Here is a 70,954-nt window from a genome sequence, read left to right on the forward strand (position 1 = left end):
TCCACTGCTCCAGTGTCCAATGGCAGCGGGCTTTACACCACTCCAGCCGACACTTGGCATTGCGTATGGTGATCTTAGGCTTGTGTGTGGCTGCTCGGCCATGGAAACACATTTCATGAAGCTCCCAACTAACAGTTATTGTGCTGACATTGCTTCCGGAGGCAGTTTGGAACTCGTTAGTGAGTGTTGCAATCGAGGACAAACTATTTTTACGCACTACACGCTTCAGCACTTGGCGGTCCCGTTCTGTGAGCTTCTGCGGTCTACCACTTCACGGCTGAGCCATTGTTGCTCCTAGACCTTTCCACTTCACAATAGCAGCACTTACAGTTGACTGGGGCAACTCTAGAAGGGCAGACATTTTACGAATTGACTTGTTGTAAAGGTGGCATCCTACGACGGTGCCAAGTTGAAAGTCACTGAGCTCTTCAGTAAGGCCATTCTACTACCAATATTTGTCTATGGAGATTGCATGGCTGTGTGAGCCGAATACAACAGGTGTAGTAGACCTTACAGTGAGATGCTTACTTACAGACTCTAACCAATAGTGCAAAAAATGTATTAGGTGAACAATAGGTAAGTAAAGAAATAAAAACAACAGTAAAAAGACAGTGAAAAACTGTAGCGAGACTATTTACAGTAGCAGGGCTATAAAAGTAGCAAGGCTACATACAGACACTGGTTAGTCAGGCTGATTGAGGTAGTATGTACATGTAGATATGGTTAAAGTGACTGTGCATATATGATGAACAGAGTAGCAGTAGCGTAAAAAGAGGGGTTGGCGGGTGGTGGGACACAATGCAGATAGCACGGTTAGCTAATGTGCGGGCGCACTGGTTGGTCAGGCCGATTGAGGTAGTAGATACATGAACGTATAGTTAAAGTGACTATGCACATATGATCAACAGAGAGTAGCAGCAGCGTAACAGAGGGGTTGGAAATAGTCCGGGTAGCCATTTGATTACCTGTTCAGGAGTCTTATGGCTTGGGGGTGAAAACTGTTGAGAAGCCTTTTTGTCCTAGACTTGGCACTCCGTACCACTTGCCATGCATTAGTAGAGAGAATAGTCTATGACTTGGGTGGCTGGGGTCTTTTTAGGGCCTTCCTTTGACACCACCTGGTATAGAGGTCCTGGTTGGCAGGCAGCTTAGCCCCAGTGATTTACTGGGCCTTACGCATTACCCTCTGTAATGCCTTGCGGTCGGAGGCCGAGCAATTGCCATACCAGGCAGTCATGCAACCATGCTCTCGATGTTGCAGCTGTAGAACCTTTTGAGGATCTCAGGACCGATGCCAAATCTTTTTAGTTTCCTGAGGGGGAATAGGCTTTGTCGTGCCCTCTTCACGACTGTCTTGGTGTGTTTGGACCATTCTAGTTTGTTGGTGATGTGGACACCAAGGAACTTGAAGCTCTCAACCTGTTCAACTACATCCTCGTCGATGAGAATGGGGGCGTACTCAGTCCTCCTTTTCCAGTAGTCCACAATCATCACCTTAGTCTTGGTTACGTTGAGGGATAGGTTGTTATTCTGGCACCACCTGGCCAGGTCTTTGACCTCCCTATAGGCTGTCTCGTCATTGTCGGTGATCAGGCCAACACTGTTGTGTTGTCTGCAAACTTAATGACTGTTTTGGAGTCGTGCCTGGCCAGGCAGACATGGGTGAACAGGGAGTACAGGAGCGGACTGAGCATGCACCACTGGGGAGCTCCAGTGTTTAGGATCAGCGTGGCAAATGTGTTGCTACCTACCCTTACCACCTGGGGGTGGCCCGTCAGGAAGTCCAGGAACCAGTTGCAGAGGGAGGTGTTTCACCCAGGATCCTTGGCTTAGTGATGAGCTTTGAGGGTACTACGGTGTTGAACGCTGAGCTGTAGTCAATGAATAGCATTCTCACATAAGTGTTCCTTTTGTCCAGGTGGGAAAGGGCAGTGCAGAGTGCAATAGAGATGGCATCATCTGTGGATCTGTTTGGGCGGTATGCAAATTGGAGTGGGTCTAGGGTTTCTGGGATAATGGTGTTGATGTGTAAAGTGTTGGTCCCATGTTCATGAGCTGAAATAAAAAAATCCTATACATTGTCCATATACACAAAAAGCTTATTTCTCTCAAATTTTGTGCACAAATTTGTTTTCAAGTATGTTAGTGAGCATTTTTCCTTTGCCAAAATAATCCATTCACCTGACAGGTGTGGAATATCAAGAAGCTGATCAAACAGCATGATCATTACAAAGATGTACCTTGTGCTGGGGACAATAAAATTACACTTTAATAAATCCCCTTTGTGGGGAAAAAATGATTCTGATTGGCTGGGCCTGGTTTCCCAGTGGATGGGCCTGGCTGCCAAGTGGGTGAGCCTGTGCCCGCCTGCCCATGGCTGCACCCATGCTCAGTCATGTGAAATCCATAGATTAGGGCCTAATGAATTTATTTCAATTGACTGATTTCCTTATATGAACTGTAACTCATGTTAAAAATGTTTGAAATTGTTGCATGTTGCCTTCATATTTTTGTTCAGAAAACTGTAATTAGTTTGTAATGCAATTCGATACATCTTTATTTGAGAGTGTACCGCACAGTGAGGACTTCGGGAGCTATACAACAAGAGGCATGGCTCAGCAACACTTAGAGTAAAGCAAATCTCACACGTATGACAAATTATAGTATTAGTAAGAAATGACATTGGGCTTGCATCCCAAATGGCAACTTTTTCCCCTATATAGAACCCCATGAGCCCTGGTCAAAAGTAGTGCACTATATAGGGAATAGGGTGCCTTTTGGGATGCATACCAGGTATTCCCCAGCAACACTTGATGCAAACATGACATGACAACTTGGGAATGTAGGTTATCTGACCACCAGGGTTAGTGTGTTTGATTTAGATAGTGGAAATGCACTACAGGATAGTGTTTTATGGTTCACTACACAACAGATAAAGCCTCTCTGCATTCTTGCACACTTTGAATCCATGGCAAATGTCTTGTGAAGGTTAGGGTCAGTTTACTTTGTGCAAAAAGGAAACTTTACTTTGTACAAATAACTCATTTTGCAGACAGAAATACATCAAAGGAGTATCAAACATTCAAAGAAACGGTTAAACCCCAATCAAACAAATGGGTCAGATTTACAATCGAGCTGTTAAAGTTTTGTTTTTATTCTGTTCACAGTTTCGCAATGGACTCAAATGACTTCAAAGGACTCAAATGACTTCAATGGACTTCTTGATGGTAACACATGAAAAACATTTTATAGAAATGGCTGTTGGCTAAAGGTATGTTTGCATAAAAGGGGTTGGCTGTGGTTTTACTGGAATGTACAAACTGTCTTTGTGTTCATAACCCCCAAGGTTGTTCTATTGTATAGTGAGGTTGTGTCCATATTATTGAGAAGTCCTGTGACTAAGTATATTGATACAAGGATTTCTGACAAAGAGTCGTTTTATTCATCTGTCAGGTTAGTTTCTGTTTGGATTTAAAAGTGACGAATAAGTAACTCAATGCCGGTAATCACAATATAAATGTTCTTTCTGGTCACATGATGTGTCCTAGGAAACGGTATAACTGGAGCTCCCAGGTGAAATCCAGAACCCACGTCCTCTGAGTGGTAAGTCAACGATGGAGGTCCTGGAAGACTTGACCATTCTAGCAGACTAAAACTACATCGTTGGATGGTTCAATTGTGCTTTATTTGATTTGTAATTCCTAGTAACACTTTATGTGAATTGGTTTCTAGATGTTTAACTATATACAGTATCACTCCATTGTCCACTAACGACCCACTACTAACTCTAAACCTCTTCTCAGGTGTGTTTTGGATCTGAATGATGGTGTTCTTAACAATGTCCTCAGGGGCTCTGCTGCTGTTCCTGTTCATACAGGCCACCACTGGTCATAGCTCAGGTAACAGGGTTGATGGTCTTGGTCATTATGTGTTTCAGATCCTTGTGTTTAAGATCTGGGCAGAGTTACATTTTCTTCATAGTAGTTGACATTTTTCCTGAAGGTCTTGTAAGTCATACATGATTATGGTACATGACACTGTGGCTAGTAGCCAATGCTTCATCAGAAACTCAATTCTTTCAGTTCGGTCAGATGTCAATGCCACCTCTCCAACACAGATGTCGACACCACCGCTCACCCCCCCACCCGGCGTCGCAGACAGTATGTTTTCAACAATGACATCCGATACAACAACATCAGCATTAGCCAATAGTCAAGTCAGATTGGTCAATGGTCCTAACTCCTGCTCTGGGAGAGTGGAGGTCTACCACAGCGGTCACTGGGGGGCGGTGTGTGACGACTTGTGGGACTTGAGTGACGCCCAGGTGGTGTGTAGACAGCTGGGCTGTGGAAGAGTTCTGTCTGCACCACGTGAAGCCCACTTCGGACAGGGGAACGGGACAATCTGGCTGGATGACGTTAGATGTACAGGCAGCGAGTCTAATCTCATACGGTGCAGTCACAATGGGTTTGGATTACACAACTGTGGACATCACGAAGACGCTGGTGTCATCTGCTCAGGTAGGAGTATCGTTTTTTAAGCTTCTTTATCAACTTTACTCTTTTTTCTAATCAACAACCTTAGTAAAGGCTTTATGGATACAGTTAGATCACCATCCTGGTGTATTATGGTTTAAACCCCACAACAACTTATTTCACAGCCATAAATACTTCAAGACAAGCACACATTTTTCTTGTTAATGTATTCATTTTCCTCATTATTTATGTCTGTTTTATTTGAACCCAACCTCCACTTCTCCCCATCCCTTTATAACCCAACCTCCACTTCTCCCCATCCCTTTACAACCCAACCTCCACTTCTCCCCATCCCTTTACAACCCAACCTCCACTTCTCCCCATCCCTTTACAACCCAACCTCCACTTCTCCCCATCCCTTTACAACCCAACCTCCACTTCTCCAACCTCCACTTCTCCCCATCCCTTTAAAACCCAACCTCCACTTCTCCAACCTCCACTTCTCCCCATCCCTTTACAACCCAACCTCCACTTCTCCCCATCCCTTTATAACCCAACCTCCACTTCTCCCACCTCCACTTCTCCCATCCCTTTATAACCCAACCTCCACTTCTCCCCATCCCTTTATAACCCAACCTCCACTTCTCCCCATCCCTTTACAACCCAACCTCCACTTCTCCCCATCCCTTTACAACCCAACCTCCACTTCTCCCCATCCCTTTAAAACCCAACCTCCACTTCTCCAACCTCCACTTCTCCCCATCCCTTTACAACCCAACCTCCACTTCTCCCCATCCCTTTATAACCCAACCTCCACTTCTCCCACCTCCACTTCTCCCATCCCTTTACAACCCAACCTCCACTAGGGACGTTAGTATTTAAAAATAGTGTAAAGTAAGTTTGAACTGAAATCCTGTCTTTATCTCTGTCAGGTGGCAGCAACACCACAGCAGCACCACCGATCTCCTGGAACACCACAACAGGAACAGCCCGACCAACCAACCAAACAACCACATTGGCAGGTAACTCCACAGAACCAATAACAAGGTGGCAAGATCATTGTAAAGTACACCCAGACTCTTGCCCTGTCCGAATACCTATAATAGCGTACTACATACTTAAACTGCATACTATGAACTCATCGTTGCATACTATTTAGCACGTACCGTTTAATAAGAAGTATGCAGTATGTCACGGCCGCAACGCAGTAGAGGCTCCTGATTGGCTCCATCAATGGGGCAGGGCTGAGTGCAGGTGAATTTTTCCAAATTCAACAGACATGTATCGCATTAACCAGCATGATAATACCTCATTTCCAATTTGATTAATTTCTCTAAACTCAGAATAGAATGGGAATGGAGTTATAGGCCTACTGAGGCTGGTTATAGGCAGACTATCACATTCGACCAATACCATAGCCCATATACAGTGGGGCAAAAAAGTATTTAGTCAGCCACCAATTGTGCAAGTTCTCCCACTTAAAAAGATGAGAGAGGCCTGTAATTTTCATCATAGGTACACTTCAAATACAGACAAAATTAGATTTTTTTTTTCTCCAGAAAATCACATTGTAGGATTTTTAATGAATTTATTTGCAAATTATGGTGGAAAATAAATATTTGGTCACCTACAAACAAGCAAGATTTCGGGCTCTCACAGACCTGTTACTTCTTCTTTAAGAGGCTCCTCTGTCCTCCACTCGTTACCTGTATTAATGGCACCTGTTTGAACTTGTTATCAGTATAAAAGACACCTGTCCACAACCTCAACCTCGCCTGGGCAGGTGTCCCTGGGTCGTCGGTTTTCCTGGGCAGGTGTCCCTGGGTCGTCGGTTTGCCTGGGCAGGTGTCCCTGGGTCGTCGGTTTGCCTGGGCAGGTGTCCCTGGGTCGTCGGTTTGCCTGGGCAGGTGTCCCTGGGTCGTCGGTTTGCCTGGGCAGGTGGCCCTGGGTCGTCGGTTTGCCTGGGCAGGTGTCCCTGGGTCACCGGTTTGCCTGGGCAGGTGTCCCTGGGTCACCGGTTTGCCTGGGCAGGTGTCCCTGGGTCGTTGGTTTGCCTGGGCAGGTAGCCCTGGGTCGTCGGTTTGCCTGGGCAGGTGTCACTGGGTCACCGGTTTGCCTGGGCAGGTGTCACTGGGTCACCGGTTTGCCTGGGCAGGTAGCCCTGGGTCGTCGGTTTGCCTGGGCAGGTGTCACTGGGTCACCGGTTTGCCTGGGCAGGTGTCCCTGGGTCACCGGTTTGCCTGGGCAGGTGTCACTGGGTCACCGGTTTGCCTGGGCAGGTGTCCCTGGGTCACCGGTTTGCCTGGGCAGGTGTCCCTGGGTCACCGGTTTGCCTGGGCAGGTGTCCCTGGGTCACCGGTTTGCCTGGGCAGGTGTCCCTGGGTCACCGGTTTGCCTGGGCAGGTGTCCCTGGGTCGTCGGTTTGCCTGTGCAGGTGTCCCTGGGTCGTCGGTTTGCCTGTGCAGGTGTCCCTGGGTCACCGGTTTGCCTGGGCAGGTGTCCCTGGGTCACCAGTTTGCCTGGGCAGGTGTCCCTGGGTCACCAGTTTGCCTGGGCAGGTGTCACTGGGTCACCGGTTTGCCTGGGCAGGTGTCCCTGGGTCACCGGTTTGCCTGGGCAGGTGTCCCTGGGCCAGGTGTCCCTGCAGTTCAGAAAATAGCTACATAATGTTAGCTAGTTAAGCAAAACAACAGGGAGTACTGTCATTTGTCATCAGGAGCCGAGGCCTGGCCCCAAAAGTCTCAAGAAGCTTTCTCTCCTCGTCTCCTTAACGTTATGGTTCCTGTTGTCTGGGAAACAACAGGAAGCTGCAGTGAAAGGTGGGATAATTTCCTCTTCTTTTCTTCTTCCTCCCAGGGGCTAGGTCACAGTGGGTGGAGGTGGAACCAGAAGTGATATCATATCCTGGCCAGACGGTTAACCTGCGGTGTGCCTTCATAGGAACACAGGTCATACAGCTCACACAGGTCAGTCACACAGGAAGTTGTGTGGACTAATACGTATATTGTTACAATATGCTGAGAAAAATATACTTTGTCCTTGATCATCCAAATTCCAACATGGATGAAGTCAGATAGTATTTGACTAAAAAATGTTTTTACCTACAGTATAATAGTTCAGGTAGTAGTAAATGATTTACCTATAATAGTTCAGGGTGTAGTAAATGTTTAATCTATAATAGTTCAGGTAGTAGTAAATGTTTAACCTATAATAGTTCAGGTAGTAGTAAATGTTTAACCTATAATAGTTCAGGTAGTAGTAAATGTTTAACCTATAATAGTTCAGGGTGTAGTAAATGTTTAACCTATAATAGTTCAGGGTGTAGTAAATGTTTAACCTATAATAGTTCAGGGTGTAGTAAATGTTTAACCTATAATAGTTCAGGGTGTAGTAAATGTTTAACCTATAATAGTTCAGGGTGTAGTAAATGTTTAACCTATAATAGTTCAGGGTGTAGTAAATGTTTAACCTATAATAGTTCAGGGTGTAGTAAATGTTTAATCTATAATAGTTCAGGTAGTAGTAAATGTTTAACCTATAATAGTTCAGGTAGTAGTAAATGTTTAACCTATAATAGTTCAGGGTGTAGTAAATGTTTAACCTATAATAGTTCAGGGTGTAGTAAATGTTTAACCTATAATAGTTCAGGTAGTAGTAAACCTATAATAGTTCAGGGTGTAGTAAATGTTTAACCTATAAAAGTTCAGGGTGTAGTAAATGTTTAACCTATAATAGTTCAGGTAGTAGTAAATGTTTAACCTATAATAGTTCAGGGTGTAGTAAATGTTTAACCTATAATAGTTCAGGGTGTAGTAAATGTTTAACCTATAATAGTTCAGGGTGTAGTAAATGTTTAACCTATAATAGTTCAGGTAGTAGTAAATGTTTAACCTATAATAGTTCAGGGTGTAGTAAATGTTTAATCTATAATAGTTCAGGTAGTAGTAAATGTTTAACCTATAATAGTTCAGGGTGTAGTAAATGTTTAACCTATAATAGTTATTTTTTTTAAATTTTTTAAATTTAACAGGGCACACTTGTTAAATGAAATGCATTCCAAGTGACTACCTCATGAAGCTGGTTGAGAGAATGCCAAGAGTGTGCAAGGCTATCATCAAGGGTGGCTACTTTGAAGAATCTCAAATATAAAATATATTTTGATTTGTTGAACACTTTTTTTGGTTACTACATTGAATTGAATGTATTTGGGGGAACAGACATATACAACTAAATGTACAATGTGGACCCAGAGGATATCACTTGAAAGTATTCATTAAAACGTGTTTCCAAAGTGGTCCTCGGTGGTAAAACCAATAACACATATAATAAATAATTCCATGTGCGTTATTTCATAGTTTTGATGTCTTCACTATTATTCTACAATGTATAAATTAGTAAAAATAAAGAACAGCCATTGAATGAGTAGGTGTGTCCAAACTTTTGACTGGTCCTGTATATGGAAGTTTACTTGTCCCCCCCCCCCCCCCCCCCCCCCCCCCATTTCCCCTTGCTGTGTGTTATTAATAAATACTATACAGGTGTCCTGGATTTTTGAGTCCAGAAAGGGTGAGAGGCTCAACATAGCCACGTACCACCCCAATTTTGGGGTAATTTACCCCACGTCACCCCTGAAGGGACGAGTTAGCTTCCCCACGCCCTCCCTCAGCAACCCTTCAATCCAGATCTCTGACATCAGGATGACTGATGAAGGGAGATACATCTGTGAATACGCCACCTACCCCAGCGGCAACGAACAGGGCATCACCTCCCTCGTTATACTAGGTACGGTGTGTGTGTGTGTACCCCTGTTTTTTTAGGATGTCTGGTGTTTAGTCTGTCGTTGTGTGTGTGTTTGTTTTCTGTCCAATTGTGTAGTAGGGGTTTCCCTGGGATGTGTAGGTATCTTGTGTATGTTTAGGACGTGTGTATCGCTCGTGTTCGGTTGTGTGCTCTTGTGTTCTGTTGTGTGCTGTTGTGTTCTGTTGTGTGCTCTTGTGTTCTGTTGTGTGCTGTTGTGTTCTGTTGTGTGCTCTTGTGTTCTGTTGTGTGCTGTTGTGTTCTGTTGTGTGCTCTTGTGTTCTGTTGTGTTCTGTTGTGTGCTCTCGTGTTCTGTTGTGTGCTCTTGTGTTCTGTTGTGTGCTCTTGTGTTCTGTTGTGTTCTGTTGTGTGCTCTCGGGTTCTGTTGTGTGCTCTTGTGTTCTGTTGTGTGCTCTTGTGTTCTGTTGTGTGCTCTCGTGTTCTGTTGTGTGCTCTTGTGTTCTGTTGTGTGCTCTTGTGTTCTGTTGTGTGCTCTTGTGTTCTGTTGTGTGCTCTTGTGTTCTGTTGTGTTCTGTTGTGTGCTCTTGTGTTCTGTTGTGTTCTGTTGTGTGCTCTTGTGTTCTGTTGTGTTCTGTTGTGTGCTCTTGTGTTCTGTTGTGTGCTCTCGTGTTCTGTTGTGTGCTCTTGTGTTCTGTTGTGTGCTCTTGTGTTCTGTTGTGTGCTCTTGTGTTCTGTTGTGTGCTCTTGTGTTCTGTTGTGTGCTCTCGTGTTCTGTTGTGTGCTCTTGTGTTCTGTTGTGTGCTCTTGTGTTCTGTTGTGTTCTGTTGTGTGCTCTTGTGTTCTGTTGTGTTCTGTTGTGTGCTCTTGTGTTCTGTTGTGTGCTCTTGTGTTCTGTTGTATTCTGTTGTGTGCTCTTGTGTTCTGTTGTGTTCTGTTGTGTGCTCTTGTGTTCTGTTGTGTGCTCTTGTGTTCTGTTGTGTTCTGTTGTGTGCTCTTGTGTTCTGTTGTGTGCTCTTGTGTTCTGTTGTGTGCTCTTGTGTTATGTTGTGTGCTCTTGTGTTCTGTTGTGTGCTCTTGTGTTCTGTTGTGTGCTGTTGTGTGCTCTTGTGTTCTGTTGTGTGCTGTTGTGTGCTCTTGTGTGCTGTTGTGTGCTCTTGTGTTCTGTTGTGTGCTCTTGTGTTCTGTTGTGTGCTCTTGTGTTCTGTTGTGTTCTGTTGTGTGCTGTTGTGTGCTGTTGTGTTCTGTTGTGTGCCGTTGTGTTCTGCTCTAAATCTGTCTCTTTCACTGTGTGTAAGTGCTCTCGTGTCTCACCTTCCCTTCAGATGAATTGGTATTATAAGTGGTATTGTCAGATCGATGGTGTTCTTGTTAATGCATCGCAACCATAGATTAGGGCACAGAGGTTTTCCTGATCACATGACATGACCGGGTTAAACTAAACATTTCAGAACCATATAAAGTACATGTGTACTAAACTCCTGTCTTCAGCTCTGTCAACATCACCACCTTTCTACTGGAACACCACAACAGAAACAGCAGCACCAACCAACCAATCAACCACACTGGCTGGTAACACCACAACAATTACACCAGTGACAGCGTGGCAAGGTGAGTGTTAAGAAAGTGTGCTGTCTCATTGTTGTGTAAAATGCACTTACAATTCCATTGTAGCTTGAATAAGTGTTGAAAGGGGCTGAAGTCTCTGGGAATATTACCCTGGTTTGAGTAGGCAGAGATATGGAGATTGCACTCCTTCCTATTAGAGAGACGGTGAGAGAGACAGTTCCTCAGTTTAGGGTTCTTTAATGTTGATTTTAGATCAACATGGGTTCACACTTCTATGCCATTATCACTCAGCTATGATTATCCAATTAACTATCCTTTTATCCATACAGCATGTGGACTGGAAATAATAAACATGAATACAATGGCATCAATACTAGGATAAGGCACATGTTAATTTAGCAATAACAAAACAAGATACTGCTCTGATCTGTGACAATAATATGATGACTGAAAGGAAAATACCGCTAGCTAGCTACAAGACGACCCACCTAACAATGATAGGCTAAATGTAGCTAACATTGCTACAGAGCTAGCATGAAAACCAGATATAGAAATGCTGTAATAACTACGAAAATATGATTTGTCGGTAAAACATTGAGAAACAAGTACTGCACTCACAGTTTGGTATTCACGCACAGTGATGGATAAAATAGTGGCCACAGCAACAGATGGTGAGCTGTAGTTGGTAATTAATTGAACACTGCAGGCCTGTGTTAGCTGTGACGTCTAGCTGTTACAATAAGTCATTTGTTTCTTTGTCAGATGCCCCGATCAGATTGATCAACGGTCCTAACTCCTGCTCTGGGAGAGTGGAGGTCTACCACAGTGGTAGCTGGGGGACGGTGTGTGATGACTCGTGGGACTTGAGTGACGCCCAGGTGGTGTGTAGACAGCTGGGCTGTGGGAGAGCTCTGTCTGCACCACACCAAGCCCACTTCGGACAGGGGAACGGGACAATATGGATGGATGATGTTGGATGTACAGGCAGCGAGTCTAATCTCACAAGGTGCAGTCACAATGGGTTTGGGAGACACAACTGTAATCATGGTGAAGACGCTGGTGTCGTCTGTTCGGGTAGGAGTATCATTCTTTAATGATCCTTATTCATAATGTTTTATAATTCAATCAACATCTTCAGTGAAGGCTTTATGGATATAGTTAGATCACCAATCTGGAACTTATTTTTAGACACTGGGCCCTGTATGAATATCTTTTTTCTCCTATCTCTCATCCCCATTTTTCTTACCCTCCTCCCATTTTCTTTCTCAGAATCAGAGCGTCCTTCCAACTCAGGCCCAGAGCTGGTGTGTGGTCGGCGTCTCCTAGAGGTGGGTCTCAGCCGGGCTGGTCTGGAGACTGCAGGTCTGAACGCGTTCTCTGCTCACCTGGCCGACCTCCGCTGCTCCTCCCACCAGGAAGCTAACGGCACAGTGTGGTTCCAGGTGGAGCGCAGGGAGGGCAGCTGTGGAAACACCTTGACGGTGAGGAGTGAGAACACTGACTTCTGGCTCTTTTCAATATTCTCTCTTCTTACGGTCAATTCACTTCAACTGAAGGGAAGCTCATACTGTATATGTCAGTTGTTCATTCATATTTAGAAAACGGTACATTCAGATCCGGGATGCTGAATGGTTGATAGCTGTTAGTTATTCCTGATAATCCTGGGGGGAAATCCCAATGCGCATCCACTGTCCCACAGCCCGGATAGGCAATTAATAAACTTAATCTCTACTGGAAAAAGGCGTCTAGACATTATTTCCCATGCTTCTAGCCTAGCATTTTGTTTGCAACTGTTGGAGTTTGTCTAAACCTTGCTGCCTGCCTCTCTGAAACTGGCCATGTGGTCTGGACAAACTCCTGGCTCTACACATGAACAATGTGTAATGTGAATAATAACTACTGGCTCTACACATGAACAATGTGTAATGTGAATAATAACTACTGGCTCTACACATGAACAATGTGTTATGTGAATAATAACTACTGGCTCTACACATGAACAATGTGTAATGTGAATAATAACTACTGGCTCTACACATGAACAATGTGTAATGTAAATAATAACTACTGGCTCTACACATGAATACTGTATAATGTGAATAATAACTTACACATGAATACTGTGTTATGTGAATAATAACTTATACACATGAATACTGTGTAATGTGAATAATAACTTCAACACATCAGGGAGACATGACAGCGGTCTTCACTCTATTACGTCAAGAGGTAATTTTGTTCATGTCATCCCAACTGTCATCCTCTCTTTTTCTATTTTCCAGACCAACAGCAGCCATGCCATCTACTCCAACAGTTTATTCATCTACCAGGTGCACAATGTCTCCTTCACCCGACCCGTGAGCATACCTTTCTCCTGTGCCTATCCGCTAGACACAGAGAGCAGCCTAGATGTGGCCGTCGCACCCTACCTACCGTGAGTGGAGACGTCACATTACAGGAAACAATACGAACGCCACACCACATCAAAACACACCACAACACACCATTGTAGTCCCGCCCCATCTGTGTCACACCCTGATTGGTCCAGGATTATAACAAGTCAGTCAGATATCTGGAAATATTTACCGTAGAATGTTTTTTTTAATGGAATTTTATACATCCAATCTTGGCAGACAAATATGCACATAACAAGCTACAGCTTTGTAACTTTGTCATAAATTGACTGCATGTTTGTTTTACTCCATGTGTAACTCTGTGTTGTTGTTTGTATCGCACTGCTTTGCTTTATCTTGGCCAGGTCACAGTTGTAAATGAGAACTTGTTCTCAACTGGCCTACCTGGTTAAATAAAGGTGAAATAAATTTATAAATAAAATACATTTGTCTTGGTTTGTTCTCTTGGCACCAGGGTGGAAGGTGGAGTTTCAGGTATTGGCTCCAAGGCGTCAGCCTCCATGTCTCTGTACCACAACTCCAACTACACAGAGCCTTACCCTGCGGGTCAGAGGGTCACTCTGCCACTGGGCTCTGTTCTGCATGTGGGTGTGTCCGTCAACGAGACGGAGACGGAGCGATTTGTTGTTGTCCTGGACAACTGCTACGCCACTCACTCCCCCAACCCTGATGACCCTATGAGATATTTCATCATTCAGAACAAGTATGTATGCTTCTTTATAGTTTATAGACTGAAAAAGGCAAATCCATTCAGAAAGTAAGTTAAGAATAAATTATTATTTACAATGACGGCCTGTAAGTGTGTGTGTTTGTTCTTGGCTATATGTCTGTTTATTTTTGTAAGTGACTTGTCCGAGCCAGAATGGCCCATAGGACAGGAGCCTACTTCCCGTTTCTGTAGCATGAGGCAACTTAATGTACAAGTACACCCCATGGTGTAAAAAAATAAACAATATGAATGCTAATATGAATGTAAAGCAGACAGGCATCAGGTCCCATTTTTCTGTTTGTGTATTTTTGTAGCAGTGTGCAAGTTAAACCCTGGTCCTCCCTCTCTGTTCCCCAGATGTCCTAGTGATCGTACCCAGGTGAGGGTGGAGGAGAGTGGCTCATCACTCGAGGCTCGCTTCTCTGCACTGCTGGTTCTGTTCCAGGGAGACTACCAGGACGTTTTCCTGCACTGCAGCCTCAGCCTGTGTGACCACGGGAGCTCCTCCTGCACTCCAGTGAGTCCTGGGCCCACATTCACAAAGCGTCGCAGAGTAGGAGAGCTGATTTCGGATCCGTTTGGCCTTTTAGATTGTGGTGAATTAGAGGTGTAACCTGATCCTTGATCAGCACTCCTCAGATCCTTTGTGGATACTGGCCATGGAACTCTTCATCAGCCTCTGTCTTCCACTTTTTCTCTCTCTCTCTCTCTAGTGTCTCTCTCTCTCTCTAGTCTCTCTCTCTCTCTCTCTCTCTCTCTCTCTCTCTCTCTCTCTCTCTAGTCTCTCTCTCTCTCTCTCTCTCTCTCTCTCTCTAGTCTCTCTCTCTCTCTAGTCTCTCTCTCTCTCTCTAGTGTCTCTCTCTATCTCTCTCTCGTGTCTCTCTCTCTCTCTCTCTCTCTAGTCTACTGGTACAGTACTCTCTTACCTGTCTAAAACATTTTTTTTTTCCCACAGTTGTGTTCCAGACGAAGGAGATCCCGTTCCATCTCCAGTTCCGTCCCCCTTAATCCCGTCACCATCGGTCCAATCAGCTGTGCGTATTATGCCTCTGCCAATCACACAGACAGTGCTGATGATGCTATAGGACACACACACACACACACACACATAAAGGTAACAGTTTCTCTCTGTTTGTCTTCCAGGGACTTGGAGTCTGGACTGAGCCTTGGGGGGTACCGCAGTGAGCCGTATCTGTTTCATTGTCCTTATACTTTTGAATGTACTTTTTCACATATCTCTCTGGTTGTGTTTTGTGACTATTGAATATTGTCTTTGTGTTTCATTGTTGCAGTAAGTATCCATACCCAGACATTCAGCTGTCTTAGAGGTGTTTACCTTTTTCTGCAGCCTTAAAGGCCCAGTGCAGTCAAAACTCTGTTGTTCCGGCCTCCCGGGTGGCGCAGTGGTCTAGGGCACTGCATCACAGTGCTGGTTGTGCCACCAGAGACTCTGGGTTTTGCGCCCAGGCTCTGTCGCAGCTGGCCGTGACTGGGAGGTCTGTGGGGCGACGCACAATTGGCCTAGCGTCGTCCGGATTAGGGAAGGTTTGGCCGGTAGGGATGTCCTTGTCTCATCGCGCACTAGCGACTCCTGTGGCGGGCCGGGCGCAATGCATGCTAACCAGGTCGCCAAGTGCACAGTGTTTCCTCCGACACGGCTGCGGCTGGCTTCCGGGTTGGCTTCCGGGTTGGATGAGCGCTGTGTTAAGAAGCAGTGCGGCTTGGTTGGGTTGTGTTTCGGAGGACGCATCGCTGTCGACCTTCATCTCTCCCGAGCCCGTACAGGAGTTGTAGCGATGAGACAAGATAGTAACTACTAACAATTGGATACATGAAAAGGGGGTAAAATTGTTGTTCCTCATTTTTGTATCACATTGTATGAAACTAACAGCTCATGTAAAAGTATGAAAAAATTGTATCACTGTTACTTCCTGCTAGTTAGTGGTTGAAAATACAATCTACACAGGACCTTCTAATCAGCAGGTTTGCATGGGTGGGAGTTTCGGCTCTCCATGGTGACATCACCATGCGGTAAATTGGTTAATAGACAAATAACAAAGAGAATTCCAAACCTCTCTGTCAATAAGTTAGTTTTAAGTTTTCCCATCTCCACTCAGACCAATCCCAGACAGTCCGAGCAAAATTCTTGCTTGAGATAGTTTTTTGCTTAAAGCTGTTTTTTGCCCATTTGAATGGGGCTATTATAGTAAGTTGCTTAATTGTTACCTATAAATGATTTGATATTGATATAAAAAATATGAAAATGGCTGCATTGGTACTTTAAAACCACAGCCTTAAATTTGGATCATTGCTTTGAAGCAGTTTTTTTAAATTGGATGGTGATTTGATAGAAGAGTATCATTCTATTATTTGTGTGATATATTGATTATTATAAACTTAGTGATTCAAGCCCTGAATGCTGATTGGCTGAAAGCCGTAGTCTGTCAGACAATAAACCACGGGTATGAAAACAGATTACTTTTAACTCTTCTAATTACATTGGTAACCCGTTTATAATAGCAATAAGACACCTTGAGGTTGTGTGATACATGGCCAATATACCATGGCTAAGGGGTGTATCCAGACACTCCCTGTTGCGTGGTGCATAAGAACAGCCCTTAGCCATGTTATATTGGCTGTATACCAAACCCCCTCGGGCCTTAATGCTTAATTAATGACAGTCTCTTTGGTTTTGATGGTTTGTTAAGGTGGGTTAATGTGTTGATTTTATTTCAGGTTTATTTTTTGACTTGTTTGAACTTTTAACAATTATTGATTTATTTGAACCTTCATTTTGAACCAGACTATTGACTTTGATTTTGAGTGAACATTGAAAAACATTCTGTAAAACTGACTTAAGACAAAAAAAATAATAATCTTGAAATCCCTGGCCATTGCACCTGTTTAAGTGACTGTTGAGAACTGAAATTGAAGGGGAGAAGGTCATTAAAGCGTGTGTGTAATTGGGGCACAGCTAATAAATATTGTATTTTTGTGTAATCTGAGTAATTGTTTTAGGTTGATTAAAAATGTAGATGTATTTAATTTTTCAATTTTTCAATTCTGTTTAACTGTGCATGTTTCTTGTGATGTAGCCTAGTACTGATTGCATTGATGGATATATATATATATATATCTACAGGACCAGTCAAAGGTTTGGACACACCTACTCATTCAAGGGTTTTTCTTTTTTGACTATTTTCTACATTGTAGAATAATAGTGAAGACATCAACACTATGAAATAACACATATGGAATCATGTAGTAACCAAAAAAAGTGTTAAACAAATTGTATATTGTAAATTCTTCAAAGTAGCCACCCTTTTCCTTGATGAAAGCTTTGCACACTCTTGGCATTCTCTTATTAACCAGCTTCATGAGGTAGTCACCTGGGAAGCATTTCAATTAACAGGTGTGCCTTGTTAATTTGTGGAATTTCTTTCCTTCTTAATGCATTCGAGACAATCAGTTGTGTTGTGTGTGACAAGGTAGGGGTAGCATGTTAAAGCTAGGCCTATTTGGTTAAGACCTAGTCTTATATATACAGTTGAAGTTGGAAGTTTACATATACCTTAGCCAAATACATTTAAACTTTGTTTTTCACAATTACTGACATTTAATCCTAGTAAAAATTCCCTGTCTTAGGTCAGTTAGGATCACCACTTCATTTTAAGAATGTGGTTTATTTCAGCATTTCTTTCTTTCATCACATTCCCACTGGGTCAGAAGTTTACATACACTCAATTAGTATTTGGTAGCATTGCCTTTAAATTGTTTCATTTGGGTCAAACGTTTCGTGTAGCCTTCCAAAAGCTTCCCACAATAAGTTTGGAAACTTTTGGAAAAATCCTTCTGACAGAGCTGGTGTAACGGAGTCAGGTTTGTAGGCCTCCTTACTCGCACACGTTTTTTTCAGTTCTGCCCACAAATTGTCTATACGACTGAGGTCAGGGCTTTGTGATGGCCACTCCAATACCTTGACTCGGTTGTCCTTAAACCATTTTGCCACAACTTTGGAAGTATGCTTGGGGTCATCGTCCATTTGGAAGACCCATTTGCGACCAAGCTTTAACTTCCTGACTGATGTCTTGAGATGTTGCTTCAATATATCCACATAATTTTCCATGCCATTTATTTTGTGAAGTGCACCAGTCTCTCCTGCAGCAAAGCACCCCCACAACATTATGCTACCACCCTGTGCTTCACGGTTGGGATGGTGTTACGGCTTCGGCTTACAAGCCTCCCCCTTTTTCCTCCAAACATAAAGTTGGTCATTATGGCCAAACAGTTCTATATCTGTTTCATCAGACCTGAGGACATTTCTCCAAAAAGTTCGATCTTTGTCCTCATGTGCAGTTGCAAACTGTAATCTGGCTTTTTTATAGCGGTTTTGGAGCAGTGGCTTCTTCCTTGCTGATGGGCCTTTCAGGTTATGTCGATATAGGACTCATTTTACTGTGGGTATACATACTTTTGTACCTGTTTCCTCCAGCATCTTCACAAGGTCCTTTGGTGTTGTTGTTCTGGGATTTATTTGCACTTTTCGCACCAAAGTATGGGGCAGCAGGGTAGTCTAGTGGTTAGAGTGTTGGACTAATAACCAAAAGGTTGCAAGTTCAAATCCCCGTTCAAATCTGTTGTTCTACCCCTGAACAGGCAGTTAACCTATCATTGAAAATAAGAATTTGTTCTTAACTGACTTATCTAGTTAAATAAAGATACACTAAAAAAATATTCATCTCTTGGAGACAGAACGAGTGGTATGATGGCTGCACATAGTGTTTATACTTGTGTACAATTGTTTTTTCAGATGAATGTGGTACCTTCAGGTGTTTGGAAATTGCTCCCAAGGATGGACCAGACTTGTAGAGGTCTCCAATTTTTTTTCTGATTTCTTTTGATTTTCCCATGATGTCAAGCTAAGTTTTGAAGGTAGGCCTTGAAATACATCCACAGGGACACCTCCAAATTACTCAAATGATGTCAATTAGCCTATCAGAAGCTTCTAAAGCCATCATTTTCTGGGATTTTCCAAGCTGTTTAAAGGCACAGTCAATTTAATGTATGTAAACTTCTGACCCACTGAAATTGTGATACAGTGAATTATAAGTGAAATAATCTGTATGTAAATAATCGTTGGAAAATAGTTGTGTCCAAGTAGATGTCTTAACCGACTTGCCAAAACTATAGTTTGCTAACAAAGACATTTGTGGAGTGGTTGAAAAACGAGTTTTAATGACTCGAACCTATGTGTATGTAAACATCCGACTTCAACTGTATATATTGTAATGACCTGACTAGATCATAAAGGAACAATTGTCCAGACAGAGGGTTGAGTTTACGAATTGACGGTTTATTAAACCAACTTTACACAGGGTACTGTTTGGCCGTAGCCCACGCCAAATAAATGAAAGATAACCCACAAGCTAATCGTGACCTTCTCTTGTGAAGCCCAGACGTAAGAGAGAGAACAAAGGCTAAACCTGGTCTTAACCTCCAATGTTCCATCTGCCCAACCCCCCCTCCACGACACTCCGCCAACCACCAGGATGCCCGTATCAGAACATTCCAGGCATTCCCGTGATTGGCAGATAGCAGGTTGATTGGTTTGTCGGACCCCGCGAACACTGGGTACTGGTAAGTACAACACAACAACCTACTAGCCTAACACATAACACACAGCTGTCTGTGCGGGTCTCTACACAGCCCCCCACCACAAATCCCACTTCTGACACCAATGTAATGAAACAGCAGGGAGCAGGTCTCGAGTCCTCGACCTTTGAGCCCGAGGTCCGGCGCGCTAACGACTGTGCCGCAAAAACATGCTCGTGCGGCAGGGTCTTTACACTATATATATATATGTATATATATGTATGTATATATATATATATATATCACACACACACACACACTTTTATAATTCTTTATTATATTTTTTAAAAGCCTGCTTTCAACGGGGAACAAATGTATTACTTATTAAATGCACATTTCTGAGAATGAGGGAAGGGAGGGACTGACTTTCATACTCCACCCACAACGAGGAGGCAGTTCTATTGAATCCGAAGGCGACACGTTACCAGAAAGAAACAATAAAACGCATGTCCTTTTCCGTAGAATTATGTAGCCACAGTACGTTTTTATTACTTTAAGCCACTTGATTTGGTATTTAGTCGAGATATTTCGAGACAGTTGAAGAGAAAACAACGCAGACAGACAAGTGAAACAGCAGCAGAGGCAAACGATTTGAGAAATCATCAAATCTGAAGGTAGGTTGCTAACCCTTTTATGTATGACAATAAAATGACTTTTTGTCGTTAATTTAGGCTACTGTCTGAATTGCATGGGCTGTAAGAATGCAACTACCACTATCCTTGCATTTGACGCGAATGGTGCACTGTTAGTAGCCTACAAGCTACAATAATACTAGACTATTTGTTTATTTAGTCTTGTTTGTGGTAATTTATGTGCGCTAGTGTGAGGATTAAGTTTGGATTCGAGTTAATACTTGATTTATCAATGGATTATTGTTGCTGTCGCCTACGAAACGGTCAAGTGAAATGTCGCAGGGATTGAGCAACTCTTCATTGAAGTGAATCCTTTAGTTCCATCAAATCTAATTTTATTTGTCACATACACATGGTTAGCAGATGTTAATGCGAGTGTAGCGAAATGCTAGTCGACATTAAAACGTGTACAAGGCTTCTGAGACTCGCTTGAACTGTCCATTAGAGTAGTCCTAAAAGCATAGTTGATTTGGTTCAGAATATGAAGCTGCTGCAGGCTACATTCTCCAGTGCACTCCAAGACATTGAGTTTCAGCAACCGATCAGAGTTTGCCGCCATTTCAAAAGCCCAGGCTCTCAAATCTTCACTTCCGTCGACACGCCCATTTCTGGTAGGAGGGGGAAATAATAAAAGTGTCTCCTCAATGAACAACTGATATGAAATTACACTTCATTAGGTTTTAAGTAGTTGCTGTAATTACATTAAAATGTTTACATTCCATTAAATCACACAAGTAATTCATACGTCTCTGCCTATCCAGATAAATGGCATGAGTAATCCAATTTATGCTTTATCTTTAATGTGATTTGATGGTGTGATGCAATTTTGTAGCATCCAGAGGCCAATTTGAGCATAGTATCACTGTGCAGGCGCCACTCAAATTTTGTAACAATGTGGAGGGCTCGGTATAGCTCCACATTGACATTATTGGTTGGTGCCAGGTGAGGGGCGTGAGGACCTCTATAAACACAAACTCACTTCCTTGACAACTTCCTTCACAACAGATCTGCAAGGCGAAGCACAAGAAGTATGAATGCCCTGACTTCTGCAGAGGCCATATCACTGTAAATACTGCAAGTCCAATGCAGACATCAGATTGACCAGATTGATCTGAAAATGTGATCGGAGGCTCCTTATGGAGGATGACACAATTGTGGAGCCTCCAAAGGCACGTAGAGGCCAAATTGAGCTCTGTACCGCATTGCTGTGCACCTCCCAAATGTTGTAACAATGCAGAGGGCTCCGTATAGCTCAGCATGGACATGATTGGTTGACAGTAGGTGGGGGCGGGAGATCCTGTATAAACACAAACACACTTTCCTCACAACTTCATTCACAACAGCTCTGCTGCTCCGGGAAGAGCAGGAAGTATGGATGCTGCACTGCCAAAGCAGAGGTCGGATTGACCATGCAGAGCCTTTTAAACATGTACCATATGCACAGCAGTGTTCTAGAATATCAGACCGTTGGCTTTCATAGGTCGTCTTTTTTAGGATTCTCAAACCATTTCTCCAACTGTCAACCCATTTCATTAGAATAAAGGACTTGTACGCAGAGTTTGTTGGGTAGTTTGTTGAGGTGCGTGTTCTGGCATTGCATCCCCTTCTGATGGTGGTCTCAGTCTGTAGACTCTGAATATGTGGACGCTTTACATTGTTTCGTCGCCCCAATCATTTTTAATGGAGCGAAGTGAAGCGGGGGGAGGACCGTTGGGCGACGTGAACAGGGTGGGGACCAAAGTTGGGGAGAGCTGAACTCTATGCAAATACTTTGCGATATCGCGGCGCTATTGACCAATTGAAGCTCACTTTAGCATCCAGCAGCTACTGGATTGGCTATTGATAACTAGCAATACCTAGCATGCTTGCTAGCATCCACATTAGGGCGAGGCTGGCAAGGCGAAATACAAGTGCTAGTTAATCAAGACAGTTATGCATACATCTCACGTCAGTGTTACGACCTTACATTTTTCAGTTAAAATGACATCGGAACAAATAATGCTTTGATCTGGCAAAAAAAACAAAAATGTGGACATCAGTCTGTTATGATCACCGACCCAACTAATACCGTCATCACCGACCCAACTAATACCGTCATCACCGACCCAACTAATACCGTCATCACCGACCCAACTAATACCGTCATCACCGACCCAACTAATACCGTCATCACCGACCCAACTAATACCGTCATCACCGACCCAACTAATACCGTCATCACCGACCCAACTAGTACCGTCATCACCGACCCAACTAGTACGGTCATCACCGACCCAACTAATACGGTCATCACCGACCCAACTAATACGGTCATCACCGACCCAACTAATACGGTCATCACCGACCCAACTAATACCGTCATCACCGACCCAACTAATACTCTCTTTGTGGAGGAGTGCTTTAATAGTTGTCGGGCTTTACTGTAGTCTACCACTGACAGTAATATGTTTATGTTCATGGGGGATTGAAAGGTCCTGTGAACCAGACTGTGCATGCACTCTAAATTATTTGTATTTATTGTGTTTGTCTTCAGATGTCTGCAGGAAAGGATATTTACAAACGGGTCAAAGCAGAGGTCCGGGCCAAACTGAAAATGTTGAAGTCGAAGAAGTTCAGACGATTTCGACACCATCTGTGTAGGAAGATGGATGATAAGAGTGTTGAGATGATGGGAGTGAAAGACATTGTGTCAGTACTGATGAAGAAATATGGAGAAAAGGCCTGTCACATTTTGTCCTCACTTCTAAAAGACAGTAAATATCGGAGTAAACGGAGACGAAGTCAACAAGGTGAGTTTCGGCATTAATACTCTATAACTGAAATGTATGAGTTCACACAGGAGTAAAGGAGGGATTTTGGGCTTAGTCTTGATTATAATATTTACCCAGTAGCATTTTATTTTCTTCTAATAAAGTTATAAGCATAATTGTTTAGCATACCACATATCCGGTAAACTCCCCTCAGAATAAAGTAAGAATTGGTTTTATGGGTGACCAGAGAGATATACCTGCTGGAGTGCGTGCTACTGGTGGGTGCTGTTATGGTGACCAGCGAGCTGAGATAAGGGGGGACTTTACCTAGCAGGGTCTTGTAGATGACCTGGAGCCAGTGGGTTTGGCGACGAGTATGAAACGAAGGCCAGCCAACGAGAGCGTACAGGTCGCAGTGGTGGGTAGTATATGGGGCTTTGGTGTCAACGGATGGCACTGTGATAGACTGCATCCAATTTATTGAGTAGGGTATTGGAGGCTATTTTGTAAATGAAGTCGTCAAGGATCGGTAGGATGGTCAGTTTTACGAGGGTATGTTTGGCAGCATGAGTGAAGGATGCTTTGTTGCGAAATAGGAAGCCAATTCTAGATTTAACTTTGGATTGGAGATGTTTGATGTGAGTCTGGAAGGAGAGTTCACAGTCTAACCAGACACCTAGGTATTTGTAGTTGTCCACATATTCTAAGACAGAACCGTCCAGAGTAGTGATGTTTGACGGGCGGGCAGGTGCAGGCAGCAATCTTATGGGCTGGTTTCCTGGATTTTGATTGAGCCTACTTAAAACAGTGTTTTCAATGGAGAATTCATAAAACAATCTCAGTTTAATGCTTTTCAGTCCATGGGTAGGCTTCATTTTGGTCCAAAAATGGCCCTTAATCTCTCTCTCTCTCTAATCAATGCTAAATGATTCACCAAAGAGATACGTCTTTCCTCCATAGGCTTTGAGAACAACGAGAACCAGACAATCTCAATGGATGACCAACAGGTAATTGAGCTTTTTTTGTGTGTTCTTTCCAGATACAGGGATTCTGAATGTTCCTAAAGATGTGTTTGGGACATAGTGTTTTTCTATCATTGTCAGTGCCATTGATGCTTTCACCATTTTGAGTAGTCAACTGGGTGGGGCTTGGTATGGGTTAGGAGGGATCACAGAATTCCATTCAGGTCAGCAGGAGGAATCAGCCAATTAATTATAATGCTGCGTCAACATTCTGTAACTGTAGGTGGCAGTAAATCACCAACCTTGTCTCTGTACCTGTTTAGACTAAACACACTGCAGCACAGTATGCAGCTACACTCTAGCACAGTAGGTGGTGGTATGATCCTATTCAGTTTATTTATGAAGTGTCACTACACTCATAGAAGTAAAGAAAACCCACAATGGCTCTGGCCTTGTTGTCACCGAAGTGGCCATTGCTGAAGATAGAAGATGAGCTGTCTAGTACATCTCTATGGTATGGGGTGACGAGGCTAATGTGTTATTGTTTCTTTCCCTACACACCCAATGTGATGGATGTGACATCTCTGTCTAAGGCCAACCACGCTGGAGGACCACTCGATGCAATGCCAAGTGGCGCTCGGTGTTCAAACACCGCAACTAATGGAAGCAACGTTAATGCACCAATGCTAACAAGGTGTTCAGTTGGAAAGGACTTGCATTTAAGTTGTATCACACATATTTATGGTGAGAGAAGGTGTCAGGACTTTTGGGGCAAAACCTGGGTGGATCACTGTTTTATAAATTGTATACATCTTTGTAAGTTGCTCTTCTATCCTAGTTTATAAATTGTATACATCTTTGTAAGTTGCTCTTCTATCCTAGTTTATAAATTGTATACATTTTTGTAAGTTGCTCTTCTATCCTAGTTTATAAATTGTATACATCTTTGTAAGTTGCTCTTCTATCCTAGTTTATAAATTGTATACATCTTTGTAAGTTGCTCTTCTATCCTAGTTTATAAATTGTATACATCTTTGTAAGTTGCTCTTCTATCCTAGTTTATAAATTGTATACATCTTTGTAAGTTGCTCTTCTATCCTAGTTTATTGCGATGTTTATGACATGTATTTTATCTCTAGGCCATGTGCCTGGAGGGGAGATGATTGACCAGCAGGTAATGAAAGGGATTTCTTATAGACAATCTTTAGAAGATTATGGACTGTTGCCAGCATTAACTCTATGTTATTGAAACACTGTATTTTAAATCTAAATGACTGTTTTGCTAATTCCTGTAGGTGCCAGTGTATGACCAGAGCAAGGAGAAACAGAGTAAGTCAAAATCAGTTGTTATCCCAGAGCAGAAAAACAGACTAATTTCACCCAAAATAACACTTTCATATTTATTTATTTTGCTCTTTTTGAAGACATCCTTCACATCAGAGACGAGATCAAAAAACGCCAGAAGATTAAGTCTGAAACCATACTAGAGGGTATTGAAACTCAAAGCACATCAGTCCTTAACAAGGTCTACACAGAGTTGTACATTGTCACCTGTGATTCTACCAGCATCAATAAGGAACACGAGGTGTGGCAGGCCGAGACGGCACACCTCAAAGACTACTCTGAGGCGTCTGTCATAAAATGCCAAGATCTCTTCAAGCCTGCCGAAGACGAAACTATCAGATGTGTGATGACAAAGGGAATCGCTGGCATTGGGAAAACTGTGGCAGCTCAGAAGCTCAACTTGGACTGGGCAAATGGAAAAGAAAACCAAGATCTAGATTTTCTATTCCTCCTATCTTTCCGGAAGCTGAATTTGAGAAAAGGCCCGTGCAGTCTGCATGAACTTCTTCAGCTCTTCTACCCTGAACTTAAAGACATAAACGTTAGGAAGGTGTATGATGAACATACGGTTTTGTTCATCCTTGACGGCCTGGATGAGAGCCAACTGCCACTAGAGTTTGATGAAATTGAAAACAGGCTGATATCTGATGTGTCTGAGTCTGCTTCACTGGACGTTTTGCTTACAAACCTCATCACTGGCCGTCTTCTCCCTGGGGCTCTCCTCTGGATAACCTCCCGTCCAGTAGCGGCCAATCAGATCCCCAGAGAGTATTGTCATCGAGTTACAGAGATCAGAGGGTTCAATGATGCTCAAAAGGACGAGTACTTCAGGAAACACATCAGAGATCCAGAGATGGCCAGCCGCATCATCTCAGACATAAAAGCAACCCGGAGCCTCTACATCATGTGCCATGTACCGGTGTTCTGCTGGATGGCAGTAACTGTGCTTCAGGATATACTGAGTAAAGACAGCAAGAGTGGGCCAAAGCCTCGATCTTTACCCACAACCCTCTCTGAAATGTACATGCATTACATTAAGATTCAAACAAGTATCAGTTTCGAGAAGCATGGACCAACACAGGGGAAACAACTTTCTTTGATGTCAACCAAAGACATCATTTTGAAATTGGGAAAGCTAGCGTATCAGAACCTGGACAGTCAAAACGTGCTCTTTACAGAACAGGACTTGACAAACTGTGGCATTAGTGTCATGGAAGCTGCTACATGCCCTGGCCTGTGTACAGAACTTGTTGAATTAGAGCATGGACTGTATCCAAAGAAAGTGTATTGTTTTGTACACTTAAGTGTTCAGGAGTTCTTTGCTGCGCTGTACACATTTCATGAATTTGAAAATGGTAGGATTGACTCAGTGAAAGCCTTAATCAAAAAGAGGAAAGGGGCCACTTTGTTAGGTTTTCTCAAAGGTGCTCTGGACAGGGCATTAGATAGTAAAACTGGACACCTGGACCTTTTCGCGCGCTTCCTTTTCGGGATCTCTCACGACTCCAGCCGGGCAATCCTTCAAGACATTCTGGGAAAAACAACCAGTGGTTCAGAATGCAACAAAAAGTTAATCGGATATATCAAGATGTTGAAAAGGAAGGACCTCTCTCCAGAGAGATGCATCAACTTGATCCACTGTCTGCTTCAGCTGAAGGACCGCACCATTCTACAGAATGACAACAACAACCAAGTCTCGCCTTCCGACACACAGCCAACTCCATTTCAGTGTTCTCTCCTGGCGTATATGTTCATTATGTCAGAAAAGCCTGAAGAGTTTGACTTCAGGAATAACAAAACTTCTGAGGAAGCTTTTCGCAGACTGACTCCTGCTTTGCTGTCTTGCACCAGAGCGTTGTAAGTATCACTCACTATTTGTGTAGCATGTTTACATCGCACAACGTACAGTATAAGTTGAATGGCAATTAAGAACTCAATTTTTTTCACAGACTCAACTTTTGTGACATCACAGCACTGGAGTGTAACACTGTAGCCTCCGTTCTTCAGTCTGAGAATTCCCACCTGACAGTCTTGGACCTGGGACACAACAACCTGGGAGATGAAGGGGTGATCCGACTCTGCTGTGGGCTGCGGAACCCCAACTGCAAGGTGGAAACCCTGAACCTCAGCCACAATCATGTGGGAGTTGGCGGTGTCATGGCAATCTGCGAAGTGCTGACTTGTCCCACCTCAAAACTCCTGAACTTGGACCTCAGCTGCAATGACCTTGGGGACCCGGGGGCAGAGTTGCTTGCTTTTGCCCTCCACAAGTGTTGCAAGCTGCAAGCACTGAGGTATGTACATCAGTACCAAATAAGATAATGACATATTTTGAAGGGGTTCACCACTGTGCTGACCACTGTGCTGACCACTGTGCTGACCACTGTGCTGACCACTGTGCTGACCACTGTGCTGACCACTGTGCTGACCTATGGATATAGATGGTTCTTCAATGTTCAATGTTTCTAGTTTTAATGGTGAAAACAAATTTGTATGCTTTCCATAATTATTTTTCCTATTCTCATTTATAGGCTATCTGGCTGTTTGATCACATTACCTGAGGATGTGTCCTCTGTCCTGGCCATAGCTTTGAGGTCAGCATGCTTCCAGATGAAAGAGCTGGATCTGAGCTACAATCCCCTCAGAACCGTTGAATTGGATTTCCCGCTTCAGCTGAAGTGAGTTAGATTGAGTAAAAATACAAACGTGACACTGAATAAAATATTAATGAGTAGAGCAGTAAAAATACAAACGTGACACTGAATAAAATATTAATGAGTAGAGCAGTAGAATTAATATTATATTAATGAGTAGAGCTAAACATTGCGAGATTAGACCTTTAACAATTAAACTATTTAATTAAACTAATTCAACCTTGTAGATATGATCCTTGTTACATCCTAGTGTTATTATACTGCATCCCCTGAGTGGTATGAGCATTTCCAGGCTTTCATTAATACCTCTTTATTTTGTGTGTTTTCCAGCATGGACCACGGAGGAGAGAGCAGGAATAAACCGGGTCTGCAGAAATGTGAGTAAATGTCCATTTATCATTCTCACCTTTATGAACACAGTGATTCACATTGATCTCTGTAGAATATTTGGCATATAGGAGGACTATGTACCAATTTATAATAGTGTCAAGTGTGACAGCAAAGCTTGTGTAGCAGGTAACTGAAACTTCTAATCTACAAATTTCAGATGCCATTGAGGTCACACTAGACCTCAGCACAGTAAACGATTTCCTGTCCCTGTCTGAGTGGAACAGGAAGGTGACCCACCAGAGGAAGAAGCAGGACTATCCCTTCACCGAAGAGAGGTTTGATAACTGCAACCAGGTGCTGTGCAAGGAGGGCCTCTGCGGGCGTCATTACCTGGAGGTTGAGTGTCTACACGACGTACATATCGGCATGGCCTACAAGAGATTAGAGAGGAAAGGAGCCGGGGAGAATGTAACGCTGGGACAGAATGCTGTTTCTTGGGCTTTGTACGCCTCAAAGGATAAGTTCCATGCCCAGCATAAAAAAATGATTCACAATTTACGGCTCCCTGAAATCAAATCAAATGAGTCCTATAGAATAGGGGTGTTTCTGGACTGGCCGGCCGGCATCCTGTCCTTCTACAACATCTCCTCGGAGTCTGACAAACTGACCCACCTGTACGCATTCCACACCACATTCACTGAGCCCCTTTATCTTGGGCTTAGACTTCAATCCCCAACATCAACCATTTCTCTCATAGTCAAGTAGCCTACAGTACATCTAAGCATTGTCTTTCAGAAAGTATATGTGCCACTGGGTGGGGAGGGAGAGGCGTTATAGAAAAGTTTGTGGCCATACTTAGGTGCTACGCTAATGTAGTATACTTGAGAACAGAATGGATCATGGGTTTGCAATACTGTTATGTTGTATCTCTACTTTATTCCTCGTTATATTTTGTGAACAAAGAATGTAAAATAATGTCCTATATACTGTATAGCCACTTCATTTTAAAAGAATGTCAAAGCTGGCTAATGATTTAACAATGGAACAAAACTTTGTCTGTGCCTTCAGAAAGTGTTCACACCCCTTGACTTTTTCCACATTTTGTTGTGTTAAAAAGTAGGATTAAACTGGATTTAATTTTAATTTTTGGTCAATGATAATAAAATAAAACTAATACCAAGGTGGTAGAAATTCAGACTATTTATTACAAATGAAAAATAAAACAGGAATATATCTTGACTATATAAGTATTCACACCACTGAGTCAATACCTGTTAACACCTTTGGCAGCAATTACAGCTGTGAGTCTTTACAGCTGTGAGTCTTTATAGCCGTGAGTCTTTATAGCCGTGAGTCTTTATAGCCGTGAGTCTTTATAGCCGTGAGTCTTTATAGCCGTGAGTCTTTATAGCCGTGAGTCTTTATAGCCGTGAGTCTTTACAGCCGTGAGTCTTTACAGCTGTGAGTCTTTCTGGGTAAGTCGAAGAGATTTACACAGCTGAATTGTACAATATTTGCCCATTATTCTTTAAATTCTTCAAGCTCTGTCAAGTTGGATGTGGATCATTTCTAGACCGCCATTTTCAAGTCTTGCCATATCTTTAAAGATGATTTAAGTCAAAACTGTTACTAGTACACTCAGGAACATTTAATGTTTTAGGTTATTGTCCTGCTGAAAGGTGAATTCGTCTCCCAGTGTCTGTTTGGAAAGCAGACTGAACCAGGTTTTTCTCTAAGAATTTGCCTGTGTTTAGCTGTATTGCATTGGTTTTCATCCTAATAAAAAATCCCTAGTCCTTGCCGATGACAAGCATACCAACATGATGCAGCCACCACACCATGCTTGAAAATATGGAGAGTGGTACTCCGTGATGTGCGGTGTTGGATTTTCCCCAAACATGGTGCTTTGTATTCAGGACAAGCAGTTCAGTTCTTTGCCACATTTTTTGCAGTATTACTTTAGTGCCTTGTTGCAAACAGGATGCATGTTTTGGACTATTTTATTTCTGTACTTCCTTTCCACTCTGTCATTTAGGTTAGTGTTGTGGAGTAACTACAATGTTGTTGATCCATCCTCAGTTCTCTCATATCAAACCATTTAAACTCTTAACTGTTTTAAAATTTCCATAGGCCTCATTGTGAAATCCCTGAGCAGTTTCCTTCCTCTCCGGCAACTGAGTTTGGAAAGACAACTGTATATTTGTAGTGACTAGGTGTATTTATAAAACATCCAAAGCCTAATAACTTCACCATGCCCAAATGGATATTCAGCTTCTGCTTTAAAAAAACAAACATTTTACACATCGACCAATCAGTGCCCTTCTTTGTGAGGCATTGAAACATCTCCCTGGTTTTTGTGGTTGAATCTGTGCTCCATTGAGGGACCTTACAGGTGACAAGCTTACCAATATGCTGTGGGATACCCGAGATGGGATAGTCATTCAAAAATCATGTTAACCACTATTATTGAACACAGAATGAGTCCATGCAACTTATTATGTGATTTGTTAAGTACATTTTTACTCCTGAACTAATTTAGGCTTGCCATAACAAAGGGGTTGAACACTTTTTGACTTGACATTTCAGCATTTCATATTTTGTTAATTTGGCAAAATGTCTAAAAACGAAATTCCACTTTGACACTATGGGGTATTGTGTGTAGGTCAGTAACACACAATCTCAATTTAATCAGGCTGTATTTAATTCAGGCTGGGGGGGGGGGGGGGAATGTAAGTTGTCCGGTGGCGATTTTATGAATTGTTCAGCAGTCTTATGGCTTGGGGGTAGAAGTATCTACAGTAGTAGTTTCTACAGTTGAAGTCGGATGTTTACATACACGTAGGTTGGAGTCATTAAAACTTGTTTTTCAACCACTCCACACATTTCTTGAGGAGAGGGCAACGAGTGGGAACATGGATGAAAATGCACTTGCTGAAATGAGACTCCTTCTCCACATGGATGTAATAAATAGCTGCATTCCGCAGGCTACAATCAACAGCCTGATCAACTCTACGCAAAGGAGATGTGTTACGCTGCAGGAGGCAAATGGTGGTCACAACAGATACTGACTGATTTTCTGATCCACTCCCTGACCTTTTCTTTAAGCTATCTGTGACCAACAGACACATATCGGTCTTCCCAGTCATGTAAAGTCCATTGATTAGAGACTAATGAATTCATTTCAATTCTCTGATTTCCTTATATGAACTGTAACTCAGTCAAATCTTTTAAATTGTTGCATTTTGCATTTAGATTTTAGTTCAGTGTATTAAGAGTCTCATTTCATTAAGAGTCTCAATTCAGCAAGTGCATTTTCGTCCATGTTCCCACTCGTTGCCGCCTCCCCTCTTCAATGGCTGTGCGAAATTGCTGGATATTGGCGGGAACTGGAACACGCTGTCATACTTGTCGATCCAGGGCATCCCAAACATGCTCAATGGGTGACATTTCTGGTGAGTATGTAAGCCATGGAAAAACTAGGACATTTTCAGCTTCCAGGAATTGTGTACAGTTAGATCCTTGCGACATGGGGCCATACATTATCATTCTGAAACATGAGGTGATGGCGGCGGATGAATGGCATGACAATGGGCCTCAGGATCTCATCACGGTATCTCTGTGCATTGACATTGCCATAGATAAAATGCAATTGTGTTCATTGTCCATAGTTTATGCCTGCCCATACCATAACCCCACCGCCACCATGGGGCACTCTGTTCACAACATTGACATAAGCAGCCTGCTCGCCCCAAACGACACCATACACACTGTGCCATCTGCCCAGTACAGTTGAAAACGGGATTCATCCATGAAGAGCACACTTCTCCAGCACACCAGTTGCAATCGAAGGTGAGCATTTGCCCACTGAAGTCGGTCACGACGTCAAACTAGTCAGGTCATGACCCTGGTGAGGAAGACAAGCACGCAGATGAGCTTCCCTGAGACGGTTTCTGACAGTTTGTGCAAAAATTCTTCAGTTGTGCAAACCCAGTTTCATTAGCTGTCCGGGTGGCTGGTCTCAGATGATTCCTCAGGGGAAGAAGCCGGATGTGGTGTTCCTTGTCTGACGTGGTTAGAAGTGGTCTGCGGTTGTGAGGCCGGTTGGACAGACTGCCAAATTCTCTAAATCGACATTGGAAGCAGCTTATGGTAGAGAAATGAACATTATATTCTCTGGTGGACAGCTCTGGTGGACATTCCTACAGTCAGCATGTCAATTGCACACTCCCTCAAAACTTAAGCTGTGGCATTGTGTTGTGACAAAACTGCACATTTTAGTGGCCTTTTAGTGTCCCCAGCACAAGGTGCACCTGTGTAATGACAATGCAGTTTAATCAGCTTCTTGATATGCCACACCTGTCAGGTGGATGGATTATCGTGGCAAAGGAGAAATGCTGACTAACAGGGATGTAAACAAAGTGTGCACAAAATTGGAATGAAATAAGCTTTTTGTGCATATGGAAAATGTCTCTTATTTCAGCTCATGAAACATGGGACAAGGACTTTGTTTTTATTTTTGTTCAGTGTAGTCTCCTCAAATAATGACCTAAATACAAGAAACACCATCTCTGTGTTTACAACAAAACATCTGCAAAAAAAATTAACAAAAATATGTGGAGACTTTTTGTTGTTTATTAATTCTGGCATGCACTGCTGTCAATTACAAAGGAATGGGAGTTACATTTCAAGTTGCTTCCATGTCTTATCTTGTGCCAACACTAGATGGTGTAGAGATCTTTGATTGGAACAGTATTCAAAACAAAACCTCAAAATGCATGACAAAATAAGACAGTACAATTCATGAAAATAAAACTAACATTTAAAAATGCAAAATTAATTAATCTATAAACAAAACAAAAAACATTAAATTGTCTGTCAATTCCAATGACGATATCATATTCTAGTAATACATACAACAACAAAAATGATGCATGTAACAGTGCAGGGACGGTTCAACTGGCTTCCGCCAAAGAATCGACCGGCATGAGGAATATGTTGGAAATTCCAACCAGCCATGCTTGCACCAAACCAATGCTTTAACATGCATGAGAGGGAGTGAACAAGTGCACACCTCCGGGAACCAAAACGCCGCCTTAAGCTCTCATATAGAGGGGACATTGTGACTTTGTGGGGGGGGTTATAACTCCCCCTTTTCATCTTTGCCATTCTTATCCCCCTTCACCTGGGCGTTCAGGGCCCGTTTAACCCCCAGGTTTGGGCTTGGTTTTGTGCCATCCTCCTTGGTGACCTCTGACCCGCGACAGGGCTGCATGGACTGAACGATGTGTTGTAGTGTCCAGTGTTCCTCCTGCAGCGTGTGGTCGTCAAGGGTAAACTGACCCTGTTTGGTCCGGATCAGCTTCCTCACGTGGGCACACGACGAGAGCGCTTTTCCCAGGTCGTCCACCAAGCTTCTGATATAAAATCCACCACCGCATTCAACATCAAGAGTGAAGAGGGGGGGGGTGAAGTCCTGCAGCGACAGGTTATACACTGTGACCGGCCGTGCAGGTTTGGCTTCCACCTCGTGGCCTTGCTTCAGCAGGACAGAAAGACGCTTGCCATCCTTCTTCAGTGCAGAGTACAGTGGAGGAACCTGCATGATGTCCCCAGTGAACTGCTTCAACTTCTCCTCAAAGGCTTCCCTGGTAATGTGATCATAGAGCTTCTCATGAACCACCTTGCCTGTGGCGTCAAGGGTGTCTGTTGCTTTCCCCAACTCTCCAACAGCCAGGTATTTCTTTGAACCAGCAAGCATAGTACTAAGCATCTTTGTTCCATTTCCAATCCCAACAACGAGCACACCAGAGGCTGCGCTGTCCAGAGTTCCGCCATGCCCCATTTTCAGAGCTTGCTTCTTCCTTTTTCTGGGATTAGGATCTTTCACACCGGCCTCTTTGAGGAGTGTCTCTTTTAATGAGTTTAAAACATCAGCAGACGTAGGTCCTTCCTTTTTATAAATGGCAAAAAGTCCATTTAAAGATTGTAGTTTTGATAAAGAATGTTTAGGCACAGCTACGCCAGTTACTGAACCAGCCATGCTTGCTTTCCAAAACAATGAGGCGCGACTTGATGACGTAAGTTTAACTGAAAACACTTCCGTTTACAAATGCGTCATCATCGATGACTACCAGAAATGTATCAAAACATTAGCTAGTTAGCTGGTTACGCACTAGCGTGTCCTCCCACCTAAAATAATACTACAGACTACTCTGTCAAATAATATACATTGATTATACACATGTTTGGATACCTGTGCTTTTCGTTATAGTTAGGCAGTTCGCTAGCTAGCTAACGTTATATTCCAAAAATATTCAATTGTCTGCGTTGGAAGAGGTAGACAGACGAGCTGTGTGGGAGGAGGCCATAACCAGGACGAGAGCGAAGTCGGAGAGGCCGCTTGTTACCTGAGGGGAGGGCATCGAAACGGTAACAGACTAGCTAGCGTTATACTTGCAGCTATTTGGAAGCTTGCCAGTTAGCCAGAGTTGACTATTTTTCCTGTATCTTTACTTCAGTGCAACTGTCAAATCAAACGATGTAGCAAGCTAGCCCCTGTTGTTTTATCCAAACATTGTGCTAGTTAACTACAAATTAGCTACAGTCACTGTTTGTAGTAGTAGACCGGCAACACCCCTCAATCACTGTTTACAGTAGAGTAGACCGGCAACACCCCTCAATCACTGTTTAAAGTAGAGTAGACTGGCAACACCCCTCAATCACTGTTTACAGTAGAGTAGACCGGCAACACCCCTCAATCACTGTTTACAGTAGAGTAGACCGGCAACACCCCTCAATCACTGTTTACAGTAGAGTAGACCGGCAACACCCCTCAATCACTGTTTACAGTAGAGTAGACCGGCAACACACCTCAATCACTTTTTGTACTAGTAGACTGGCAACACCCCTGAATGACTACACCCCTAAATGACTACAGACCCGTAGCACTCACGTCCATAGCCATCAAGTGCTTTGAAAGGCTGGTAATGGCTCACATCAACACCATTATCACCATTATCCCAGAAACCCTAGACCCACTCCAATTTGCATACCGCCCAAACAGATCCACAGATGATGCAATCTCTATTGCACTCCACACTGTCCTTTCCCACCTGGACAAAAGGAACAACTATGTGAGAATGCTGTTCATTGACTACAGCTCAGTGTTCAACACCATAGTTCCCTCAAAGCTCATCATTAAGCTAAGGAATCTGAGACTAAACACCTCCCTCTGCAACTGGATCATGGACTTCCTGACGGGCCGCCCCCCAGGCGGTGAGGGTAGGTAGCAACACATCTGCCACGCTGCAGCTGCCCAGGGGTGCGTGCTCAGTCCCCTCCTGTACTCCCTGATCACCCACGACTGCATGGCCAGGCACGACTCCAACACCATCCTTAAGTTTGCTGATGACAAGAGTGGTAGGCCTGATCACCGACAACGACAAGACAGCCTATAGGGAGGAGGTCAGAGACCTGGCCGGGTGGTGCCAGAATAACAACCTATCCCTCAACGTAGCCAAGACTAAGGAGATGATTGTGGACTACAGGAAAAGGAGCACTGAGCACGTCCCCATTCTCATCGACGGGGCTGTAGTGGAGCAGGTTGAGAGCTTCAAGTTCCTTGGTGTCCACATCAACAACAAACTAGAATGGTCCAAACACTCCAAGACAGTTGTGAAGACAGTACGACAAAGCCTATTCCCCCTCAGGAAACTGAAAAGATTTGGCATGGGTCCTGAGATCCTCAAAAGGTTCTACAGCTGCAACATCGAGAACATCCTGACCGGTTGCATCACTGCCTGGTATGGCAATTGCTCGGCCTCCGACCGCAAGGCACTACAGAGGGTAGTGCATACGGCCCAGTGCATCACTGGGGCAAAGCTGCCTGCCATCCAGGACCTCTACACCAGGCGGTGTCAGAGGAAGGCCCTAAAAATTGTCAAAGACCCCAGCCACCCCAGTCATAGACTGTTCTCTCTACTACCGCATGGCAAGCGGTACCGGAGTGCCAAGTCTAGGACAAAAAGGCTTCTCAACAGATTTTACCCCCAAGCCATAAAACTCCTAAACAGGTAACCAAATGGTTACCCGGACTATTTGCATCGTGTGCCCCCCCGCAACTCCTCTTTTACGCTGCTGCTACTCTCTGTTGATCATATGTGCATAGTCACTTTAACTATACAGTACGTTCATGTACATACTACCTCAATTGGCCCGACCAACCAGTGCTCTCGCTCATTGGCTAACCGGGCTATCTGCATTGTGTCCCACCACCCGCCAACCCCTCTTTTTACGCTACTGCTACTCATCATATATGCATAGTCACTTTAACCATACCTACATGTACATACTACCTCAATCAGCCTGACTAACTGGTGTCTATATTTCTTTATTTACCTACACACACACACACCTTTTTTTCACACTATTGGTTAGAGCCTATAAGTAAGCATTTCGCTGTAAGGTCTACCTACACCTGTTGTATTCGGCACATGTGACAAATAAACTTTGATTTGATTTGATCACTATTTATAGTAGTAGACCAGCAACACCCCTCAAATGAAACTCCTCCATCTGCTTCCCTCACCCATACTATTGATGTCTTGGAACTTGTGCATTCTCCCCCTAGCCAGCCGCAGCCCGGCCTGAGACACGGGTAGCAGGATAGGGAAGCAGAGCGGAGAGGCCGCCGCCACAGCGGGGCCGGCGGACAAAATGGCGGGCAGCCCTGAGAAGAGTGTCTCAGCGCAGGAGTGGAAGGAGCAGGGCAACCGCCTCTTCCTCAGCCGCAAGTACCAGGAGTCGGCCGCCTGCTACAGCAAAGCCATCGTAAGGACAAGGCCTCGGGAGAAGGGGAGAGAGTGTGGAGTGTGTGTGGGTGGAACTGAGGTAGTGTCCCAAATTGTAACTTTGCGAAGAGTGTGTGCGTGTGCAAGCGTGGCATACTTAGGAATGGGATAAGGGTGTGAGGAAGGGGGATATAAATAGTGAATCATGTGTTTGTCCCCAGAAGCGAAACCCCTCAGTGTCTGTGTACTACACCAACCGGGCACTGTGCCACGTGAAGCTGCAGCAACACGACAAGGCCCTGGCCGACTGCAAGCAGGCGCTGGAGCTGGACCCCCAGTCAGTCAAGGCCCTCTTCTTCCTGGGTCAGTGTCACCTGGAGATGGAGAATTACGACGAAGCCATCGGCAACCTGCAGAGAGGTGGGCTGGGGACCAAGATGGCAATCAAGGGTCCAGACACAGAGGGTGCATCTCACTAGTCGAAATAGGCCTCCTATCCCGTAGTCCCCCTGTCCCATAGGCCTCATGTCTTCTCTCCTTCATCTGTACTCATTTTAAAGAACTGGACAAGTGTCAAAAGAAATTCCCAATATACATCTACCAGGTAGTGTTAACCAGTCTTTGGATTTCAGATCGGTGTAGATTAAGGAGAGGAAATTAAGAGGTAGCTACTAGACTATTGAGATGAGGAGAGGAAGCTACTAGACTGTTGAGACGAGGAGAGGAAGCTACTAGACTATTGAGATGAGGAGAGGAAGCTACTAGACTGTTGAGACGAGGAGAGGAAGCTACTAGACTATTGAGATGAGGAGAGGAAGCTACTAGACTATTGAGATGAGGAGAGGAAGCTACTAGACTATTGAGATGAGGAGAGGAAGCTACTAGACTATTGAGATGAGGAGAGGAAGCTACTAGACTATTGAGATGAGGAGAGGAAGCTACTAGACTATTGAGATGGGAAGAGGAAGCTACTAGACTATTGAGATGAGAGGAAGCTACTAGACTATTAAGATGAGGAAGCTACTAGACTATTAAGATGAGGAAGCTACTAGAATATTGAGATGAGAGGAAGCTACTAGACTATTGAGATGAGAGGAAGCTACTAGACTATTGAGATGAGAGGAAGCTACTAGACTATTGAGATGAGAGGACGCTACTAGACTATTAAGATGAGGAGAGGAAGCTACTAGACTATTAAGATGAGGAAGCTACTAGACTATTGAGATGAGAGGAAGCTACTAGACTATTAAAATGAGATGAGGAGAGGAAGCTACTAGACTAGACTATTGAGGTGAGGAGAGGAAGCTACAAGACTATTGAGGTGAGGAGAGGAAGCTACAAGACTATTGAGGAGAGGAGAGGAAGAATATCAAGATGCACCCATCCCGGACACACTCCCATTCGGGAGTCTAGATACACACATCAAAATATATTTATAAGTTACTTGCCTAAGTCCTAATAAAAAAGTATTGACAGGACATTGGATTAAGTCAGCTCATTTATAATGCAAAGCTTAATTTTCACCATTAATAATAATAGTTGTCCTTCATTTGGCCCTCAGCATATAACCTGGCGAAAGAGCAACGGTTGAACTTTGGTGACGACATTCCCAGTGCCCTCCGGATAGCCAAGAAGAAGCGCTGGAACAGCATCGAGGAGAAGCGCATTAACCAGGAGAACGAGCTGCATGCCTATCTCACCAAACTCATCCTGGCAGAGAAGGAGAGGTGAGAGATTCTTTGATTCTGTGCTCACCTATAGTTTGTTTCCGGCTGTGTGTTCTATATATGTTGTGTATCAGTGGACGGCTCATAGCAGTGGCTGGAGTGGAGTCTAGTGGCTGGAATGGAGTCTAATGGAATGGTATCCAGCATGTTTGATGCCATTCCAATCACACCGTTCCAGCTATTATTATGACCCGTCCTCCCCTCAGCAGCCTCCACTGTTGTGTGTGTATATATAATGTGTGAGCTAAGGTTCTCCTCTTGTAGGACAATAGAGACTCATCTGAATCTGTTCCAGCCACATGATGGGAACACTGTAGGGTTTGGGAGGGGGATTTACAGAGCATGAATTGACTTTGTGAATCAGAGAATAGCCATTTTGATTTAGTTTGATTTAGTTTTTCCACAACACTCAAGTTGAAATGAAACAACCATAAACGTGTTGTTTAACAATCAATTGCCATTAGTCAGTGGGAAACCACTGCATTCTCCCAGCCTTGTTGGTAGAACGTCTCTAACAGTAGGGGGCATTAATATAATCATAATATATGCCATTTGGCAGACCCTTTCAACCAAAGCAGTCATGCAGGCATATACTTTTCATGCCCGGTGGTCCCGGGAATCAAACCCACTATCCTGATGTTGCAAGCACCATGCTCTAGATTACTGTTAATTAACTGTGTGCTTGGCGTCACTCTGTAAAAAAAATCACCAACTGTGGTTGGTGTGTAAAACCAGTTAGTCCATCCATTTATAGGCCTACAATCCATACTATCCATTTATATTGCAGTAAGTTAAGCCTTGGTTGGCTGAAGTGGTTGGTTGGCTGATGACTTTGGTCCTATCCTCAGGGAACTGGATGACAGCAGAGAGGAACAAGACGCCAAGTCGGAGGAATGCAGAAGCCGACACGACCTCACTAAGTTCCCCTCCAAACACGTGAGTCCTAAACCAAGTGTACGAACATCCAGCTAACGTCCAAAGACGCAGGGTATAAACAAATAACAATGGGAAAATAAGCACTTACCCACATTCTGTTTAGAATGCTCTCGTAGCCTAGGTTACGAGAAATGGTTAAACAACTAAAGGGTTTTCATTGGCTAAACCAAAGACATGTTAACACAACCTTACTAATCAAGATCTGTTTTTTTCCCCTCATAAGGATATGCAATAGAACAGGGGTGTTATGCTCCCAAAAACTCTGAGTGGGCATAAAGTATGTGAGGATGGCAGGGGGTGGTCTGGAGGGGGGTTTAGGAGAATTTAGCAGTTGTGCTTAATTCTATGTCAAATGATGTTTTTTTGCAAAGATAAGAATAACTCTTGAGCTGCCTGTATCCTCCTGACTAGTGGTAAAATAAAATATATACATATGCTAGACTAGACTATTGAGATGAGAGGAAGCTACTAGACTATTGAGATGAGAGGAAGCTACTAGACTATTGAGATGAGAGGAAGCTACTAGACTATTGAGATGAGAGGAAGCTACTAGACTATTGAGATGAGAGGAAGCTACTAGACTATTGAGATGAGAGGAAGCTACTAGACTATTGAGATGAGAGGAAGCTACTAGACTATTGAGATGAGAGGAAGCTACTAGACTATTGAGATGAGAGGAAGCTACTAGACTATTGAGATGAGAGGAAGCTACTAGACTATTGAGATGAGAGGAAGCTACTAGACTATTGAGATGAGAGGAAGCTACTAGACTATTGAGATGAGAGGAAGCTACTAGACTATTGAGATGAGAGGAAGCTACTAGACTATTGAGATGAGAGGAAGCTACTAGACTATTGAGATGAGAGGAAGCTACTAGACTATTGAGATGAGAGGAAGCTACTAGACTATTGAGATGAGAGGAAGCTACTAGACTATTGAGATGAGAGGAAGCTACTAGACTATTGAGATGAGAGGAAGCTACTAGACTATTGAGATGAGAGGAAGCTACTAGACTATTGAGATGAGAGGAAGCTACTAGACTATTGAGATGAGAGGAAGCTACTAGACTATTGAGATGAGAGGAAGCTACTAGACTATTGAGATGAGAGGAAGCTACTAGACTATTGAGATGAGAGGAAGCTACTAGACTATTGAGATGAGAGGAAGCTACTAGACTATTGAGATGAGAGGAAGCTACTAGACTATTGAGATGAGAGGAAGCTACTAGACTATTGAGATGAGAGGAAGCTACTAGACTATTGAGATGAGAGGAAGCTACTAGACTATTGAGATGAGAGGAAGCTACTAGACTATTGAGATGAGAGGAAGCTACTAGACTATTGAGATGAGAGGAAGCTACTAGACTATTGAGATGAGAGGAAGCTACTAGACTATTGAGATGAGAGGAAGCTACTAGACTATTGAGATGAGAGGAAGCTACTAGACTATTGAGATGAGAGGAAGCTACTAGACTATTGAGATGAGAGGAAGCTACTAGACTATTGAGATGAGAGGAAGCTACTAGACTATTGAGATGAGAGGAAGCTACTAGACTATTAAAATGAGATGAGGAGAGGAATACACCAATCTGAGTAAAAGATTGAGAGGAAGGTGAGTGTTATTCAGTACATTTAGTAATTGCTTGCTTTTCTAGTCTACCAACCTTACCAGCAGACAAGCCAGCCTGATAGTTAGACAAGCTACTCTAACTTAAATGATAGGTAGCGAGTTATGAGATAGGTGGCTAGTAGTGTGTCTATATATAAAAAAATATATATATTTTTTACAGGACAAATCTGAGTAGGCACGTGCCCCTGTGTCCCCTATGGGCACGTGCCCCTGTGTCCCCTATGGGCACGTGCCCCTGTGTCCCCTATGGGCACGTGCCCCTGTGTCCCCTATGGGCATGATGCCTCTGCAACAGAACATGTTTTAAACCTGTTTAAATCGGGTTTGGTCTTACTCTAGCTTATTGCATGTATGTGTGTCTTTCGGAGGAGTTGGGATAAAGGGGAAGTAAGATTTTGGTTGGACCTTGTGTACAATTGATGAATAAAGGGATGTTAATTTAGGTGTCACATTTCTCTACAGGACAAGCACCTGTCAGACATGGAGGAGCTCTTCTCTCAGCTGGATGAGAAGAGGAAGGTGAGTGTTCTACTGCCTCCTGCTGGATACAGGATCAGGGGGAGAATCTCTTGTTGCATTTCCTTGATTCTTCCTCTCCCCTTTCCTCGCCTCTGTCTGAACACCCATTGGATGAGAAGGTCAGAGGTCCCTCCCCTCTAACCTTCCCATCGAATGGTTTTTGAGAAGGAGGCGAGTAATAGGGAGATCTAAATACAAGTTTCATCTTGTCTTCTGATTGGCTGGGTGAAAATGATTCCAAATTGCTTCCACCTGTCCAATCCTCTCAGATCTAGAGGAGCGGCTAGTCTGCTGTGGAGTAGGGGTTAGGGGTTTGGAACTCATCACTAGCCCATACATAATCAATGGTTTGTGTTTGATGGCTATCACTCTGGCCATACTAGAAACAACTCTCTATTCCTAAACCCTTAAACAATCTGAACCCAAACCCTTCATTAATAACAAATACCAGGTCCGAATGTACAAGACACTAAAATATGTAACTACAGTATACATCTGTTCTAACATGGCTATTTAGTGATAACCGCTGTTTGTTTAACAGAAGAGGGAGATCCCAGACTACCTGTGTGGAAAGATCAGCTTTGAGTTGATGAGGGAGCCCTGCATTACACCCAGTGGGATCACTTACGACCGCAAAGACATCGAGGAGCACCTACAGGTAAGAATTAGTCTCATCAAACCTGACCTCATCAAACCTGACCTCATCAAACCTGACCTCATCAAACCTGACCCTAGGCAACAGCAGTGACTGGGTCAGGTTTGAAAGATGGGCTCTTACGGCATACTTGATAAGGTGGAGAAAAAAATTCTGGGGTGGGTCATCTTCAGACAGACAACTCTCCCAGCAAATCACGAGGCAGACATGCCAAAACGTCATGATTTGAAACCAAAATTTGAAGGCAAAACCTTTGCAATGGTTTTAGTGGAGGTAGTTGATGCAAACTAGACACTTGCGAAATGCACTCATTAAAAATAACCTCAGTGATTGCCATCTTGCTAGCTACTATTTAGTATTGTATTCAAGCGGATAAAGTAGTGATCAGGTATTGATGTAGGCAGTGAGGTAGTTATTCTATGCCAAACTGACGTTCTGTTACGTACAGACATGTTAAACTGGAACAACCTGGATGTTGCCTCCCACAACCCATGTAAAAGAATAGTTACACATCATTTTTGCTGTAGTATTATTAAGTATTAAGCAGGGGTGAATGTAAGGCGGTATGGTCCGGTACGGTGTCCCTGCAAAGTATATAGTGGGGGTATGTTGTTCCGGTAAAACATGACCCTATCTCAACAATAATTAAAACAAGTCAAGAACTGTATGCTATTACACCACTATCATTACAGCATGTCAGAGACATGAGACATGAAAATGGCTCCCAAAATGCAATGTGGTTGGACGAAAACACAGACATTTTGCCAAAGTAGAGATGAGTGGCCGACACCGAGACACGCGCGGTCAGCAGTGGACACATACATTCTGTCCTAATGACAAAGAGAGAATGTCATCAGACTTTCTGAGGCTTTATGTCACAGATGCTTCTTTCCATTCACCACTGTTTGGAGGCTGGAACTGAAATATACTGTGAGTGGATGAACGCAGGCTGGAACTGAAATATACTGTGAGTGGATGAATGCAGGCTGGAACTGAAATATACTGTGAGTGGATGAACGCAGGCTGGTAGCCTATTAGTAAAGCAGCCTTTTTCAAGTGATGGCTTGGCAATCAGATGAAAACATCATAACTGTTTGTGTTTATGCCACAATAAAAGGTCATACATGTTAAATGACACATCTTTACGACTAGGCCAACAGAGATGCTATTGAATTAATAGGGATTCAAATCAAATCACATTTGTCACATCCACCAAAACAACAGATGTAGACCTTACAGTGAAATGCTTACTTACAAGGCCTTAACAAACAATGCAGTTCTAAGAAAATACCACACAAAAAAGTAAGAGATAAGAATAACAAATAATTGAAGAGCAGCAGTAAATAAGAATTTTTTATTTTGTTTATTTTTTGTTTCACCTTTATTTAACCAGGTAGGCTAGTTGAGAACATATTCTCATTTACAACTGTGACCTGGCCAAGATAAAGCATAGCAGTGTAAACAGACAACAACACAGAGTTACACATGGAATAGTGGGGCTATATACAGGGGGTACCGGTACAGAGTCAATGTGCGGGGGCACCGGTGTCGAGGTAATTGAGGTAATATGTACATGTAGGTAGTTATTAAAGTGACGATGCATAGATGGTAACAGAGTAGCAGCAGCGTAGAAGACGAGAGGGGTGTAATTCTCTGATCAGGCTCATACATTCTGTTGGTCAGGTTCTGTACCAGGAAGAAATGAAATGTACTTTCAGCCCTGCTATTAAGGGTGTTATGTCTCCCATAGGATCCTAACTGTCTTTGTTCTTATGTTTGCAGCGAGTGGGCCATTTTGACCCGGTGACACGCAGCCCTCTGACTCAAGACCAGCTGATTCCTAATCTGGCCATGAAAGAGGTCATCGATGCTTTCATCATGGAGAATGGATGGGTGGAGGACTACTGAAGGAGGGAGGGAGAGAGGGAAAGGGGTAGTTGGAATCATTCCAAAAGAAGAACCAGACATAAAAAGACGACAACAAACCAAACAAGTATGATCTGCACTTTAAAGCTGAGGCCACACCACAGACTGACATACCTTCACTAGGACTGAGACCACACCACAGACTTACATACCTTCACTAGGACTGAGACCACACCACAGACTGACATACCTTCACTAGGACTGAGACTACACCACAGACTGACATACCTTCACTAGGACTGAGACTACACCACAGACTGACATACCTTCACTAGGACTGAGACTACACCACAGACTGACATACCTTCACTAGGACTGAGACTACACCACAGACTGACATACCTTCACCAGGACTGAGACTACACCACAGACTGACGTACCTTCACCAGGACTGAGACTACACCACAGACTGACATACCTTCACCAGGACTGAGACTACACCACAGACTGACATACCTTCACTAGGACTGAGACTACACCACAGACTGACATACCTTCACTAGGACTGAGACTACACCACAGACTGACATACCTTCACTAGGACTGAGACTACACCACAGACTGACATACCTTCACTAGGACTGAGACTACACCACAGACTGACATACCTTCACTAGGACTGAGACTACACCACAGACTGACATACCTTCACTAGGACTGAGACTACACCACAGACTGACATACCTTCACTAGGACTGAGACTACACCACAGACTGACATACCTTCACTAGGACTGAGACTACACCACAGACTGACATACCTTCACTAGGACTGAGACTACATCACAGACTGACATACCTTCACTAGGACTGAGACTACACCACAGACTGACATACCTTCACTAGGACTGAGACTACACCACAGACTGACATACCTTCACTAGGACTGAGACTACACCACAGACTGACATACCTTCACTAGGACTGAGACTACACCACAGACTGACATACCTTCACTAGGACTGAGACTACACCACAGACTGACATACCTTCACTAGGACTGAGACTACACCACAGACTGACATACCTTCACTAGGACTGAGACTACACCACAGACTGACATACCTTCACTAGGACTGAGACTACACCACAGACTGACATACCTTCACTAGGACTGAGGCCACACCACAGACTGACATACCTTCACTAGGACTGAGACTACACCACAGACTTACATACCTTCACTAGGACTGAGACTACACCACAGACTGACATACCTTCACTAGGACTGAGACTACACCACAGACTGACATACCTTCACTAGGACTGAGACTACACCACAGACTGACATACCTTCACTAGGACTGAGACTACACCACAGACTGATACTAGGACTGCCATTAAATCTCATGTTGATCTAAACAATCTCTTTCTGTTTCCATCCTTGTCCCCCCATTTATTTTATTGTGTGTCTCAGCTGCTCATACTAGTCAGACCCAACAATCAGGACACGCTAGCAAACATTGCACCGAATCAGAGCACATCATCCAACAACAGGACCCAATCAGAATATAGTACCCAACACCTTTGGCCAATCTCTTGAACGTTACTCTCAGAACAACCAATCATATTGCAGACTCCTAAACCCAATCACATCCTAGACCTCGAGTCTACAAGTGCAGCGATTGACCAATCAGGGCTAAATGTACTCTACTTGTGGTGATGCTCCACAACTTGTCTTCTATTTTAAAATCTCCTTTTCTACGGGGAAGAGGACTGTCTGAGGCACCGCCATGTTTTTGCCACTCTCCATTGTAGTCCTCTTGAGTGGCTTGTAGATGGTCCAATGTAGTGCTCTTGAGTGATGGGCCAATTTTAAACCCAACCTGATCTCTTACCACCACAATGCAGCACTTCTCTATATCCTCTTGGAGGGCTGAAAAGACTGTATAAGCAGTTGTATAATATAGAGAGAAACCCAAGCCCTCATCTTCAGTGTTTTGCAGTGTGCAGGGAAGCACTATGTGTAATCAATATGATGGAAGGGTCCGGGAAGAGCATTCAAGGCTTTGTGCAAAGGGTTGTTTTTTGACCAAGGACGTCTCTAATTTTGGCGAGCTGAGTTTCCACCATTTTGTTGCCTCTCATCTGGCTCATACAGAGCTGAGCGTTAATGAATGGGGAAGTGCGTAGCAGTAGGGGTCAGGGTTGGGGTCAATTCTATTTCAATTCCAGTCAATTAATTAAACACTATTCCAAATTTTCTTTAAAAAGATTGCTTTAAAATTGTGTGAGTCACAGGTGTGTTTGACGGCTGTGTTTAATTGTAATGTGTTTTCTCTGGTTTTACATGTCGCTGAATGTTTGCAGGTGGTGTCCTGTCTGTGCCTCAAGTGGAGTTTGAAGTAGAATATGGAAGTCAGTCATCTGATTGGCTTTGAGAAGGGCTGTCTTCTCCTCAGTATAACTTACTGCTCGGGGTCTCTCTTGTTTTAATGATTCCATGCTTAGAGCCTTAGTCCAATGGCTGGGGTCGATTACATTTTTCAAGTGTCGATTTTAGAATGCAAATTCATTAAATTAAAATATCCTGATTTAAAAAAGTCATTTTCAATTCGACCCCTCAACCCTGCTGCAAACAGATCGTTTCCTCTTCTCATTTCAGAAATCATATGACCCTGTTTGACTTACCAACTGAAAAGGATTGAATGTGAAATGAACCTGTATATTCCTACCCTCTGCTGGTTATGAGGATGCACAGTTATGTTGTGTTAGTCAGTCGTGAGTATCAATATTATGTGTACATGTAGGGGTGTGTTTATGTGGGATAGGGGTGTGGACATACTCCTCTCCCCCTAGGCCCCGATTCCTCCTAAGAGGGGGGTGGGAACTTGGGTACAGTCCAGTTTCTCTGGAGCCTCATTGGGACTGTGAATGTTCTTTATTTCACTGTTGTGCTGTTGTCTACAAGTGTTCCAATAAAGGCTACAACTTAGAGGCTGCAGTGTTTACATTGATAATCAAGATACAAATGTCCATCTTATTTTCAAGTACTTTATTTTCTTTAAAAATAAATGTCAAATATATTAGCTGCATTCCATGGCCCGGTACCATGGAACCGATGGGAAAAGTCCCAGAAGTGGAAACGGCAGGAAAACCAGTGTGTGACTTCCAGGGAATACAGTCAGAACAAGCCACACTCGTCTCCTATTGGTCAGTAGACGTTCCAATAGTCTTTGACCGCTTTGTTTCTTTGTCTCTGAACAGATGGACCACTGATCTACATAGTAGTTATGACGACAACAGAAATACAGCTTTTGATAACTTTTTGGGCAGTTTTCAGTTGCCAGGAGTGGTGTGGTGTGGTGCCATTTCAGTTGACATGATACTTTTGAAAAGTGCATCCTTCCTGCTCCCCCTCACTAATCAGGAACCACTGTGTGTGTGAACTGTGCTATCTGAGGGGGGGAGGGGGGGGGGGTGTTGAGAACTGTGCAAGAAATCTATGATTTCCTCAGAGGGGAAAAAGGAATGATGCATGTTGAAAGTATTCTAACAGGGCTTTGGTCACGGGTCAGGGGTCAGCCCAGGAAGGTGGATATGAAGACACTGGTGTCCAGATTGAGCGTGGCGTGCCACCAGCGGTCAGGGAAATACAGCACCTATCAGCAACAACACAAAGTCAGTGACAAGTCATTAATACTTGATATTATTATCTTCCTGCTTTGCCTTGGTAAGACAAGAAATAATCTGAATGCAGCCTATCATTCCAATTCAGTGAAAACAATGGCTCAAAAGTCATGTTTGCCTCAAACGTAGTGACCCCATGGTTGTTTTAAGTGTTTAAAATATTCCATAGTTGAAATTTCAAAAATAAATATGGCCTCAAATGCCTCAAAAGTAAATTTAGCTCATGTTAGTGACCCATGGTTGATAAATGTGTTTAACATTTCATGGTGGAAATTCCTCCAAATGATGACCCCTCTGATTGTTATCCTCATTCTGTTGGAAAATGCATACAACATTATTTTAGCTGATGTTAGTGACCTGTGTAGATGGAGGGAAGGGTGACAGTTAAAGTATTCCGATATTCAACCACAGTCTAATCTATTATGGCTGCGTTGGCACAGGCAGACCAATTCTGATCTTTTGACCAATTATTGTAAAAAGAGCTGATCTGATTGGTCAAAAGATGAATTAGTAGAAGGAAGGAGAGATCTGAATTGGGCTGTGAACACAGCCTTAATGGTAGTTTTCTGACCTCTCCTGGCCGGATGGTGCACTCTATGGGCTTCTCCTCAAGCAGGTAAGGATATGTGTCTTTGACCCAGGACAGGGTGGTGTAGTTGGGGTGGAAATGGGGCGCCTTGTCCGGGGGGTACAGGAACCAGCGCTGTGGTGGTTGGAGAATGAAAATGTATCTCATACTGTTGTGTTTAACAGACGTGCATCAATTACAACAAGGTAGTGTAGCGTGCTAAGGCTAACAGCATCAATGACAAGCTAGTGTAGTGTGCTAAGGCTAACAGCATCAATGACAAGGTAATGTAGCGTGCTAAGGCTAACAGCATCAATGACAAGGTAGTGTAATGTGCTAAGGCTAACAGCATCGATTACAACAAGGTATGGTAAATGTTGAGGTTGACCCTGGATTCAGGCTTACACCATTCTACCTACTGGTGCTGGACCAATGTTAACATTAACCAGGTGTCATTAGGGAGGCTTGGACAGCTGTAACCAGGTGTCATTAGGGAGGCTGGGACAGCTTTAACCAGGTGTCATTAGGGAGGCTGGGACAGCTGTAACCAGGTGTCATTAGGGAGGCTGGGACAGCTGTAGCCAGGTGTCATTAGGGAGGCTGGGACAGCTGTAACCAGGTGTCATTGGGGAGGCTGGGACAGCTGTAACCAGGTGTCATTAGGGAGGCTGGGACAGCTGTAACCAGGTGTCATTAGGGAGGCTGGGACAGCTGTAACCAGGTGTCATTAGGGAGGCTTGGACAGCTGTAACCAGGTGTCATTAGGGAGGCTGGGACAGCTGTAACCAGGTGTCATTAGGAAGGCTGGGCCAGCTGTAACCAGGTGTCATTAGGGAGGCTGGGACAGCTTTAGCCAGGTGTCATTAGGGAGGCTTGGACAGCTGTAACCAGATGTCATTAGGGAGGCTGGGACAGCTGTAACCAGATGTCATTAGGGAGGCTGGGACAGTTGTAATCAGGTATCATTAGGGAGGCTGGGACAGCTGTAATCTGGTGTCATTAGGGAGGCTGGGACAGCTGTAACCTGGTGTCATTAGGGACAGCTGTAACCAGGTGTCATTAGGGACAGCTGTAACCAGGTGTCATTAGGGAGGCTGGGACTGCTGCAACCAGGTATCATTAGGGAGGCTGGGACAGCTGAAACCAGGTGTCATTAGGGAGGCTGGGACAGCTGAAACCAGGTGTCATTAGGGACAGCTGTAACCAGGTGTCATTAGGGACAGCTGTAACCTGGTGTCATTGGGGAGCCTGGGACAGCTGTAACCTGGTGTCATTAGGGAGGCTGGGACAGCTGTAACCAGGTGTCATCAGGGAGGCTGGGACAGCTGTAACCAGGAGTCATTAGGGATGCTGGGACAGCTGTAACCAGGTGTCATTAGGGAGGCTGTAACCAGGTGTCATTAGGGACGCTGGGACAGCTGTAACCAGGTGTCATTAGGGAGGCTGGGACAGCTGTAACCAGGTGTCATTAGGGAGGCTGGGACAGCTGTAACCAGGTGTCATCAGGGAGGCTGGGACAGCTGTAACCAGGTGTCATTAGGGACGCTGGAACAGCTGTAACCAGGTGTCATTAGGGAGGCTGGGACAGCTGTAGCCAGGTGTCATTAAGAAGGCTGGGACAGCTGTAACCAGGTGTCATTAGGGAGGCTGGGACAGCTGTAACAAGGTGTCATTAGGGAGGCTGGGACAGCTGTAACCAGGTGTCATTAGGGAGGCTGGGACAGCTGTAACCAGGTGTCATTAGGGAGGCTGGGACAGCTGTAACCTGGTGTCATTAGGGAGGCTGGGACAGCTGTAACCTGGTGTCATTAGGGAGGCTGAGACAGCTGTAGCCAGGTGTCATTAGGGAGGCTGTAACCAGGTGTCATTAGGGAGGCTGTAACCAGGTGTCATTAGGGAGGCTGTAACCAGGTGTCATTAGGGAGGCTGGGACAGCTGTAACCTGGTGTCATTAGGGAGGCTGGGACAGCTGTAACCAGGTGTCATCAGGGAGGCTGGGACAGCTGTAACCAGGAGTCATTAGGGATGCTGGGACAGCTGTAACCAGGTGTCATTAGGGAGGCTGTAACCAGGTGTCATTAGGGACGCTGGGACAGCTGTAACCAGGTGTCATTAGGGAGGCTGGGACAGCTGTAACCAGGTGTCATTAGGGAGGCTGGGACAGCTGTAACCAGGTGTCATCAGGGAGGCTGGGACAGCTGTAACCAGGTGTCATTAGGGACGCTGGAACAGCTGTAACCAGGTGTCATTAGGGAGGCTGGGACAGCTGTAGCCAGGTGTCATTAAGAAGGCTGGGACAGCTGTAACCAGGTGTCATTAGGGAGGCTGGGACAGCTGTAACAAGGTGTCATTAGGGAGGCTGGGACAGCTGTAACCAGGTGTCATTAGGGAGGCTGGGACAGCTGTAACCAGGTGTCATTAGGGAGGCTGGGACAGCTGTAACCTGGTGTCATTAGGGAGGCTGGGACAGCTGTAACCTGGTGTCATTAGGGAGGCTGAGACAGCTGTAGCCAGGTGTCATTAGGGAGGCTGTAACCAGGTGTCATTAGGGAGGCTGTAACCAGGTGTCATTAGGGAGGCTGTAACCAGGTGTCATTAGGGAGGCTGGGACAGCTGTAGCCAGGTGTCATTAGGTAGGCTGTAACCAGGTGTCATTAGGGAGGCTGGGACAGCTGTAACCAGGTGTCATTAGAAAGGCTGGGCCAGGTGTCATTAGGGAGGCTGGGACAGCTGTAACCAGGTGTCATTAGGGAGGCTGGGACAGCTGTAACCAGGTGTCATTAGGGAGGCTGGGACAGCTGTAACCAGGTGTCATTACGGAGGCTGGGACAGCTGTAACCAGGTGTCATTAGGGAGGCTGGGACAGCTGTAACCAGGTGTCATTAGGGAGGCTGGGACAGCTGTAACCAGGTGTCATTAGGGAGGCTGGGACAGCTGTAACCAGGTGTCATTAGGGAGGCTGTAACCAGGTGTCATTAGGGAGGCTGGGACAGCTGTAATCTGGTGTCATTAGGGAGGCTGGGACAGCTGTAACCTGGTGTCATTAGGGACAGCTGTAACCAGGTGTCATTAGGGACAGCTGTAACCAGGTGTCATTAGGGAGGCTGTAACCAGGTGTCATTAGGGAGGCTGGGACAGCTGTAACCAGGTGTCATTAGGGAGGCTGGGACAGCTGTAACCAGGTGTCATTAGGGAGGCTGGAACAGCTGTAACCAGGTGTCATTGGGGAGGCTGGAACAGCTGTAACCAGGTGTCATTAGGGAGGCTGGGACAGCTGTAGCCTGGTGTCATTAGGGACGCTGGAACAGCTGTAACCAGGTGTCATTAGGGAGGCTGGGACAGCTGTAGCCAGGTGTCATTAGGGACGCTGGGACAGCTGTAGCCTGGTGTCATTAGGAAGGCTGGGACAGCTGTAACCAGGTGTCATTAGGGAGGCTGGGACAGCTGTAACCAGGTGTCATTAGGGAGGCTGGGACAGCTGTAACCAGGTGTCATTAGGGAGGCTGGGACAGCTGTAACCTGGTGTCATTAGGGAGGCTGGGACAGCTGTAGCCAGGTGTCATTAGGGAGGCTGTAACCAGGTGTCATTAGGGAGGCTGGGACAGCTGTAGCCAGGTGTCATTAGGTAGGCTGTAACCAGGTGTCATTAGGGAGGCTGGGACAGCTGTAACCAGGTGTCATTAGGAAGGCTGGGCCAGCTGTAACCAGGTGTCATTAGGGAGGCTGGGACAGCTGTAACCAGGTGTCATTAGGGAGGCTGGGACAGCTGTAACCAGGTGTCATTAGGGAGGCTGGGACAGCTGTAACCAGGTGTCATTAGGGAGGCTGGGACAGCTGTAACCAGGTGTCATTAGGGAGGCTGGGACAGCTGTAACCAGGTGTCATTAGGGAGGCTGGGACAGCTGTAACCAGGTGTCATTAGGGAGGCTGGGACAGCTGTAACCAGGTGTCATTAGGGAGGCTGGGACAGCTGTAACCAGGTGTCATTAGGGAGGCTGGGACAGCTGTAACCAGGTGTCATTAGGGAGGCTGTAACCAGGTGTCATTAGGGAGGCTGGGACAGCTGTAACCAGGTGTCATTAGGGAGGCTGGGACAGCTGTAGCCTGGTGTCATTAGGGAGGCTGGGACAGCTGTAACCAGGTGTCATTAGTGAGGCTGGGACAGCTGTAACCTGGTGTCATTAGGGAGGCTGGGACAGCTGTAACCAGGTGTCATTAGGGAGGCTGGGACAGCTGTAACCAGGTGTCATTAGGGAGGCTGGGACAGCTGTAGCCTGGTGTCATTAGGGACGCTGGGACAGCTGTAACCAGGTGTCATTAGGGACGCTGGGACAGTTGTAACCAGGTGTCATTAGGGAGGCTGGGACAGCTGTAACCAGGTGTCATTAGGGAGGCCGGGACAGCTGTAACCAGGTGTCATTAGGGAGGCCGGGACAGCTGTAACCAGGTGTCATTAGGGAGGCCGGGACAGCTGTAACCAGGTGTCATTAGGGAGGCTGGGACAGCTGTAGCCTGGTGTCATTAGGGAGGCTGGGACAGCTGTAACCTGGTGTCATTAGGGAGGCTGGGACAGCTGTAACCAGGTGTCATTAGGGAGGCTGTAACCTGGTGTCATTAGGGAGGCTGGGACAGCTGTAACCAGGTGTCATTAGGGAGGCTGGGACAGCTGTAGCCTGGTGTCATTAGGGAGGCTGGGATAGCTGTAACCTGGTGTCATTAGGGAGGCTGGGACAGCTGTAACCAGGTGTCATTAGGGAGGCTGTAACCTGGTGTCATCAGGGAGGCTGGGACAGCTGTAACCAGGTGTCATTAGGGAGGCTGGGACAGCTGTAACCAGATGTCATTAGGGAGGCTGGGACAGCTGTAACCAGGTGTCATTAGGGAGGCTGTAACCTGGTGTCATTAGGGAGGCTGGGACAGCTGTAACCAGGTGTCATTAGGGAGGCTGGGACAGCTGTAACCAGGTGTCATTAGGGAGGCTGGGACAGCTGTAGCCTGGTGTCATTAGGGAGGCTGGGACAGCTGTAACCTGGTGTCATTAGGGAGGCTGGGACAGCTGTAACCAGGTGTCATTAGGGAGGCTGGGACAGCTGTAACCAGGTGTCATTAGGGAGGCTGGGACAGCTGTAACCAGGTGTCATTAGGGAGGCTGGGACAGCTGTAACCAGGTGTCATTAGGGAGGCTGGGACAGCTGTATTTGAAACATGTTCATTTTGTTTGTCGTTTCCCCATTTATTCCTCTTTCTTCAAGGTCCTATTGTTGTTTTATTTATGTAAAGTGTGTTATGACTCATGTGAAATGCACTTTAAATAAATCTGACTTGATTTTAAGATATTCTTAGGAGAAATGATGAAGCATAAGGTGGACCATGATTTGATAGGCAACAGTTAATGTGTTGTTTACCTTCCTGCCATAGATGACCTCAGAGTAGCCAGGTCCATGCCAATGGAAGGGTACACCGGTTCCCGGGCCTAGTTGGGTGGGTAGATAAAGGCACAGGAGGTAAGCTTCAACAGAGGATGACAGCCTGTTGTTTACAGTCACCACAGTAACTGGCTGTATGTATCACACACACTATTAAGATGTCCTCTTCTCACAGATGCATCAGTGTGCATGGAGGTTTGTTCAGCTCTCTGCCAAACTGACAGCTGCAGGTGGCAGTTAATGCATCAGAGTTTAGCCTCTTGCTTCGTACTCTCTGTCCGGTACAAGTCGTCCCTGCTACTGATTGGTAACGCCATATGCAGCTGTACGACATGATTCTGATATCCCTGGTATAGTGTAATCCACAATATATTAATAATAATAATATTATACACTGTGTACAAACATGAGGAACACCTGCTCTTTCCATGACAAACTGACCAGATGAAAGCTATGATCCCTTATTGATGTCACTTGGTAAATCCACTTCAAATCTGTGTAGATGAAGGGAAGGAGACAGGTTAAAGAAGGATTTTTAAGCCTTGAGATGTGGATTGTGTATGTGTGCCATTCAGAGGATATTTAAGTGCCTTTGAACGGGGTATGGTAGTAGGTGCCAGGTGCACCGGTTTGTGTCAAGAGCTGTAACACTGCTGGGTTTTTCACGCTCAACGGTTTCCGGTGTGTATCAAGAATGGTCCACCACTCAAAGGACATCCAGCCAACTGGACACAACGGTGGGAAGCTGTGCTAACAGCCATACAGATCCACTGACCTGCGATCCCGAAGCTGTAGGCCCCTGTGGTGTGAGGCAGCATGTAGCGTGGTGCCTTGTAGTTCTCAAACAGAGAGTGCCACTCCGTGAAGTTGTTGTCCCCAAAGAAATACAGAGTGTCTGTCAAAGAGAGACCGGGTGAGATACAGGATGTCTGGCTGTGGGAACTTTTCATTGCTTCTGTTAATGCTTTGACTTTTCAGCGTGATCACATAACATGCTGTATTATATTACGGATCATGGTTTGTCTGTTGAGCTCATGTACTGTACAACGACCATTAGGTGTTCTAGACAGAAAACTCACCACTGCCCAGTGTGTCCATAGACTGAGGCCTCAGCAGCAAGTCCACAAACTCCTCAAACCGGACATCCACTAAATGATAATGAAGAGGCAAAGTAAGGTACTACAAATAGAGAACACTGAATACCTTCTTGGATGACTACATTGTGTGTGTGTGTACCTTTCCTGTAAGAGTAGGTGTTGGCAGTACTGAGCCTCACCATCCTCTCTCCATACTGCTGCAGCAGGCTCGACTTGGAGCACAAGAACTGGAATTTCTGAAAACAAAACAATTACATTCACCAGAGCCCATTGCTATACTGATAGGCCTTACTATGAGACAAGTTGATTTTTGTAATTGCTTTTTTGATTCACACGTACCGTATTGTCAGAGAAACCTTTCAGGATGACTGGTTTGGAGTAGGCATATCTGGGAATAAAACGAGGTGTTACACACACTGGTGCAAAACTAGATAGAAAAGAGGTGTTTCCAATGTATGGGTGCAGAACACACACAGTGTAATGATTTACAGAGACTACAAACACACCCAGGCTGAACACATGAAATAGACTACAGTACGTACTGTTGGATAAACTGGCGATGTGATAACGAAGCTTTGTCCCAGATGTCAATGTTGCAAGGACCCTCATCAGTCAAACTGTATTCTGAATTTGACGACCTGCATGCGAGGGGAAAATGCTTTTTGGGCTACGAATACTAGTATTATTGAATGCATGTAAGAGTTAGATAGATTAAAAGTTCAAATCTGTGGAAAAAATAAGAATAGAATTAGCCGTCATTTATAGATGGTCAAAGACGTAACTTATCCTAAAATAACCACTCACCAGCCTCCGTCATTCTCCGACACCAGTGCATCTAAAGCCGAACTCCAAAACAATAGGAGAAACACTTGTATTCCGAGTTTATATTCCATATGGAAATAGCTTTACAGTGCTTCGCAAGTACGCCTCATGTCCGTATACCTTTATGGCGTTACGTATTTCTAATAGAAGGCTTTAGATTGCTCCTGCGGGTTGTGCCAATGCCCATTGGCTATTGATTTCCTTCTTCCTGAAGTGTAGTGTTCATATGGACCAATCACATTTGACCAACGAGCTGTCTATGGAGGGGTCTACAAGAAGTACAATTAGTATTGTTTTTGGCTAGACGGGATGCAGCTAATGTCCGAAGTGATCTTTCGTAGCATGTTAGGAGAATTTACAGCAGATTAGGTCATTAAATAACCAGGTAAAGAGAATTAGGTTGAGGTTAGGAAATGGGCTAGGGTTTGCTAATATTCTTCCCTGACGCCACTGTAACATGCACATGTTGACGTTACTTTGACATTAGCTGCATACCTTCCAGCAATGACCATTTGAATTGCACCAATTTAATACATTGTATACGGTACATTTAATTTGTATTTTTGTTTCAAATTTCAACTGATGAAAGGGCATACATTTTCTCCACAACTCTTTCTAATTGTCCTTCACAGACTGACAATATTTATTTTGGCAGAATTATATACAAAAATAGCCAGGTATAACGTTTGCTTGGTATAGTATATTTCTGTTTGTATACCACAGTTCACCTTTTGATGAATACATGTAAACTCAGCACAAAAAAAGAAATGTCCTCTCACTGTCAACTGCATATATTTCCAGCAAACTGAACATGTGTAAATATTTGTATGAACATAACAAGATTCAACATCTGAGACATAAACTGAACAAGTTCCACAGACATGTGACTAACAAACGGAATAATGTGTCCTTGAACAAAGGGGGGGGGGGGGGGGGGGTCAAAACCAAAAGTAACAGTCAGTATCTGATGTGGCCACCAGCTGCACTAAGTACTGCAGTGCGATCTCCTCATCATGGAGTGCACCTGATTAGCCAGTTCTTGCTGTGAGGCGTTGCCCAACTCTTCCACCAAGGCACCTGCAAGTGTGCTGTCAGTGTGCTGTCTACAGTATAGCTTCCTTCACTGTCCCTGTAACATACTGGGCTAGAAATAGTGATCCTCTGCTCTTAAACACACGTGACCGTCCTCCTTGACAACGTACGAACCGATTGAACTATAGAACAAATATCTAATTTGATATGTCCATTGGCGACATTTCAAGCTAGCTGTGGAGTTGGCAACATTTCAAGCTAGCTGTGGAGTTGGCGACATTTCGAGCTAGCTGTGGAGTTGGCGACATTTCGAGCTAGCTGTGGAGTTGGCGACATTTCAAGCTAGCTGTGGAGTTGGCTTACGGCACCTTTTTAACTCTGTTGCATATGCTCACATGGTGTCTTAACGTTGTTATGTGGATGGCACTCAACTCTTTTTTTTCCCCTTCCTCCCCTCTGACACCTGTTGTAACTTTAATGTGTTACAGAGTTAATGTTTAACTTTATTCTTTGAGCTGTATCTAAAGATATTTCTTTAGATTTATTTGCATATGTAATTGTATTGGGTTGTGTTGAATTACGCTTTTTGACTGCAAGTCCCAGAATGCCTTGCGAGAGGAATGAGTGATAACGCGCCAATTATGTGCAGGTGCGGATGATTGTGACTGACTTTCCAACAGCATCTTACCTGCATTGCTCTGTACCAAAACAATTGTTGTTAAATGTAACGTAAACAAGTATTCTTACTAAAATAAGCTTTCGTATCAAACCCGACGTCCCGAGTCATTACTAAGAAGTTAGTTAATCTAAAAGTTGGTGCCGAAACCCGGGATATGAGCTGCGACGAAGAAGTGGCTGAAATGGCTGAGGAGGAACGTCGGCATGAAGCAGAAAGAATGAGACGAAAGCGGGGTACCATTCGAGGCGCAACAACGCGGATTTTGAATCAGATTGACGTGGAAATATCCCAGTCAAATCCGGATACCGATCACTTGAGTACATTGTTGGAATTGCTATCCGCTAAGGAGGACAGTTTGTTTGAGCTCGATCGTGGAATTGAACAGTTAACGCCATTGGACGGATTGGAGGCAGAGATTGCATGCACGGAGGATTACAAAGAACGCATTATCATGCTGAAGAGCCGTGCACAAAGAGTGATAACGAAGAAACAGGACGTCAATTCACTACCAGCCCGGGTGAGTGACGCTAACTCAAACATATCACAGAGACAATCAGTAAGGCTACCGAAGTTGATTATTGAGAAATTCTATGGAGATGTCAGTATGTGGCAGGAGTTTTGGAGCCAATATGAGACTGCTATTCACAACAATGATTCCCTGTGTAAAAAAGAGAAGTTTACCTATCTGAAAACATATCTCACTGGACCAGCTGCAAAGGCAGTAGCAGGACTGATGTTAACAGACAGTAACTATGATAATGCAATCACTTAACTCAAGAGCAGATTTGGAAGGAAAGATCTTGTGATTAGTGCTCATATGTCAAAGCTGCTGAATCTCACACCTGTGAAGAAATCCTCTGATCTAAATGCATTGAGGCAGCTATATGATGAATGTGAAATTCAGATTAGGAGCCTGGAATCACTGGGTGTAATGTCAGAAACCTATGGAAGCCTACTATTCCCAATCTTACTGCAGATGATTCCAGAGGACATAGCTCTTGACTATAGTCGTCAGAGGGGAGTAGATGATGAATGGAAAGTGTCTGAGATTATCAGTTTCCTACAGAAAGAGGTTCAGAGCAGGGAGAGAGCGCTACAAATGACAAGATCATACAACCAACAGAAAGAGAGCAAACCATGGAACAAGTCATGCTTCTCCAATGAAATGAAAACAAAAATACCCAACATGCCCTCTGCTGCAGCACTGCATACAACCAGCCAGAAGGAACAACAAACGTGTCTATTTTGTGACAGTGCAGACCACAAATCAGAAAACTGCACTGACTACAATATTGCTACACGCAAAGAGAAACTAAAGAACATGGGAAGATGCTTTGTATGTTTAGGACAGAGACACATAGCAAAATTCTGTAAAGTCAAAGATGTGTCATGTGCAACATGTGGAAGCAGACATCACATTGCGGTTTGTACCAGTAAGAGGAGGGAGGTGCAACCCCCTACTGTTTCTGTAGATGCTGTTGTTTCCTCAGTTATTCCCCATTCAGTGAAGATGAAACCAGATGGACAGAACACTGTGTTGCTACAAACGGCAAAGGCATGGGTAGAAGGCCCATCGGGCAGGAAGATAGCTCGTTGTTTACTAGATGGAGGCAGTCAGAGAAGCTTCATACATGAAAACCTTGTGAAGGGCTTGAAGCTACCAGTAATCAGACAAGAGGCACTCACTCTTCACACGTTTGGCTCCTCTGCCCCAGCAACATCCCAACGCAACACAGTGAAAGTCATCTTGGAGAATGTCTGGGACAAACAGCAGAGAATAGAGATAGAGGCAATTGAAACCCCACAAGTGTGCACAGCTGTGATGAAGGTTCCTGGTGAACGGATTCAGTATGAGCTCAGTAAAAGGGGACTGCAGCTCGCAGACTTTCCAGGAGATGACAATGATCCTGAACTCTCTGTCCTGATAGGAGCAGACTACTACTGGCAGATAGTATCAGGCAGAGTGGAGCGACTGACGGAGACGCTAGTTGCTTTAGAGAGCACCTTTGGATGGTCGGTGCAGGGACCCGTGTCCATGTCAAGTGTCGCCGAGGCAACTTGCATGTTCATCCCACTTGATGAAGACACACTAGTCTCCAAGCAATTGCATGCATTCTGGGAGCTTGAGTCTCTGGGTATTCTAAGAGAGAAAACACAGAACCCAGAGGAAACCGAGGCTCTACAAAGGTTTGAGGAAACAACCACCTTCAAAGATGGGCGATACCATGTGGAGTTGCCATGGAAACGAGAAATGCCAGAACTCCAAGACAACTATAGAATCGCCAAGAAACGGTTTGAATGTCTGAAGAAAAGGCTGAAGAAGGATGTGACGTTGTACAGCAGATACAATGAAGTAGTAGAAGACTACTTACAACAAGATATGGCAGAGGACGTGCCCAAGGACAACGCATCAAGTGCAGACAACGTAAAATACTACTTACCTCACCATGCAGTACTCCGAGAAGATAAGGTGACAACAAAACTGAGAGTGGTGTTTGATGCCTCGTCCCATGAAGATGGCTGTCCATCTCTCAATGACTGTCTACTCACAGGACCGAACCTGAATCCGGATCTGCTCAGCGTTCTGATAAAGTTCAGACTACATGAGATCGCATTCATGGCAGACATCAAGAAAGCTTTCCTGCAGATATCCCTAGCAGAGAGAGACAGAGACGCCGTGAGATTTCTATGGCTCACTGGCCCACCAAGAGGAGAAAATGAAGAGGAGCTGCGTGTGCTGAGGATGAAAAGAGTGGTATTTGGAGCTTCCCCAAGTCCATTTTTGCTGGCAGCTACAATCAGGAAGCACCTGAAACAATATGAAACAGAACAACCAGAAGTTGTAGAGATACTGAGAGAGTCACTCTACGTAGATGACTTCATTGCAAGTTCACGCAATGTTGAAGAGGCTTACCTTGTGACAACAACTGCAAAGCGAATGCTGTCGAATGCAGGCATGGACCTCTGCAAGTGGATGACAAATTCTCCTGAATTGAAAACAAAATGGGAGGAGAGTACGACAACTGACCACCCGTTGATGCTAGAAACACAAGGAGTAGTGCTGAAGGTTTTAGGTTTAGTATGGAGGCCGGAAACGGATGACTTTGTGTTTGACCTCAGGCCGTTACTGAGCATTCTAAGGCAAAAGGAAAACACATTGTGAAGTGTTCTGCAGTCGTCTGCACGTGTCTTCGACCCTCTTGGTTTCTTAACTCCCTTCACCATCAGGATCAAGTGCATGTTCCAGGAAATGTGGGAGAGGGGACTCAGCTGGGATGAAGAATTACCACCTGATCTGACACGAGAATGGCAACAGTGGTGTTCAGAACTACCCCAGTTACACCAGCTCACCATACCAAGGTGGTACAGAACAGACATGCAGCCACAGAATAACCACACCCTGAAACTACACGTGTTCTGTGATGCAAGTGAAAGGGCTTACAGTGCAGTAGCTTACTTGCAAGGTGAGTCACAAGACAGGGAAACAACAAGTCTAGTCGCATCCAAGTCCAGGGTAGCCCCACTTAAGAAAATTACGCTGCCACGCCTGGAGCTCATGGAAGCTGTGATTGGAGCGAGACTAGCAAACAACTTGATGACCACACTGAAAATGGAAGAAAAACAGATTAACATGTGGACAGACTCGATGATCGTGCTGCATTGGATTTGCAGCTCAGCTCAGAAATGGAAACAGTTTGTTGCGAACAGAGTGACGGAGATCCAGTCCTTGACCAATCTAGAGTCATGGTCACATATTGAAGGGAAAACGAATCCAGCTGACCTCCCTACAAGAGGACAAACTGTTAGAAACTTGACACAGAGCGAGCTATGGTGGAATGGACCCAGAATTCTGACATCACCCAATCAGTCCGAAGAGACTGATGATAACAAGGTTCCGGATGAGGTGAATATAGAACTCAAGTCCAGTTGCCAGGCTACTGTACAACTCGCAGCAAACAGCACAGACAGCACTGAACCTGTGTTGGAGCTTGAAAGGTACAGCAAACTGAAAAGAGTGTTCAGAGTCACCGCCTGGATAAAGAGATTCATAGCCAATGCTCGTACAACCATAAAGATGCAAGGTGAACTGACTGCTGACGAACTGTTCGATGCAGAAAAGTACTGGATTAAGGTAACACAACAACAGAGTTTCGGACAGGAGATCAAACTACTGAAGGCAGGAAAAAGCCTAAACAATGACTGTAAAATCAGAGAACTGAAACCTTTCCTGGACGAACACGAACTACTCAGTGTAGGAGGAAGACTGCAACAGTCCAACTTCACATTCAGAGAGCAGCACCCATGGGTTTTGCCCAATAAGTCCAGATACTCAGAAATGCTGATACAGTACCAACATGAGAAGGTGATGCATTCTGGAGCAAGTGACACTCAGCACCCAACGTTACACAAGCGGGAAATGACACGCAGATGGAAGTACAGGCAGAGACTTGTGACCAGTTTCTGGAACAGTTGGCGAAGAGACTACTTGCTGGATCTAAAGTCAGCACACCGCTGTGACACACCACAGCCCACCCCACTGAAAGCGGGTGACGTTGTACTCATTGGAGAAGATAACCTACCCAGACAAACCTGGAAACTAGGAAAGATTGAGGAACTGTTTCCAGGCCGAGATGGCTTAGTTAGATCATGTTCAGTTCGTACTGCTTCGGGGACTTTGTTGAGGAGACCTATTCAGTTGATATACTGCCTAGAGATCTAGATGAACACAATTGTTCATCGGGGGGGGAGGATGTTGTAACTTTAATGTGTTACAGAGTTAATGTTTAACTTTATTCTTTGAGCTGTATCTAAAGATATTTCTTTAGATTTATTTGCATATGTAATTGTATTGGGTTGTGTTGAATTACGCTTTTTGACTGCAAGTCCCAGAATGCCTTGCGAGAGGAATGAGTGATAACGCGCCAATTATGTGCAGGTGCGGATGATTGTGACTGACTTTCCAACAGCATCTTACCTGCATTGCTCTGTACCAAAACAATTGTTGTTAAATGTAACGTAAACAAGTATTCTTACTAAAATAAGCTTTCGTATCAAACCCGACGTCCCGAGTCATTACTAAGAAGTTAGTTAATCTAAAAACACCCATGTGGTGACACGTATCTCGGCTGGGTTTCTGGCCTACCTACCACTTCAAGCTCAGTCTTGACAAGGCGAGGAGAGAGCTGCTCTTCCTCCCGAGGAAGGCCTGCCCACTCCAAGACCTCTTAATCACAGTTGACAACTCCGATGTACTCTATGTACTGAATATACCAGTGGAGGCTACTGAAGGGAGGACGGCTCATAATAATGGCTGAAATGGAGTGAATGGAATGGTATCAAACATGAGCTAGATACCATTCCATTCACTCCATTCCAGCCATTATACGCCACTCCAGCCATTATTATGAGCTGTCCTCCCCTCAAGAAATACTGTTTACAATTGTTCCAAAAGCCAGTGAAAACGAGACTTGGTAGTGCAAGACTATGATTGGGTTGACACATATCAGACCCGTTCTTATTCCTTAAAGCTGGAATCCTTGTTGATGAAACTGACACGCCCTTTTGGGATATTACAACAACAAAGAAGTTACTGCAAACAACAAACACTGTTATTTTTCCCCTTGGGCATCATTGCACCAGTGGTAGAATAGCAACATATGTAATGTCCCCAAAACAATACCATGATGCACAACACTCCCCAGCTCTGCTTTGTCAATAAAACTAAAACGATTACAATGGCTGTGGGGCGGACAGTGGCAGTGTTTCCCCTACTGCAGATTTTCATTTTTAAAAGTGTACAAAAGGGCTTTCACCTGTACAGTAAGTTCCATTCAGAGGCTACTTAAATGATGGGAGGATTGCTGATGGCACTTAAAATAATTTTAAAAGAGGCCATGTGTTTGTGTGTACGCCTGTGTGCATTTTCGTAGCCATGTTCAGTAGGTGGAAAATATTTTGTAATGTGACATAGGGACGTTTATATGCCTGAACTAGATGTTCATTTCCTGTTGCAAAACGTTTTGCTTTAGTGTGCTTATACTGAACACATCCCAACCGGGAACTAATCTTTATGCAGGTACATAAACAAAGAAATATAAATGTGTATACCTATTGTTGTGAAACAAAAGGTTGTGATGCAGTTATGCTCTGTTAAACCCTTATTATGATACTGGTTCTTTGTTGACACTGATTATTTGTATTGTGACACACTGAGAAAGAACAACAAAAGCACTCATCAGAAAATGGGAGGCGTGAATATTATTCTTCTTTGATGTGGTTTAATGGCAGTTAACATCCAATATACTGTAGGTTGCATTACCGCCACCAAATAGACTGGAGTATAAATCCATTATACTTTGTAACTCTACACTTAAAAACCCACCTCCCTATTCCACTATTTAAACCTATCTGGTCCTACACCATGTCAACAGCCTGGGAGGACGGGACACCACCACTCAGAGGGTCCTGCAGTGTGGCCGGCAGAGGGTCCTGCAGTGTGGCCGGCAGAGGGTCCTGCAGTGTGGCCGGCAGAGGGTCCTGCACTGTGGCCGGCAGAGGGTCCTGCAGTGTGGCCGGCAGAGGGACCTGCAGTGTGGCCGGCAGAGGGACCTGCAGTGTGGCCGGCAGAGGGACCTGCAGTGTGGCCGGCAGAGGGACCTGCAGTGTGGCCGGCAGAGGGACCTGCAGTGTGGCCGGCAGAGGGTCCTGCAGTGTGGCCGGCAGAGGGACCTGCAGTGTGGCCGGCAGAGGGTCCTGCAGTGTGGCCGGCAGAGGGTCCTGCAGTGTGGCCGGCAGAGGGTCCTGCAGTGTGGCCGGCAGAGGGACCTGCAGTGTGGCCGACAGAGGGTCCTGCAGTGTGGCCGGCAGAGGGACCTGCAGTGTGGCCAGCTGGGGGGTCCTGCAGTGTGGCCAGAGGGTGGAGTAAGTTGATGGGATTTGTTTGGGATGCTTTCCTTCTCCTCTTTGAACATGACACGGTGGTCAGTGTTTATCATTGGGGTCAACTTCCCTTTGTTGGAAAGCAGGTCTGCATTCTTCCCCTCAATTCTGGCAATAATATATGGCTCCAACTGGTCACGGTCACCCTTCCTCCGCTTGCTCCTGATGTTCCTTGTCAGGCAGGACCTGTTCTCCAACAGCAAAGGTCACTTGATTTCCCTGTTCCTTACCTTCTCTTGCTCCTTCTCCACATTCTGTAGTACTACTCTGTAAATGTCCTCCTGTAATGGTTGCGGAACTGGTGGCAGTAAAGTCCGACGCAGGACTTGGAGTAAAAAGTACATTATTTTGTTTAGGAATGTAGTAAAGTAAAAGTTGTCAAAAATATAAATAGTAAAGTACAGATACCCAACAAAAACTACTTAAATAGTACTTTAAAGTATTTTTACTTAAGTACTGTACACCACTGGAAATTAGGTTACCTGGAATTTACATGTCAATTTAGCATTAGACTAAAAAGTAACCTTGTTCAAAAATTATTTCCCTTGATCAGTTAAAATGATTTATTTTGGGGACACCAACCTTGTAGAACAATTTCACAATACAGTCTGTGACATCTGCACATTTTGTCTTTAAGGGGAAATCCTCAGTCCATTTTATAAAGTAGTCCATCATTACACATACAGTATGTACTGGTACCCGTCAGATGTTATTTTCGCCCTGGTTAGGTCCATCCCAACCAATTCCCATGGTTCCGTTGCCTAACAAAGCAGACAAGCAAAAAACAACTTCTGTCTCTGCATATTCATTGTTCACAGGCATGGGAAATGTGTGGGTCGGGGCAGAGGAAATTACCACTATTGGGGTAGAATCTGACGTCTGTTTCAAAACAGTTAATGGAAAGGTTCAGAATTTTTCTGAAATATCACAGCACAGTTGAAAAATATATGGCAAATTGAAATCAAAACTGGATGGTGTTCAGAGATAGATGGGAGGGGTTGAGTGGAGCTGAAGAATCGGACTACAAACCTTTATTTAACTTGGCAAGTCAGTTAAGAACAAATTCTTATTTACAATGACTGCATACACTGGCCAAACCCAAGAATAAGGGTTGTCCAGAATTTCTGGCAAACACATTTTACACAATCGCTAACTAACATTACTCAACCTGCTTATCGGCTGTTTTAGAATTGAACAACTAAACTAACTAGGCCTAACCATAGATTCAGTAATGAATCAAATTACAATTGTGAAGACCTGGACAGTTTTTGAAACATGAATTGGTGAACTTGCTAGCCAGCTAAAAACATGTGGCAAATAGTTTCTTCCCATTTGTTTTCAGGGACTAAAGTGGACACCTGGACACGTTTCACTCCATTGCATTGTCCTGGTAGGAGAAAACGGTCCTGCCTGACTCGTTTGGAGGTAAGACGTGAAAGATTCAGCAGGCTACTGGCATTACACATCTGGCTAAAATATTACTGTAACTCTACTGGAATCACTTTTATAGAGAACTTTGACACCTTCTGGAAACAGAAGATACTCTACAGGAAGGACGGAGTCCATCCAACCTGCCTAAATGACTACCGACCCGTAGCACTCCCGTCTATAGCCATGAAGTGCTTTGAAAGGCTGGTCATGGCTCACATCAACACCATTATCCCAGAAACCATAGACCCACTCCAATTTGCATATCGCCCCAACAGATCCACAGATGATGCAATCTCTATTGCACTCCACAATGCCCTTTCCCACCTGGACAAAAGGAACACCTACTTGAGAATGCTATTCATTAACTACATCTCAGCGTAAACTAAACACCTCCCTCTGCAGCTGGATCCTGGACTTCCTGACGGGCCGAGAACTGGCTGTATGGTGCCAGGACAACAACCTCTTACTCAACTTGATCAAGACAAAGGAGATGATTGTGGACTACAGGAAAAGGAGCACCGAGCACGTCCCCATTCTCACCGACGGGGCTGTAGTGGAACAGGTTGAGAGCTTCAAGTTCCTTGGTGTCCATCACCAACAAACTATCATGGTCCAAACACACCAAGTTGTGAAGACAAAGCCTATTCCCCCTCAGGAGACTGAAAACATTTGGCATGGGTCCTCAGATCCTCAAAAAGTTCTACAGCTGCACCATCGAGACCATCCTGACTGGTTGCATCACTGCCTGGTATGGCAACTACTCGGCCTCCGACCGCAAGGCACTACAGAGGGTAGTGCGTATGGCCCAGTACATCACTGGGGCCAAGCTGCCTGCCATCCAGGACCTCTACACCAGCTGGTGTCAGAGGAAGGCTCTGAACATTGTGAAATACTCCAGCCACCCCAGTCAGACTGTTCTCTCTACTACCGCATGGCAAGCAGTACCGGAGTGACAAGTCTAGGACAAAAAGGCTTCTCAACAGTTTTTACCCCCAAGCCATAAAACTCCTAAACAGGTAACCAAATGGTTACCCGGACTATTTGCATTGTGTGACCCCCCCCCAACCCCTCTTTTACGCTGCTGCTACTCTGTTTATCTTATATGCATAGTCACTTTAACTATACATTCATGTACATACTACCTCAATTGGCCCGAACAACCAGTGCTCCCACACATTGGCTAACCGTGCTATCTGCATTGTGTCCCACCACCCGCCAACCCCTATATACACGTCAGCTACTATAGCAACTGAAATGACTGCAACAATTAACAAAGAGCTGCAGTTAGTATCGGAATGGGTACCAAGAAATAAGTTTGTCCTAAATATTTCCAAAACTAAAAGCATTGTATTTGGCACAAATCATTCACTAAACCCTAAACCTCAACTACATATTTTAATGAAAAATGTGGAAATTTAGCTAATTGAGATGACTAAACTGCATAGAGTAACCCCGGATTGTAAATCATCATGGTCAAAACATATTGATACAACAGTAGTTAAGATGGGGAGAAGTCTGTCCATAAAAGCACTGCTCTACCTTCTTAACAGCACTATCAACAAGGTCCTACAGGCTCTAGTGTTGTTGCACTTTGACTACTGTTCAGTCGTGTGGTCAGGTGCCACAAAGAGGGACTTGGGAAAATTGCAATTGGCTCAGAACAGGGCAACATGGCTGTCCCTTGGATGTATAGAGAGGGCTAACATTAATAATATGCATGTCAATCTCTCCTGGCTGAAAGTGGAGGAGAGGTTGACTTCATCACTACTTGTATTTGTGAGAGGTATTGATGAAAGCACCGAGTTGTCTGTTTAAACAACTAACACACTGCTCAGAAACCCATTGCATACCCCACAAGACATGCCACCAGAGGTCTCTTCACAATCCCCAAGTCCAGAACAGACTATGGGAGGCACACAGTACTACATGGAGCCTTGACTACCTTTAAAAAACATAAAAATACACCATATGGAACAGCGGGACTGTGAAGCAACACAAACATAATCACTATACACACACACGTACACATATGGATTGTAGATATGTGGTAGTGGAGTAGGGGCCTGAGTTCACTCAGTGTGTTGTGAAATATGTTATGAATGTATTGTGATGTTTTTAAAATTGTATAACTGCCTTAATTTTGCGGGACCCCAGGAAGAAGGCAGCAGCTACTGGGGATCCATAATAAATACACATTTCATTGACTATATATATAATCCTGTTTGATATGCTTTTAGTTAATTATAATGGATATGTTATCCTTTATCACATGCCAGTATTCGAATCAAATGCATTTAGCTTACATTAGGATGAAGTAGCCTAGGCCTTCTTATCTAGTTAGATTGCATCATATCACCTTTCATTATTAGTTATCAATGAATATAAAAACATGTTATCCTGAACATGCAGTGTTATTTAACAATATGCACCGGTATGATAGTGTAATGACCTGACTAGATCATAAAGGAACAATTGTCCAGACAGAGGGTTGAGTTTACGAATTGACGGTTTATTAAACCAACTTTACACAGGCTACTGTTTGGCCGTAGCCCACGCCAAATAAATTAAAGATAACCCACAAGCCAATCGTGACCTTCTCTTGTGAAGTCCAGACGTAAGAGAGAGAACAAAGGCTAAACCTGGTCTTAACTTCCAATGCTCCATCCCCCTGCCCAACCCCCCCTCCATGCCACTCCGCCAAACACCAGGATGCCCGGTATCAGAACATTCCAGGCATTCCCGTGATTGGCAGATAGCAGGTTGTTTGGCATGTCGGACCCTGCGAACACTGGTAAATACAACACAACCCACTAAAAGCCTAACACATAACACACAGCTGTCTGTGCGGGTCGCTACAATAGTTTAATTAATTCATCACAATGTAAGCCTACTCATAGAAAAAAAACATCGCATCTCAAATGCAATATTCGCTTCACAGTGAAACACCACTATTAACTTTGAAACACTCTTAAACAGTCAGTAAAATAGCTTAGTAATTTCAAACAATTGTATCATGCATGCAGGCTTGTCTGTCCACAACAGTGGAGTTGCAGAACAAGCAATATGCGAGGAGGGCCATTCTGGATAATCATTCTGTCAACTTAATAAATTAACAGGTACCCAGGATATTGATTCTGTTACTTGTTATTCGTGTCATATATTTCAACTTTGAGATAGTTGTTCACGGAATTGCTAGCACTAGTTGATCACGCTGCTACAGTAGCTACGACGTCTCGCGCTCGACGGAATTTGAATGCGTTGTCACGTGATGCCGCCTTCGAATCCCGTTCCAAAGTGGCAGTTACCTACTGGAAAAGTGCTACAGTACCAACTAATAAGGTAGGTGTCTTTTGGAGGCACCAGGCAGCTGCCTTTGGATTGGGACACACTCACACCGTGTGCTTGTCTGGTACATGGGAGGCAGGGGCTACACCGTGTGGCTAGTGTGGGATTCTGTATTTTACATTATAGCCATTACCATATATATGATTAAATATTATCTGATGTTGGTTGTGTGAGGTATCTGCATTTGTGCACTGGAGCATCATTATGAGATTAAACAACTGCTTGCTACTTGTCTGTGTGTGTGACAAGAACTGAGTGAAAAGCTGACCACGACTCCATTTTGTTGATCCCTGCCTACAGACAGAAACTAAAACAAGAGGCTCCCACGCTGAGGTCTGTCCAACGCTGGTCCGACCAAGCTGACTCCACACTCCAAGACTGCTTCCATCACGTGGACTGGGAGATGTTTCGTATTGCGTCAGATAACAACATTGACGAATACGCCGATTCGGTGTGCGACTTCATTAGAACGTGGGTTGAAGATGTCGTTCCCATAGCAACGATTAAAACATTCCCTAACCAGAAACCGTGGATTGATGGCAGCATTCGTGTGAAACTGAAAGTGCGAACCACTGCTTTTAATCAGGGCAAGGTGTCTGGTAACATGACCGAATACAAACAGTGCAGCTATTCCCTCCGCAAGGCTATCAAACAAGCTAAGCGCCAGTACAGAGACAAAGTAGAATCTCAATTCAACGGCTCAGACACAAGAGGCATGTGGCAGGGTCTACAGTCAATCACGGACTACAGGAAGAAATCCAGCCCAGTCACGGACCAGGATGTCTTGCTCCCAGGCAGACTAAATAACTTTTTTGCCCGCTTTGAGGACAATACAGTGCCACTGACACGGCCTGCAACGAAAACATGCGGTCTCTCCTTCACTGCAGCCGAGGCGAGTAAGACATTTAAACGTGTTAACCCTCGCAAGGCTGCAGGCCCAGACGGCATCCCCAGCCGCGCCCTCAGAGCATGCGCAGACCAGCTGGCCGGTGTGTTTACGGACATATTCAATCAATCCCTATACCAGTCTGCTGTTCCCACATGCTTCAAGAGGGCCACCATTGTTCCTGTTCCCAAGAAAGCTAAGGTAACTGAGCTAAACGACTACCGCCCCGTAGCACTCACATCCGTCATCATGAAGTGCTTTGAGAGACTAGTCAAGGACCATATCACCTCCACCCTACCTGACACCCTAGACCCACTCCAATTTGCTTACCGCCCAAATAGGTCCACAGACGATGCAATCTCAACCACACTGCACACTGCCCTAACCCATCTGGACAAGAGGAATACCTATGTGAGAATGCTGTTCATCGACTACAGCTCGGCATTCAACACCATAGTACCCTCCAAGCTCGTCATCAAGCTCGAGACCCTGGGTCTCGACCCCGCCCTGTGCAACTGGGTACTGGACTTCCTGACGGGCCGCCCCCAGGTGGTGAGGGTAGGCAACAACATCTCCTCCCCGCTGATCCTCAACACTGGGGCCCCACAAGGGTGCGTTCTGAGCCCTCTCCTGTACTCCCTGTTCACCCACGACTGCGTGGCCACGCACGCCT

At 44.5% G+C, this 70,954-nt stretch overlaps 4 protein-coding genes and 1 pseudogene across 5 annotated transcripts; 3 read left to right on the forward strand and 2 right to left on the reverse strand.

The window, feature by feature from the left end:
• The first annotated feature begins 3,520 nt into the window (after positions 1 to 3,520).
• Positions 3,521 to 16,967, forward strand: LOC139394639 (scavenger receptor cysteine-rich domain-containing group B protein-like). Its single transcript, XM_071142743.1, has 14 exons — positions 3,521 to 3,603; positions 3,804 to 3,899; positions 4,083 to 4,520; positions 5,408 to 5,497; positions 7,332 to 7,441; positions 9,014 to 9,257; positions 10,722 to 10,841; positions 11,562 to 11,873; positions 12,069 to 12,280; positions 13,082 to 13,233; positions 13,668 to 13,916; positions 14,280 to 14,439; positions 14,878 to 14,956; positions 15,066 to 16,967. The coding sequence occupies exons 2-14, from the start codon at positions 3,821 to 3,823 to the stop codon at positions 15,083 to 15,085; spliced, it is 2,265 nt and encodes a 754-aa protein (XP_070998844.1). The 5' UTR covers positions 3,521 to 3,603; positions 3,804 to 3,820; the 3' UTR covers positions 15,086 to 16,967.
• A 6,969-nt stretch (positions 16,968 to 23,936) lies between these two features.
• On the forward strand, positions 23,937 to 29,437 carry LOC139394637 (NACHT, LRR and PYD domains-containing protein 3-like). Of its 2 annotated transcripts, XM_071142740.1 has the most exons (9): positions 23,937 to 23,963; positions 24,512 to 24,662; positions 25,058 to 25,092; positions 25,214 to 25,247; positions 25,343 to 27,119; positions 27,212 to 27,556; positions 27,794 to 27,940; positions 28,247 to 28,293; positions 28,464 to 29,437. In XM_071142740.1, exons 1-9 carry the CDS (start codon positions 23,949 to 23,951, stop codon positions 29,009 to 29,011), a joined length of 3,099 nt encoding a protein of 1,032 aa, XP_070998841.1. In that variant the 5' UTR covers positions 23,937 to 23,948; the 3' UTR covers positions 29,012 to 29,437. The 2 variants fall into 2 exon arrangements, with proteins under 2 accessions (XP_070998841.1, XP_070998840.1); XM_071142739.1 differs by having other exon boundaries at positions 23,944 to 24,662.
• A 3,286-nt stretch (positions 29,438 to 32,723) lies between these two features.
• Positions 32,724 to 34,373, reverse strand: LOC139394641 (pseudouridylate synthase TRUB1 pseudogene; annotated as a pseudogene).
• Positions 34,374 to 34,453: 80 nt separating this feature from the next.
• LOC139394642 (E3 ubiquitin-protein ligase CHIP-like) lies at positions 34,454 to 47,361 on the forward strand. Its single transcript, XM_071142746.1, has 8 exons — positions 34,454 to 34,675; positions 36,876 to 37,075; positions 37,257 to 37,455; positions 38,597 to 38,762; positions 39,611 to 39,698; positions 41,790 to 41,846; positions 42,388 to 42,504; positions 44,284 to 47,361. The coding sequence occupies exons 2-8, from the start codon at positions 36,962 to 36,964 to the stop codon at positions 44,407 to 44,409; spliced, it is 867 nt and encodes a 288-aa protein (XP_070998847.1). The 5' UTR covers positions 34,454 to 34,675; positions 36,876 to 36,961; the 3' UTR covers positions 44,410 to 47,361.
• A 54-nt stretch (positions 47,362 to 47,415) lies between these two features.
• On the reverse strand, positions 47,416 to 56,105 carry LOC139394643 (jmjC domain-containing protein 8-like). The gene is made up of 9 exons (XM_071142747.1): positions 55,952 to 56,105; positions 55,690 to 55,785; positions 55,487 to 55,535; positions 55,287 to 55,383; positions 55,130 to 55,198; positions 54,826 to 54,945; positions 54,030 to 54,097; positions 48,628 to 48,759; positions 47,416 to 48,028 (listed from the first exon to the last, which is right to left on the reverse strand). Exons 1-9 carry the CDS (start codon positions 56,038 to 56,040, stop codon positions 47,948 to 47,950), a joined length of 801 nt encoding a protein of 266 aa, XP_070998848.1. The 5' UTR covers positions 56,041 to 56,105; the 3' UTR covers positions 47,416 to 47,947.
• Between the last annotated feature and the right edge of the window lie 14,849 nt (positions 56,106 to 70,954).

Source organism: Oncorhynchus clarkii, unplaced genomic scaffold, assembly GCF_045791955.1.
Source record: "Oncorhynchus clarkii lewisi isolate Uvic-CL-2024 unplaced genomic scaffold, UVic_Ocla_1.0 unplaced_contig_1137_pilon_pilon, whole genome shotgun sequence".
Taxonomy (NCBI): Eukaryota; Metazoa; Chordata; class Actinopteri; order Salmoniformes; family Salmonidae; genus Oncorhynchus; species Oncorhynchus clarkii.

Coding starts and splice junctions, on each gene's coding strand:
- LOC139394637 (XM_071142739.1), top strand. CDS start 24,359: ATGGCTCTGGCCTTGTTGTCACCGAAGTGGCCATTGCTGAAGATAGAA. Junction 25,093..25,213: donor GGGAGATGATTGACCAGCAG/GTAATGAAAGGG, acceptor TAATTCCTGTAG/GTGCCAGTGTATGACCAGAG. Junction 25,248..25,342: donor CCAGAGCAAGGAGAAACAGA/GTAAGTCAAAAT, acceptor CTCTTTTTGAAG/ACATCCTTCACATCAGAGAC.
- LOC139394642 (XM_071142746.1), top strand. CDS start 36,962: ATGGCGGGCAGCCCTGAGAAGAGTGTCTCAGCGCAGGAGTGGAAGGAG. Junction 37,456..38,596: donor CATCGGCAACCTGCAGAGAG/GTGGGCTGGGGA, acceptor TTTGGCCCTCAG/CATATAACCTGGCGAAAGAG. Junction 38,763..39,610: donor ATCCTGGCAGAGAAGGAGAG/GTGAGAGATTCT, acceptor TCCTATCCTCAG/GGAACTGGATGACAGCAGAG.
- LOC139394639 (XM_071142743.1), top strand. CDS start 3,821: ATGATGGTGTTCTTAACAATGTCCTCAGGGGCTCTGCTGCTGTTCCTG. Junction 13,234..13,667: donor GCCGTCGCACCCTACCTACC/GTGAGTGGAGAC, acceptor TCTTGGCACCAG/GGTGGAAGGTGGAGTTTCAG. Junction 14,440..14,877: donor GGAGCTCCTCCTGCACTCCA/GTGAGTCCTGGG, acceptor TTTTTCCCACAG/TTGTGTTCCAGACGAAGGAG.
- LOC139394643 (XM_071142747.1), bottom strand. CDS start 56,040: ATGGAATATAAACTCGGAATACAAGTGTTTCTCCTATTGTTTTGGAGT. Junction 55,786..55,951: donor TCGGAGAATGACGGAGGCTG/GTGAGTGGTTAT, acceptor CCTCGCATGCAG/GTCGTCAAATTCAGAATACA. Junction 55,384..55,486: donor AAGGTTTCTCTGACAATACG/GTACGTGTGAAT, acceptor TTTTGTTTTCAG/AAATTCCAGTTCTTGTGCTC.